Here is a 64326-nt window from a genome sequence, read left to right as displayed (position 1 = left end):
ATGGGCACATTTTGACAGCTGTTAATGGGCTGGTTATGGAGTGGAGCAAGCCCATCAAAAGAAGGCGAACTGGACCAACAACAGCATCCTGTAAAAGAGCAAAGCAGAATGAAATTCAATTGGTTCTGATATACATAGGTGCAAGGAAAGTTAAGCTATGTTTAAATAGAACCATACACTGTTGAGCGGTGGCACCAGATCAGATAATGTCTCTTTGGGCCAATTGATATGAAAGCCCGTAGAGTGGGAGATCAAATTGGCATACCAGGCAGCCCCCACATTTGATGATTGAAGTTCCAGAAAGACTATTTTGCCAGTGTTGATAAACAAGGCTAAATGATAAGATAATAAAAAAAAAAAGATTAATTATGTACTTTTTTAAACTGTTCCTCAGGTGGTCCAGATTACTTACCAATACGTTTCTCACACATTCGACTGACAGCAATGCCAATAATTTTGGATCCTTTAGTTTGCCTGATAACTTCACTCTGGCATTTTTGTTCGTATGCCATTTCTAAATAGGAATCCCCACCCATCGCTACATTGTCAGCTGCAATTAACAGAATGTAATTTAGAAAATGTGTGCAGAGCAAAAGGGCAACTGTATTGGAAACACTGTAAAAGGAAAATGATCACCTCACCCAAACTACTAGAAGAGCCATGGGCATCCAATGGTGATGCCAAAAACTGTGGCTGTTGACGATGGAATCTGACAGACACACTTCCTGATTCATGCAAGCAGTATAACACATTGCGCTGTCTTGCGGATACAACCTGCAAAAGTGGGGATGTGGACCTTTCAAGAGGGATAAGGCCTACAGTGTGGTTGATGTGCAAGTCAAGTATCAGAATTTCAGAGGGATAAACGAGAAGAAGAAGGTTTCGAATGGCTTGGTGGTGAATGACTTGTAAACACTCAGCCACTGGGACAGACTCGTCAGCCCTGAAAACAACAAAGGAAACAAATTCAAGAAATTGGTTAGGCAACACTGTAAGGAATATTTTATCTATCAACTTAAATACAATGGCTTACTTTGGCTTCACTTCTCCAACAACTAGATCACGCATAAGCCTTCGTAACCGATCTCGTGTGCCATGTTTCTCTTCACTTGCATTTCCAAACATCAGGCTTCCAGAGCTAGTTGATCGAGAATTAGAATTCTGTTTGGGTGATGATATATAAAATTTACGTCCATTGGAGGAAGGCATTTTTGATGGGGAGAGGTCAGACACAAACAGAATGCAATCGGTGCACTGAACTGCAAATTGAAGATAGATTATTCTAGATCAGACACTTTACAGATAACATGAACTTCACACGAAACAAATAAGTTTAAATGCTAATTACAGGCAATCTTGTTGGCTTCAAATGGGTTTAAATCAAAAGCCACCAAGGATTCGGTGTAAGTCTTCTTCCAAAGTTTGGTTCCGGAAAGGGTATCCCACAAAACAAGGGCATATGGAGGATGCAATGTCAATAGCAAGTGATTTCCCTCGTCATATCCTGTTAACCATGCCATACCTAGGATGTCGAAACAAGTTAGTGGAAGAATTCATAAGAAAAATATTGATCCTACCCGATAATCAAAGCACTTACATGTTGCTGGACTCTTGCTGTCTTGAAGAACAAATTTACTTTTCCCAGACGGGATATTCCACACCACAATATGTCCATTACTATCGCTTGAAACCAGTTTTTTGTGGCGGCCTGCACCCCATAGCACCTGGTGAGTTACATTGGTTAATTAAGGTGATGGTAGAAAATTAAAAATCTCCACCAGAAAATTTTTATTCAGATTGACTTACTCTATTCACCATGGATTTATGTTTATCAAGGGACTGTATTGGCTGCACATTTTTGGTGTCAACAATAACAACTGTATATTGACAACCATATGCTAGAAGTCCATTCCTCCCCCTAAAATGTAACAACATGCAAATTACGGCAAAGGCATCAAGTCTAATAACTCAAATATAAAAATGAAGAGACAAAAAATTGCTCACCAGTCTATTGCACCCTGATTATAAGAACTGGCAGGACCAGTCAATACTCGAGGAGCAACCAATGGTTTGTTGGGTCTAACCGTTTCTTGCTCTAGATTTAAAGATGTGGGCCGATCATCTCTCAAATTTGTTTCAGGCTCCATTGTGTGCTCTAGAGACAAATTAAGCCTCCCAAATCAAAATTATCACAGATGCTGAGGGTGCACCTGTCATAAGAGAATATTAGAGGTTGTTCATTTTGAAAAATCAGTAAAAATGAATGTTTTAGTGCGAAAAATTGTTTTGTTTTTCTAAGATAACTAAGAAATAAAAAATAAGATCTGTGTATGAAATATTCACGAAAGATGTACTGAAAATATACAAACAAATAACTTACAGAAGATAATCTAAGGAAGACAACTATTAACACAATTTCATGACACTCGACTGGCATAATGACATTTGACTCAGATGGACTGCTTAAACAAACTTCATCAACAACGAGAGCACAGAAAATTAAATTCTATTGGATATGTAAACAATCACTTTCGATTTGGACACTTTGACAACAAAACCCTAACCTTCAAATGTCAGCCAACGAGTGACGTGAAGTACCACCACAACGGTACAAAATGAACCTCCTGTGCCAACTTAGAATACTGAAGACTTGTTGTTGGGTTGTTTTGAAATTTGAGACAACCCAAAAAGAACTGGTTCTTAAAAATTGCGAATTGTTTACTTTCAGAGATTTATTGCCTCCTGCTCTTCTGGTCATTCCTATTTTCCTGTGGCGATGAGGATTTCCCTCCTTGAGGATTTCCCCGTGTAAGGTGAGTTGTGTTTTACTAAAAAGAGTCGGAGGTTTGGAAATTTTTCTGCTTGTGCGTGCAATAGTCAATAAGATCAAATTATGTTGATTTAGCGTTGATTCTACAAAATGGTAAGAGTTCTAGCCTCAGCAACATTTCTTGGTGTGGATTGTAGCAGTTAAGCAGTGGTTTTAGGAAATGAATGGAAAAGTCATGTAGAAAACAAGAAAATTTATTAAATAGTGAATTATAAAAAAAAATCAGTCAGTTATTTTTCACAGAAAAACAACAAATACCGAATTAGTACTTAAGCCAACAGTTTTGACTTGGCAGAGAAAGCTGTGTACCAGACACCAATGGAAAGGACAAAGGCCATAAATTCAGAGTTGACCCAAGGTCCCTGGTAAGAGCCGGGGTAATTTAAGACAACAGTGGCAAGAGCCTTCACAGTGGAGATATCTTCGTTGTTCCTCATGGCTTTCCTCACAGCAGCAAAGTTCTCTTCATCGTAGACGTTGATAGTGTAGTCTCCACGGCGAGCCTTCTTTACATCTTCAGCCCAGCTCACCTGTCGGCAAAAGATGGAACCAATGAGTACCCAATGAGCAGTACAATAATTATATGAATCCTTCATGAAGGAAAATTTGATTGGTAGATCGGGAATCTATGATAGAACACGACTGAATGGAACAATGCCTCAACTAAGTATCATGCGGCCAAATCAATGGTCACAAGAGGTTGACCACTGAAAAAGGGTGCATAGATAGATGAAAGAGGGCAAAATGTTTCGCTAACAAATGCACCGACAAGGTAGGCTGTGCTTGTTTCAGTCGCAAAACTTTGCGTTTGGTGGTACTCAGCCAGGGGGGCTACAGTTATCGTAAAAAATCTGAGGTACTCAACGGACTTGCATAGAATGAGCGGGCTCTCAGTCTCACCTGGTACTTGTTGGGGCCAATGCGGGCAACAGGCTGGGTCTTGCCATTCAGTTCAGCGAACAGGGCTGGGTTCTGGACACCGTTGCCGCACTTGAGAGTAAACTCAGCCACGAAGCCAATGCTGGTTAGGACGGTGGCATCTGGAGAGGTGTAGGACGTCGCCGACACCTCCGGGCTGGAGCAAACGGCGGTCGCGGCGGAAAGGCCGGCGATGGAGGCGAGGACGACGAGGAAACAGGCAAGCTTCTCCATTTTTGAGGTAGCTTCTATTCACGCCACAAAGCTGCGCTCACTGGCTCGCGTCGTCGGAAGGTTGAACAGATAGAACCTAGAATCTGCAAGCAGAAGCCTCGGGACACGACAACACCGGTTTTGTTTTTCCTCTTGGTCTTCTTCCCTGACACGTCAGTCGCGTCAGCGCTTCCCCCACTCTCGAGCAGAGATCGTGGCGGATGTTTTCGTTTGTAGCAGGCGCTAATGTTTTGGGAGGCCCGCGCCTTTTTGAAGTTTGTTTTGGTTTTAGGGGCCTGCCCAGTTGTACCAACCAACTCGTACACAGCATCCCTTCTATTTTACATGAATCTTATCGCCGGTTCAATCAGTATCCTAATTTTGTATAAAAATAAAAAGATTTCTGTTAATTACAGGTCGCTTTACCCGCTCAATGACCCTGAGTGGTATGGAGAGACTCATTTTGTGGTTTACTACGTTGGCACTGCTTCTATCGCCTTCCCAAACAAACCAGGTTCCGGTTTCCCTGACCAAAGTTTGGCCCGTTTGGCCTAGTGCTTTGAGGTGTTGTGGGTGTGGGTGGTGAATATTGTCAGAAAATCCGATGAAAAGGATTGCTCTCGATTTCTGAAACGCGCCTTGCAGTGCACCGCCCCGGCAGTGACTCCGTCCGCCCGCAGCCCCCATGAGGGCGCGAGAGCAGGACGACCTCTGACCTAGACGGGGTGGCCGTCGGCCGAGCCGAGGCCAAGCCTGTGTCCTGAGTGTCTACTGCGCAACAAGAGTTTGAGGAGTTCTACCGATGCTATTCTGTGATCTCTGAGGGCGCCCAAGCTCTGGCCGCTTCAGCATGCCTTCCCCTCCGCTCATGCTCCTCTGCGCCGCTGGCGTCGGGCTGGCAGCATTGCTGTATTACTACTTTGCTGCTAGGGAAGAGAGGGAGCGGATGGCCCTCGGCTACGCGGCCCCCAGCGGAGGGGGTTCCAGACCGAGGAGACAGCGATGCGGCAGCAGGTATTCAAATGAAAAATAAACAATGGGTTGCTCACATTTTGTAGTGATGGGTTGACCCGAACCACTGCGGCACTTTCCTTAGCCTGACAGGGCTCGTGTCTGTTTCTTGTGCATGAAGGATGAACACTTAACAGAGTTTGTTTTCTGTTTCTTCCGCAGGTATGAACTGGAAGATTGTAGTATTTGCCAGGAAATTGTGTACAAACCGTCTGAGCTGCGCACTTTAGCGTGTGGTCACAATTTTCATTTTAGGTGTATCGAGAAGTGGCTTGAGGTAGGTTATTAGATTTAGGACATTAGACTGCTTATGCGCTTGCAATGATCTGTATTAATTGATATTGTTCTATGTTGATTCAGGCCGCTCCAGCACCTACAACTTGCCCCAACTGCCGTCAAGTAGTTCAAAATTGATTATGTTCTACACACATACTGTGATCTTGCAGGGGCCAGAAGACTTATGTCAGGCTTCTCATCCTTTCATCGGATTTTGGAAGTCTTTTTTGGACTGCCACTGATATTTTCTTAACATTAATAGTACTTGTTGATGGAAAGTTTTCTTATTTCGAGGGAAATCTTTCTCAGTTTTTTTATGTACTGCCTGGATCAATGTTTGTGACCATGAAGTTTACCTTTCGACATAAGTTATGTTTGCTTGCCAACATACGAGCAATAAGTATGAGACTAGCCTCATGATGCAGGCTTACAAAGAAAGTCTTGAGTATTTCATTCCCAGTGATAAGATGTTGTACTTATGGATAAACTCAATACAATGTTGACCTTTTTTTCTATGTATTCTTAAAAAGATAGGAAAATTTAAGAAAACTCACAAAACCATGCTTTAGATCGAGCTTTCAAATCAACTTGTACCGGTGCCTGAGTCCACCATGGCAATTCTTTTGTGATGAATTTGTACTTCTAAAAGGTTAATACCTTTGTAAATATTTCAACTTAACTCTTAAAAGTGTCATGATGTGACTAGGAAGTATTTGATGTTTTTCACTTTTTTATGTCTCGTTTAGGAAGTCAAAATTGAGGTTTTCCTCTATGTCCTGCTAATTAGAAATAATTATAAGCGCTGTATACTGACCTGTGCGGACAGAATTGTGCCTTTAACAAGTTTTTTTTTTTTTTTTTTTTTTTGTAGTCTCACAAAATTTTAGATTCTGCTGTAGCTGATTTAGATTACTGGTATGTAGATAAGGTATACTTAAACCCTAGTTGTTCTGTGGCAATAGTTGATGTCCATGCTGTCTGGAGAATTCCGACCTTCACCAGCGAGCTATCCAGAATACTGGGTACTGAACTTAATTGACAATGTGAAGTCGATGTAAAATGACAGTTGCTAATCCAGCAAGACCTGATGTCGATAAATAATGTTATCATCCCAACAGCGGACATTTACTGCTACACATGTGTCCTGCGCTTGTGTATCTTTATTATGTGATATTATGTGAAATTGTCATTAATTTTAAATTGACTGATTGCTTGTGTGCAGCTTTGCAACAGCCCTATGCTGGCACCTTGCTGTGGTTTTAGCTTGGTGACATTATAATATTTTGTCATTTGCTTAAGGAAGGTTTTGTTTATTGTTAGAGTACACATAAACTAGGGTGATCTAGTCACCTAGCTACCTATTGATTTTTCTTGCTGTCTTTAATTTTATCCTATTATTTACATTTTTCTAGACGTTTATAGACATTTAATACTCTCTACCATAGAATTTTAGCTTCCTTTGTATAGATTTATGGGCAACCCACTTTGCAGATTTCCTGAAAAAGGTGAGAGATGATTGCACATTTCTCATTCATGTCATTTTGGTTTTTGAATATTTCACACAATTGTAAACGCAACATTAGCTTTTGGTGCTAAATCTAGCTTTTAGTGATCAACGACCAATCATCTGAATTGTGTCTAAATTTTTTGTCCTGTCCACTTGTTGCTAATTTGTATAAAAAGTTCTGATAAACTTGCATAAAATGTTGAGACTGTAAAGTTTCTTTCTACAATTGTATGAAAGTATTAAGAGTGATGCCCTTGCTCACTTGTCCAATTTTCATTATGAGGATAAAATAATAATAGACTTCTAAAGGTATTTGAACTTGTGCTGTTTACATTGTGTTCTGTTCATATGAAATGAAGGAACTGTTGTCTTAGATTTACTACATCACTTTTGTTAGTAGTGACTCTCATGTGATGCAAGTCATTGATATTTTGTGATTTTACGCATGCCAGTTTGCCTTCCAAGCCAATGATCTATTATGCATCTGACTGACGCATAATATTATTCATTAAGACAAACCTGCGTATGCAGGAAAGCCATCACCAATGTAATGAAAATAAGTAACAATAAACAAATCAACACACGCAATCACTGCCTCGCGTCAGTCATTCGCCCGACTTCCCCTAGACTGGAGAGATAGTCGCGAAAACGACACCAGGCCAGAACGGCAGATCGTGATCGCGGCGCTGCGAGTTCGGATTCGGAGTTTGCGGTGCGGCGGCTCAGGGCTTACCAGTCTACCCGCGAGGCAGTGGCGCGGCCACAGCCGCGACCGGGCTGCCGCTCTGTCTCTCTCGCACCAGGGGGCCGTTGCGCAGGGGTGCGAGAGAGACGGCGCGACGAAAGCGGTGGCGCCCCGCGAGTCCGCGGCGGGGGCCGCGGAGTGTGCCGCGTGCCTCCGCACTTTGTGCCCCATCGGGGGCCCGGCCGCGGCCCGGGGGCGGGGCGGGGCGGGGAAGCTCGGGGAGACATTGATAAGAGTCGCGGCACGGCGGGGCTGGCGGGGCACGGCGGCCCCGATAGCGCAGCTTGGCGCAGCTCTGCAGGTCTGCGCGTCTTCGTCTTCGCCTTGGTCTCCGTCTCCCAGTCGTCAAGTAGTGCGGAGCCCCACCGCTCACCTAGCCGCCTAGCTCGGGCCCGGGCTGGCCACCGTCCCGTGCGTGGCAGTTTTGGGCCGACAGTCGCCCGCCCCGGGCACCCCGCCGCCGCCATGCTCAAGGCGTTCGAGGACGTGCAGAAGCAGATCGGCAGACAAGTGTGGAAGCCTTTCAGCATCGACAATGTCATCTTCCGCCTCCACTACCGCCTCACCTTTTGGGCCCTGCTGGTGAGTCGACGCACGCGCTCTCGCGCGCTCTCTCTCTCGCGCTCTCTCTCGCGCGCTCTCTCTCGCGCGCTCTCTCTCGCGCGCTCTCTCTCGCGCGCGCTCTGCGGTCTCTCGCGCGCGACTCCAGCGCGCCGTCTCGCGCCGAGACGCGTGCGGTTTCGCGGCCTTCTCGGCGACTCTCGACGCGCGCGCGCTATGGCGTCATTCATGGCCGAGACCAGGGCCGTCTCGGCCGAGACGCGTGTGTCGCTGGCCAGCGTCCGAAGGCCGAGCGCATGGCGCACAGCATGCGAAGCGGTTCGTGGCGAGCGAACGCACGCGGCGAAGATCGACGAAAAAATATAACACGGTGGCCTGACGAGCTCAGTGCAGTCGGCGACGCGGCCAGAGTGTCCTGGCCAACGCGTCACGAAGGCGTGGCGGCGCAGAGTCCTACCGCCGGCGGTAGCGCCTGCCAGAGTGAGGGTAGGCAGCCCGGCGTACACGGAGGCGCGGCGGGCAGGCCTACCTCGCCGGCGGTAGCGCCTGCCAGAGTGAGGGTAGGCCAGCCCGGCGTACACGGAGGCGCGGCGGGCAGGCCTACCTCGCCGGCGGTAGCGCCTGCCAGAGTGAGGGTAGGCCAGCCCGGCGTACACGGAGGCGCGGCGGGCTGGCCTACCTCGCGGCGTAGCGCCTGCCAGAGTGAGGGTAGGCCAGCCCGGCGTACACGGAGGCGCGGCGGGCAGGCCTACTCTCGCCGGCGTAGCTGCCTGCCAGAGTGAGGGAGCGCCGGCGCACGGGGGGGCGGGGCCTACCTCGCCGGCGGTAGCGCCTGCAAGAGTGAGGGTAGGCCAGCCCGGCGTACACGGAGGCGCGGCGGGCTGGCCTACCCTGTACTTTGCAGGCGGCAAACGACGGAGACTGTCACTGTCTGTCTCTCCCCTTCACTGCCCAGAAGCAGTAGCAGGGAAGGCCCGCCATTCGGGTGGGTTCGTCCTGGGGCGTGACTCACAGCGACAGACGTCAAAGCATGTGGCCGGCAGGCCGGGCGGGCCGCCACAGCTGCGCGAAGGGGATTGGCGGTTCCCTGAAAGTCTACATTTATTACGTAACTGCGCGGGAAGGGCCTAGCGGACAGTGAGACAACTATTCGGTGTGCACGGCGTGTTCCAGACGGCCACCATCCTGGTGTCGAGTCGGCAGTACATCGGGGAGCACATCCGCTGCATCAGCGACACGGTGCCCAACAACGTCATCAACACCTTCTGCTTCTTCACGACGACCTTCACCATCCCCAGGTTCAACAATGACACCCAGGTCAGCGATGGCGCGCCCTCGTACACCGTTATTCGAAACGGGAGGAAGTGCTGCCCAAGTAGGCGAACATTCTCACGACGCTATGCACGATGGTCCAGAAGACCCGAGAAGATCGGTGGAGGCGGCCAAAATTCCAGACGCGTTTTGAGCTCCAGCGTCGCTAAATGAAATGGGACTCGAACCAAACGTGTGACCCTACCAATGGATTGCTCTCCGAACGAGGAATCCATTGGTGGGGTTACACGTTCGGTTCGAGTCCTGTTTAGCGACTCTGGAGCTCGAAACGCGTCAAGCCACCGGTCTTCTGGCCCACTGTGCGGTCGAAAAGCGCCAAAGTCCCGCCCCCGAGTGATGTCCGAACGTGCTGCGCGCTGCACAGGTGCCGCACCCCGGCGTGGGCCCCATGGGGCGCGCCGAGCTGGCCAGCGAGTCCGTGGTGCACCACGCCTACTACCAGTGGGTGCCCTTCGTGCTCTTCGGCCAGGCCATCATGTTCTACCTGCCCCACCTGGTGTGGCGCGTCGTCGAGGGCGGCACCATCAAGGTGCTGGTGGAGGGCCTGCAGTTCGGCTACCTGGCCATCGCGGACCGAGACGTCGGCAAGGCGCCGTCCAAGAGCAAGTACATGGCCAAGGTCAGACTCGTTGTTGTTGTTTGTTCTTGTTTGTTTGTTTGTTTCTGTTTTCAACCGGCAGTGGGCGTTTGAACCCTCCACAGGTGAACGTGGTGCGGACAACCTTCATGAACCGGCTGAAGCTGAACCAATGGTGGGGCCACTGGCTGATCGGCTGCGAGGTCCTCAACGCCCTCAACCTCATCCTGCAGGTGCTCATGACTGACGCCTTCCTGGGCGGCAAGTTCCTGGGCCTGGGCCCCGCCGTCGTCAACCAGCAGCCAGCGGACACCGAGTGCCTGGACCTCGTGTTCCCCAAGGTGCGCCTGCGCTCCAGTGCCCGTTTGACGCCGACCCTGTAGACTGATTCCGAGAGTCGTTTTCGCCGATCTGTCTCTCTCGCACCCATGAGCGCGGGGGAGACAGAGCGACGCAAACGACTCTCGGAATCTGCAGCGTCTCACAGTGTCCGTCCTCCGTCTGCAGGTGACCAAGTGCGCCTTCATGAAGTACGGTGCCAGTGGCACCATCCAGACGCACGACGCGCTCTGCATCATGGCGCTCAACATCATCAACGAGAAGATCTACACGTTCCTGTGGTTCTGGTTCGCCATCCTGGCCGTGCTCACGGCCGGCGGGCTGCTCTGGCGCGTGCTCACCCTGCTGCTGCACCACCGGTCGCCGCGCTTCAACCAGGTAGGCGGCGTGGCCCTTCGCGCCGTTCGCGCCACTGCTAGAGGGCCATCAACTTCCGGCCCGAGCTTTATTTGGAGACGCAGTGTCGTTAACTAGGAGGCTCCCGCTCACTCTTGCAGTTGCTGTTCGACTACGACAACCGCCTGAACCCCGAGGACTTCGAGATTGTCATCAGCCGCTGCGAGTTCTCCCACTGGCTGTTCCTGCTGTACCTCTGCAAGAACATGCACCAGAGCGCCAAGAACATGCTCTTCAGGTGCGTGTTTCCCTGGAGTCTGTGTGCTTTCGTCGCTCTGTCTCTCTCGCTCTCCGAGGTTGGGTTGCGAGGGGGCGGAGCGGCGTGTAACTCTCGCTCTCTCGCAGGGACCTGGCGCAGGAGATGCGCGACCTCAAGAGCAACGGCTACCACAACCGCAACACCCTGCCGCTGTCGCTGTCGTCCGACTACCCCAAGAAGAGCCCCAGCCCTGCCAGCGAGCTGCGGCCCCGCGGCGTGCCAGTCAGCCTGGACGAGCCCGACGAGTCCCTCATGAGCCAGCCCAGCCAGCCCCTGCTGCCGGCCGCCGCCCCCGGCGACGTGGACCCCCAGGGCAGGCCGCACAGTGACTAGGCCGGCACACTGTCTCACTGCCTCCCCCTCAGGTCTCCCTAGTCACCTCGTCTCGCAGAGCCCTGCGCACTGATTCCCGAGAGTCCTTTTCGTCGCCCTGTCTCTCTCGCACCTTTACGGAACGCCCATAGGGGGCGAGAGAGACAGGGCGTCGGAAACGACTCTCGGAATCAGTCTGCAGGGCCGGTCGAGCCATCGCCAGCAGAAGAATCGTTCGTCGCTCTGTCTCCGTCGCACTCGTGGAGCCCTCCGTGAGGGTGCGAGAGAGACAGAGCGACAAACCGCGCTCGACTGGACCTCTTACTTAATTTACGCGTGGGCCTTCTTTATTCATAAGTGCTGTGATCTTGACAGTGTTGGGAGTGGAGTAATTACTTAAGCGTGTGTGTGTGTGAGTGTGCGTGTGTGTGAGTGTGTCATGTCGTCTGTGTACGCTATATGGTTGAGGGGAGAACAACGAACCCCGATCCAACTGCCACAACATTTTTTATTTGTATAAATAATTTAACATTTTTAAATAGTTTGTAATAATAAAGTTAACGATTAAGATTAAGATGGCCTCCGTTGCGACGAAACCCCGACTCAGCCGATGATGTACGGCCTGGAGCTGAGGAGGGCCTGGCCGAGCGGCACCACCTGGGGCACCCACTGTGAAAACAAAGTCACAAAGAGAGTCGCCTTTCGTGTCAGCTCCAACGGGACGGTTCTGCGGTCCGCAGACTCACCCCGGTCAAGTTGACTGCTGCGGCGGGAACGGTCACCACGTATCGCTTGGATCGCTGCAATGTCACGAATCGGTTACAATCGACAGCAGCCTATCGCTCCGTCTCTCTCGCACTCATGGGGCTCTCCGTAAGGGTGCGAGAGAGACAGAGCGACAAAGCGATCTTCTGAATGGCTCGGCAGACGACGCGCCAGACGCTCCGCATTCCGCGCGCGGGCACGCTGTAAAGATTGCACTCACGATGGCCGGGTCCGGGTTGGGCACGGGGACGGCGGAGACTGCCATGTCGCGCGCGGGGCCGCAGAGCAGCACGGCCAGCACCAAGGCCCACGTCGTCCACGCCGACGCCTTCATGGCTGGCGGCGGCTGCGAGCGGCTGCGGAGAAAGAACCGTTTGACTCTCGCTGGCTGGCAGAAGGGTTGCCTACCCCCACCCCACGCATAGTGGGCCAGAAGACCGGTGGAGGCGGCCAAAACTCTCGACGCGTTTTGGGCTCCAGAGTCGCTAAACAGGCCTCGAAACGAACGTGTGACCCGACCAGAGGATTCCTCGTTCGGAGAGCAATCCAATAGTGGGGTCACACGTTCGGTTCGAGTCCCATTTAGCGACTCTGGAGCCCAAAACGCGTCGAGAGTTTTGGCCGCCTCCACCGGCTTCTGGCCCATTGTGCCACGCCAGGCTGAGGCAGCAGGAGGCAGGCAGCCCTTTCGACCCGGGCGCGTGCGCGGCCGAGTTGCCTACTTGCGTGGGGTCGGCTTCGGCTTCAGCGCCTCGCACTAGCGTCGATACTCCGGGCGTGAAGGGTCGCGCACGCGGGGAAGTCCCTCGAGCGCGGGAGCTCTAGCAAGCTCTAGCGCCCTGGTCTGGTTGTCGAGCGGGAGGCTCGGTGCCAAGAGGGAAGTCCGCTCGGACTGGAAGCGTCCTGCGTCCTGCGGGTCTGGTTGGCGTCGACGGCGTTGTTGGCGGCCACCCGTTCAGCACCACCGTCCGCACTCGACAGCACCCCGACCTACCGCGGCGCCCACTCAAATACCCGACCGGCCAGATGAGACGGACGAGCGCGGAGCCACGCGGAGCGCGCCAAAGTGCCGGCCTTGGCAAGGTCGTCCTGACGTCCTGGGTCCTGCAGACTCATTCCGAGAGTCGTTATCGTCGCCCTGTCTCTCTCGCACCTGTACGGGATGCCCGACGAGTTCGAGAGAGACAGGGCGACGAAAACGACTCTCGGAATCAGTCTGCTGGGAGGCGCGAGTGTATTCACGCTCATTGTAATGTGTGAGCGCCTGTTCAAGTGGCCGTAATTTCGCTCAAACCAAATCACGATAATCAGCGGCAATCGCGTGTGTGTGTATGTGTGTGTGTTCTTGTTTCCATTGATAATATTGTGCGCGCAGACGACAACTGCATTGTTTTGTTTCTGTCGGACACACTGCGACTGCATGAAGCGCACGGGCGGCACTTTGCTCTCGAGGCGGATGCACTTGACCGTCACGTCAGTGTGGCGGCATGGCGGCCCGCCCCGGTCTGCCTGCATCCTGCGGCGGTGATGGCGCAGCTGTCGCGTCCCGTGTGGAATATTGTCCGCAAATAATTCACTGTCCAATGTCGTTCGTACCGCGTCGGGTCCAGTTGTTTATAAAATTGATTTTTCAAACTTCCGTGAACTGTTGATTGCTTTCTTTATGGAGGTCGTCACTGTCGTTCCTTGACTGAGCCCGGTCACCGGGTGGGTGTGACGGAGACAGCAGGCTGATTCCGAGAGTCGATTTCGTCGCTCCGTCTCTCTCGCACTCATGGGGCGCCCCGTGTAGGTGCGAGAGAGACAGAGCGACGAAAACGACTCTCGGAATCAGCCTGCAGACAATGCCGGGGCGAATGGCTTGGCGAATGGCGGCGCTCTCTCTCTCTCTCGACGGGTGACGGTGACAGACGGCGCGCCGCGAGGCAGTCGCCAACTCGCCACACTCGGCGACAATCAATTGTCACAAGTCACAAGGCGGTCCTGCCGGGTAGTGTACGGCGTTGGCAGTGCGCTTCCGGGCGGCCGACACACCGCTAAAAGATTGCCGTGGTTGAGAGGGTTGATCAAAAGCAAATCAACGCGGAGTATAATGGCTCAAACATCTTTATTCCGAATAAATATGGAGTTGATCGGCACCAGCAGGGAATAAGACTGACGATACATGTACATACAATGTCGCTCCCCCCTAACGGGGGACACAACACTCACAAAATTTCAACAGATCACAAAGACTGGAGCTGCTCACTTTGTGAACCAGCACAAATAACCTCAAGCGATTCAAACGGTACTAGCTGTAAACAACCATTTCAACATGACAACAGACATCAACAAATTTATGAATTAATATTTAACTTTTATCAGTGTGATCTTGCTCCCCTTTGTGTGACATCCAAACCATCAATGCTTCATAACATAAGCACAGTCTTAGGTATCCATCACATTATTAGAGACTGAGTAACAGAAACATATCTAAATAAGTTGCTTCACTATTTATATTTTTACAACTCTGTAACCATTCTTAAACAATTAAACATCAGTATGCTGCAATAGAGGTGCAATGACTACTCTGAATAAGAGCATCCATAATCACATGGCAAAAACAATAATTTAATGGTGCTAAACTAAAAGAGCAGTACAATAATACATTGATCCCACTTATTTGCATGTAGCGTGTAACATTGCCTCAGTTAGTGACAAATTTATTCTAAATTCAAAGTTGAACCCATCACTTTGCTTGAGGCAAACTGCTTGCATCCAGAAATCTGAATATTAGGATACATGGAATGATGCGGGAATGGTAGAAATAATATTGCGAATGAGACTATCAGTTTGGGCAAAATAATGTATTACAAGTAGAGTGGGAAGTATCAGTTCTACCTCAAAATCTAAAATAGAACAACGACAACAAAAATGCAAAATAAAATGTACAATTCAATTGATTGAGATGAGAAATCACAGAGGACACACAGAACATTTTTCATTAACCATACTCACACAACTTGAACAGCAAGTTGTCTTAACAAAAGATGATTGTGTACAGCACCACAGAGAGCATAAATGCAGTTCAGGCTTTACAATACAAGGTTCACAAGCAATTTTAGTGAGCAAAGGTGAGCAAATCATCTGTGGAAGCAAGCATTTAGAAATTCAATATTGCTGTAGCTCTCACTATCATTAAAAAAAATTCACCTATGGATGAAAATGATCAAATTTATTAAACTGCAACCATCCAAGCAAACTTAACCACATTACACCCTAAGTAAATAAAACAACGCTAGCCAGCTGCCAAGTTAGTAAATGTTAAAATTTCATAACTTTACAGACAGCAATTCAAAATCAAAGATGAGAAAACTAGACTACAGAACAAAGCAATGGGTTAACAGTAGAACAATCAAAAGTTACAATAAAACCAAGAAGTAGGAAAACTCACTTTACAACAAAAAAAAGACAGGTAAAACATCAACACGTAATTCACCATATTAATAAAAAGTTTGATTTTTAAAATGATAACAATATGCAAGGAGGTTTATACACTGTGCCATAGTGAATTTGGCTTAGAATCAACTTTATAGTTCTTGCCATCCAAATCTTTTTTCTGTGTCTCATCATGGTTACACAAATACACATATTTATAACATAATAAACATACATGAAATAACAGCTCATTGAGCTTGTAGATCTTAAAAAAAAACTCTTAGACTAGCTCTAAGCATAGCTTTTCATAATACTACAAAATTTAGCACCGGAGTGGGATTATTTTCATTTGCATCAGACTTAAAAATTAGGAATAAAAATTAAAAGTCTTGAAAAAAACAATCATTCACATTTTAGCCTACTCAGCCGGACATGGCTTCGAATGCACAAACAGGTTCCTCTTCAGAAAAAAATAATACTCAAAATCAAAATATGCATGCTAACTGCATAGTCCTGAACATATTGACTAGAAGCCAGAGCAAGAATTGACTCAAATCTTACAAATATTGTAAAAGACAAGCAAGAAGAGTTGTTGCTCATTAAAGTGGATATTGCACGAGGCCCTCACCGGCAAGGCAAGATGGTTCGGAAGACTGCAGAACTGCCACGGGGTTACTGCCTGCATGCACAAACAACATTCACTTATTGCTTTCTATAACAGGCTTTCAGGGATCTACACTACACATGATTTTGGTGCAGGTAGACAAGGTACCAGCAGCTGAAAACAATCGGAAGTCATGCTAGATGTTTACTCCCAACCATCAAAAATAAATGCAAGGAATTATTTAGTACAAGTTCTCTTTTGATATTTTTGGACATAAGGAGGAAGACACTGAGTGCAGGAGGGCAAGTGCTCTTGTTCACAACCCATTTCAGAAGAAGCCACAGTACAAATTATTGCAGAGGATTTCAACAATCAATCAGGATAATGTGACATGCATAAGAAATAAAGATAAGAGGATACCATAGACAGTTAAGGTGACTAGAATTGTATTTTGAGATTGATCTACTCTAGATCTACAGTTCGAGTAATTTGAATTCATGGCTCCACATGAAGTATGCAAAAAAAGAGCTAAATTTGAAGTAAATTATCAAAAGTTTATCAGTAACAACACGTTATTTAGTTGATTAAAGTAAGAGTTTAAATGCAAGAAAACAATACTAATGTTACTTCATTTTTTGATTCTAAAGAAGACAAAACAGAATCTAACACAAAGAGCAGTCAAGATCCCAAAAGGCAATGATCTAGTATATGATCAAACTGTTCAAAAGGGGAAAAAGGAAAAAAAAAGATTATCAGAAGATGTTTCCCATTCCCACAACACTTGACCCAAATGCAGGCATGCACTAGATGCAAATCATGTACCTACAATTGTTGAGCATAAATGAATATTAGAGTAGGTCCTACACTACAAGCACTGTACTTAGACCCACAAAATTTCCACAGTTTGTAAAATCATCACCTCAAGCTTTTGAGGTGAAGATAACAAATTTCAAACAATGTCTTACCAATAAGTTACTTTTAAAAATAAGTTGATTTGTATAGCGTGCAACAGGAGGACTAATTAATTCAAAAAACTTCATATTTTTGAAGCTACAGTTATAAATTTCAAGCACCACTAATGAATATGTTGAAAATAATGTGTACTTAGATGCTATCAAGGAAATAATGCTCAGTCCAATCACCACATGGTCCAGTAACAGTTACAAATGAGAATGCTCACAATTTTGGAATAAGTCTTTTTTGCTTTTGTTTTTTGTCCCTCAAACTAAACTCTTTGTATTCACACTGACCTCTAAGCCCACTGGCATATGAGATAGGCTTGGGCTCAGGTAAGATAACAGTGAATATAAATCTAGCACCTTACTTAAAGATTAAATGTCGATTGTTACAGTGTGTTGTCAATCACTGTCAAATATTTGCACATGCTAGTAGTGACATTTTTAAACATGCATTATTTGGATTAATTTTTATCCAAAGCCCATGCAAAAGGGAAGATAAATAGAGAGATAAGACAAATTACAGATACAATTAATATATGGAGATAAAACAACAGGCACTGGTTTTATCCATAACGTATTATATTCTTATTTCTAGGACACAAACTACTTTCTTGGAAATGCATGCACAAGTGTGAATATCTTCAGTTGACTAGAACAATGCACTACAAAACATTTCTGAAAATGTAGTAGAACAGACAATGAAGATAACACTTAACAAAAAAATACAGCTGCCTTGAATTAAATTTGAAGGTTTTTGTCAAAAGGCAAAAGTTTCACTTCAAATTACGTACTTTGTTGTACGAATGAGGCTGTGGTATAGTAAATAGGTGCAGCTGAGATGTTGCTCCTCCTTTTGCATCATATTGAAACAGATGAGGCACTGAACAATTAATCTTTTCTACTACCTATTCTCGAGTGTGTTCATGGCACTTGGGCATCCTTTTTTTAAAAACTTCATTGAACAAAGATATTGCTACTACTTAGGCAAGAGCACATGTTTAAACAGAAATCAAGAATTAAATTTAAACAACCAATCAAACAAGGGCCCATTTTCGGAGGAAAAGTGAAAAAAATTTGATCGAATTAAGTCGCACCCCATATCAAAACTCACACTCGTAATGAAGTCCAGGAAAAATTTTTCCCCGCGTTTTCGTCGTTTATTTTGTTTCCATCAACACTATTAAGATATTAATTTCACAGCCATTATCCTTTCCCTTAAAATTAACCTGCAAAAGAATGTCAGCTTTAACGCATGAAAAAGGAAATTTCAGATTTTAGCGTTTGTCCCTTTTTTTTCAAACAGCTTCTAAGGGGACCCCTCTCGGAAATAAAATGGGAAAAAGGTGCACATTTAGATTCGAAGGCAATTTCGGTTAAATAAACTAGTATTTAGATTAGGAAAAAACTTTCAAATAAAAGAAAGTATCTCTAAAACAACAAAAAAACAGGAAAATTTCCAAAATTTTATATTTATTTTGTTTCCATCAACACTATTTAGATATAAAACTCACAGCCAGATCTTTATTAAAATTGAAATGAAATAAGAATCCATCTTTAACTATGAGGATATTTCAGAAAGCGGTGTCTTTGATTTTTCAAACAGCTTCATAAGAACATCTCAGGTAAATAACAATGAGGAAAATCATGAGTGCACATTTAAAGCCAAGGCAATTTTGTTTGAATAAACTAGTATTAGATTCCATACCCAAAAACTACAAATAAAAGAAAGTATCTCTAAAACAACAAAAGAAGAGCAAGAGAAATACTTTTGCTCAGTAACAAAGTGTCACTAAAAACAACAAGCAAAACAAGATAACACACACATACACGTAAACCCTTGCCCTCATTCTCACTCACATACACTCATCTACACGCAAACACTAAAAGGAGAAAACCTCACTGATTGCCTCAAATTATCATTGTAAACTTTCAGTGAAAAACCCACTGAACACATTTAACTAATAATTTTTTAAAATTGTTCAATGGAACTTTCTGAGAAAAAGCAAGTAGTGCAGCAAGTCGTAATTAGATACCAAAATATAGTTTCTGATATGATTACAGAGACAACATTTAAGATCTCAAAGGTACACAATAGCCAAAAACTATTTGCACTTGAATATTAAACTCAGTTACAGAAAGACTGAAAACCTAAAAGTAGCTTTAATGAGTGTCTCAAACTTAACATACATGGCAAGATGTGAAAAACATTGGAATTCATTGATTTCTACTCAAATGGCTTCACCTAAAAGGCAAGAACTCAACTGACTATTGGCACACCGGCACTGCATTCATTCACCAAATCATGCGTGCTGAGATTTGTTCCACTACACTATTCTTTTTTTAAAAAATCACAAGGTGACTGGCACAAGTTTTCTTCTTCAATTCACTAATGACAAAATTGTACTTAAAACTGAGAGAGGGGGAGAAATGAGCGGCACACCTTTTCTCACAGGCTCAAGGGGGCCTTTGCGTATCAAGATTTAGGTTAGGTTGATATATCACACTTGAAAAATGAATCGGCAAAGGGGTGGGGTTGGGGAAAACAGCCAACACCAATAGGCATGCAGATAAGACAGTTTTCATAAGACGCATGCCGAAAACACCCCAAGCATACGTCAGCCAAGTTCTGCAGCATAGCTGTCCACACCACTGCGGCCAGATCCAGCCAGGGATGAATTGTAGATTGCGGCCCGATAACTGTACCTGTTGCTTGGAGGTGAACACGGAGTCTCTTCTTCCGTGATTGCCTCAGAAAAACGGCTGTCTTCCATAAGTGGTTCAACTAGCTCTGGATATTGTGACATTCGTGAACGTAGAAGGTAAGCATAAGTCTTGTAACGCTTTAGCTGTAAATCAGGCCAGAAAACAAAATCCATTAAGTAACAAGTAAATTAGATGGTAGGAGGGGAATAAAATGCAACAACTCACTTCATGTGTCAAAAACATGTCTCTCTCTCTGTGGCTGTGTGAATTAAGGGACTTGTTACTTTTATCTTTCTCACTTTTCCTCATGTCTTCTAGTTCAGCCTCCAGCCTCACTACACGCTCTTCATGATCTCTCAATTGTTCTCGCTAGAAAATAAGATAGAATGAGTAACACGAATTGATTAGGTATTGGTGATGATAATTGGTATTGTAAATGGGTAAGGAATTTACCAGGTTAAGTTTAGTGTGACTGCATGGCAAAAGAGGACGTTGAAATTTCTTCTGAGAACCAACAGCACTTGCCAATGGTTGTGATGAGAATGAAGCACATACAAAGTTTATTGTATCTATCCATGACTGTAATTCCTTTGAGTCACTGTAAATTAAAATAATTCATTAAGATTCATTTCACAGCCAAGAATTTATGGCCTTCCCACAAAACTAAAATGACAATAGTTTTCTTTTTTTGAAATCTATTGCACCCAAGATAACTCAATCCATAGGTTCTGGTAAAGACTGAGAAAGTTAATGATGATTATTACGCACCTGGTTTGAAATAAGTACTCAGCCTGATCTGCTGTTTGAAGGCGAAAAACATGCTGCTTCTTGGTATAGTCAATGGCCTTTGTTGCAAGGGCATGGTGAATGCGAATAGCATTGTGCAGGTTGTCCGAGAGTTGATTCTTGCGAAAGCCGTGCTCATCCTTGTGCAGGTACAGAACCAAGTCCCGGAGCGTGCAACAATACATGCGCCAACCACGCTTACCAAATGGCGCTGTGGTATGGACAAACAGAGTTAGAATAATGTGCAAATCAAAAAAAATTTTTTTTTAAAAAAAGATGATGATTATGGAACAAAAGTATATTGAGTGCTAGTAAAATATAATAAAGCAATTTGATATGGAAGTAACTATTGCATATAGAGTATCATCTCTTAGATGGTTACTTCATTTTAAGATTATTTAAAAATTTGTAGGCCCTGTCCAAAAAACTGAAATGAAGAAATTCACCCACAAATCCAAAAAGGATGTTGTAAGGCAGGAAAAATAATCAAGAACAGTGCTGTGCTTACTTCTTTTTCCATTGGCATCAACACAACATTTCCGCATGACATATCCCTTTTTGTACTCAATGGCGGCAGCAGCGTCCGGTACAGGGAGGAAAGGATTCATGCCAAGATTGCTGAATCCACCCAGTCCAGCTTGCTGGCCTCTCTGTGTCGGCACTTGTTGCTGCAGTTGCTGCTTGCCTTGCATATCACCGACACATTCCTCACCTTCACCATCACTAGAACGGAAAGGAAGCGAAACCATAAAAGAGGGAGTCGTACCAGCTTTACGTTGACTTCACACGTCACTCCAGATACTTACAGAGCCCACTCCAAGGGGTACACCTTGATAGCTTGATACAACTGTTTAAGTACATCCCTTGGGAAATTGTCTCCATCATTTAGCTCAGCAAGATTGTCAATAAATTCCACACAAGACATTTTCCGACCAACATTTTGTGTATGAAGATCGGTGTTTAGCAGCATTATTGCACAGGTTAATGTATGCACGGCATCTAGGAAATAAAGAGTTGTGATGAATTTGACATAGGTGATTGAAATACAGGGGAGTTACCAAACATTTAAAAGAGATCAAAAAATTAACAGAAATAAATCATACCTTGAGAGTTGAATGATCCAGGATTGCAGTCCAAGTATCGCTTCGAAAAGTGCACAAGGACACGTTCTCTCTCCTGAGTTTCACCTGTTAAGCTGAATTGTCTTAAAAACTTGCGCAATGCAATGTCTAGTGTTTCTCCACTGAATTCAAAGTGTTTCAGGTACTCATCTGCCACAGCTCGACTAAAATCATTACTGTAAAGAGAATACACCACTTGGATTACACAGCACTATTCGCATAAGCTTATTATAAAGATACTCACTTTTTACTCAAGTGCTTGGATATATCAGACTTTTTAAATCCATCTAACAAATATAACCGCTTTGCAAGGCGGATAGCTGATGGGAGATCAACCCCTTTGGGACTGTAATGGTAACTATGTAGGGACTCAATGTCGCTTTCATCCTCTGAACCAGATAAAGGAGACCCTTCTTCATTTTCATGGAGCTCCTAGATAATATAATGTTGGAATTAATGAGAGAAGATTTTAGCTTTCATTACAACTACCAGTTTATTTCTATGATGGCTACCTGATACACCTGGTTGTTTGGACGCTTGTTTTTCCGCAGCGGACTGTCACTGCCATCTTTATCTGGACCCTTGACTTCAATAACAATTCGATGCTGTAAAATTAACATTAATGTTGAATGTCTAAAAAGAACAAGTGAACTTTGATTTTAGCAAGATAACACTTTTGGGGCCTACAAACACTTACAGTTGATTCAGGATCACGAGGAATGCTGGCCATGAGAGTGGAGTCACTATCACTCGGATCACTGCCCTCCATTAGCAGATCTCTTGCAGAAAGGATGTCCAGCGTCTCCTCCTCCTTACACAGAACAAACACCAGTCTCAAGCCAACCATATTCAAGTGCTCAAAGCAAAAAAAAAAGAAAAAGGTCAGCATGCAAAAACACATTAAAAGAATAACATGCACAAGTATAGCAATTCATTGGCACAAAGTTTAACTACAGTTTTCAATAAGTAAAAAAGTTTGGAAGTCTCAGATGTTTATCTTAAAGTTGATAACTGAAACTACAAATAAGAAGATATTATAAGGAAATTAAGAGTACCACAGAGGAAGCTCCAAAGAAACCCATAACTTAAGCACTAAGGCTCTAAAGTGAATTCTTCAGACAGTACAAATTTGAACCAATTAAGAGTCCAAGGGAAATTTGTGAGGCATTACTTTGTCAGGCTTGTAAGCCCAAACAGCTACCTACTCCGATACTAAGGATATGGCAGCCTATTTCCATTTTAATAATAATAAAGCTAGAATCCTGCTGAGGCCTAGCATTAAAAAAATTTCTACTACAACATAGAAAAGTAAAAATCAAATTTTCAATACAAAACGAAAGGAGAATGCTACAGTAAATATTTCTTAAAATGGTTCATGAAAGGAAAAACAAACAGAACTGCACAATTGTGTACCTGGAAATCTGGGCTAGAGATGTTGGAGACACCTTCAGACTGGCTTAAATCGCCATTGCGCTGAGGGAGAGGATTAATAGCAGGTTGATTGACATTGCTCGAGTTGCTTGACATGACAGACGATGATATTGACGTTGGGGATTCCACACCATCTCGAGTACTATCAGACCCTCCAGATGAGGAGGAAGACATCTGCATGATTCATAGGAATTAAATCAATGGAGGAATTTTGGTTGGCAAGCATATGGCGAAAGGTGCAACATTCAACAAACCACAGCTCTCCAAGAAAAATTCTTTGAATTTGAATTTCTTTGAAGTATTGGTAAAAATGTGAAAGAGAATGAAATTTATACTACTTCAACACAAAAACTAGACACTTATGTTAATTGTAAAATAATAATTTTTTAGCATTTCTGAAGGTACAAAGCAGTTCTTAAGAAGGCAGAGATAGCAAGAGTATTACATCTACAGCTCTACAATTTCCAGCATGCTAACAATCCGAAGAGAACAAGAGCTAGAAGTGAAACACGGCAGATGCCCTACCTGGCGTTGACACTGCTCAATCTCTTCAATACTCCGAGGCAAGCGATCACCATGCAGCCGTATCCACCAGTGCTGAAATTATAATGGGTTTTGAGCTTGGTTTATGAATAAAGCTGATGCATAAGAGTACTAACTGATACAAAGTAAGATTCTTACAGGTGCATTGTATGTCCACACAATTCTATCTCCATGTGTCTGTACAAGGTCTGAAGGAAATCGTCCTGAGGAACTGACACTATCTGTTTTGTTTTTCTGTGGCTCAAAATAATCATTGCCACCACTGTCATCATTATAATCAGATAGCAAGCCTGCTGATTGCTGGTTAGGGAAATTCTCTACATTGTTCATGTGCCTTTGGCTCTGAGGATTAAAGCTTGGTCCACACACAGCCTTTTCACTAGAGGGAAACGCATCACCATCAAATGGCTCTTCAAAGTCTCCATTTGAATTTAATCTTGAGTGGTTGTAAGTAGAATCTTTTAACTTATCACTGTCCATCAGATTAGAACTTTCTCTCTTATCAAAACTAGAGCAAACTTTGCCACTTAATATAGTGTTGTCCAGTCTCTTATCAACTCTATTTCTCAAGCATTCTAAATCACTACTATGAGTGCTGTCAGGCTTTGTATCTAGTAATGTGTTCAGAGATGAAGTGACGTCTTCATCAATATCTATGTCAACTGTTGAAATAGATGAGTCCTTCTGAAAAAAATAATTTCAATTTAGTTGTGATATAAAACTTAAAAAATAAAATAAAAACGTTTCATTTTTTAAAAATACCTGAAGTTGGTCTTCAGAGCGAGATGTGCGAACAGAATTGTGGTAAGGAAGCAGTTTGCTTGAACTACATGAAGTGCCACCATGTTCTTGGAACATTTCATGTTTACTAGGACCTACAGGGGAAGTACCAGCGGAGTTGCATGTTGGAGAATCTGTAAGACAAGGGTAAGTATCCATGTGAGTGGTCTGTATTACAAACATAATATTTCTTTGAATCTCAACCCCAACCCAGATTGCTTTACCTAGCTTGTGACCTTTAATTCCCATGTCACTTTCATTAGGCGATGTTGGCACAGAATTATGGTGCTGATGGTTTTGATGGTTATGATGATGTCGAAGTAGTAGGCTATCAACCTTTTTGTTATGCTTTGGAAGGACTGATGACTGCTGAGTACGAGACAAATTTAAAATAAGATCACCAGTCATCATGTATGCTTCAAAACGGGGTGGGCCTGATTTGTCTGGTTTCTCAACAGGGCCTCCAAGTGGTTCCCAGACAACTGAAAAAGAATATGTTAAAATAAATACAAGAGCGCCAGTGTAAAAACAAGGTTATGAAAACACTTATTTTTATTACCTTCGTTTTTGTCATTTCCTTTTTCAGATGAAACTGCACTTTTCCGAGAACTACTGCCATTGCGTTCCTTGAGCACCGGGCTTGCAACTGAAGAACCAGTCTAGAACAATTGAGATTGACACATATATTTTTTAAAAATTCTAAAAGAGGCAGTATTTTTTTGGGAAATTCAATGATTGTTACCCTTGTTGGTATGGCACTATTTTTCACTGAATGTTTTGGCCTAGGTATCTTGCTACTGCGAATGGAAGGAGATGATGTTGATGAAGAGGAAGTTGATGATGATGATGATATAAGCTCACACATATCATCAGCATCTTGAGCATGAGGTGATGTTATATGACACAATACTTTTGCTTTTAAAACAGGATCTGCAAAACAAAATGTTACTGCTTCAAATCCACACTGGTGAAAGACAAGATATTTTGAATGAAACAAGCGAAACAGGAACCAACCCCGCTTTAAAGTCAATAGAACAGGATCTTTTGAAAGCCTCAGACACTTGAGCACTGCAACAGAGGTAAGAGAAAAAACACTAAATTAAAAACACACAACATATCAAGTACTGGACTCACAGTAGAACAATAGAACAATGCAGGTTGGGGTTGCCATGGTGGTGAAAGCTGTCACCAACAATCCTTTACCTGTAGCTCTGTGTTTATTTGCTTTTGAAAGAATGTACCTAAACTGGAACTTGAATGCCGTTGAATCAAAACACACCTACTTTCCATGATAATTTAAGACATATTTGATACAAAAATTTTTAAAGGAAGAGTCTCAGGCTACTGATAAATATATCTCAAAAGATAAGGTAAGAAAATTTTGCTTTCATGAAAATACATTAGAAACTCTGTTACTGATGGTAAATCATATTGTTTCTCATCAAACCAGACATGATGCGCTGTTGTTGTAACCCACCTCCTCGCCCTTCACCAATTTGTTGCTGCTCTTGGCCTCCGAAGACACACCAATGCTATTGCAGCAGTAACCAATCCATGACTAATATTATGTCTTGCCAAAACTTTGTACAAGACTGCCCATGCAGCACATATAAATGCCGCCCACGAGAACCACCACTTCGTGCAATGCAGAAAGCTCTAGTGGACAAGTGGAATGAGCTGGAAAAATTGGGTCAACTGGCCCATGCATATTGGTGCCAGGCAAGGGCTTTGAGGCAACAACTTGCATGCTTACAGGCAAAGTACTGTTGGCTTCAACGTCAAGAATCTATTGGCAATGAACCGTGCAGCCAGTACGGGCGTGCAAGGTATTCTGAGTCAAACCAATTACAACCTTATTGCCAGCCTGACAATCCATCTGTTTATCAAGGAGTACTTAAGGTTCGAGAGAGAGAAAATGTTCCAAATCAAGTTTGTATATGTAACAATCCTGAGACCACAACAACTTATAGAGGAGTTGTACGAGTTCATGATCAGGACAGAGGTGCACAACCGTGTTGCCCTCCACCACCCTGTGGACAAGACTATGCTTTGGAGACTGAAAAACTAAGAACAGAGTGTCAAATCAAGGACTTGACCTACCAGCTATCCAAAATAACCCAGTGTGAGGTGGAGATTCATGGAAAGCTACAGAAACTCCATGAAGAACTTGAATATCTCCAGTCAAAAGTAAAATCTAATTGGGGGCAAAATGCCGTGGACAAATGTACACCAGCAAGAGAGAACCAAACTAGATTTTTCTGAAATACACACCTTCTTTGGTTGTCAACCTGCTGACATCAGCATCATTTACTCTTAAAATAATATCTCCAGCTTCCACCTGAAAATTGAAAACAAAATGGGTTGTCAGCAAGACCAACACACTTCACAGCATTATAAGTATATTGCAAACAAAAATTATCAACCATGTCTTCAAATTGATATACAAATAGAATGAACAGGACTACCAATAAATAGGGCACCACTAATCTGAGATATGTTGTACATGAAACTAATTATTTTGAATGAATGGAAATTTTACATTTTTCATAGTGTCATCATGACACTAGCCGAATTGCCTTGTAGAAATCTGAAGACACTGACGGGACTAATTGGAACGTTCAATACTATTTCTATTTTTATGCCAATTTTCATTTGTGTACTGTCATTGGTCTTCAATGAATGAAAGCTATGGCATGAAGGTACTTAGTAATATCCATATACGGATGTTTAGCCCAACAAGAATGAATGAAAGTTTCAAGGACCAATCGCAAGTGGGGTGACTAGCACCTAATCAGCCACACACGAAACCTACTCTAGATGAATAACAAGGAAAATATCACTACAAAATAGACAAAGTTTGTCATCTTGCAGACCATGGAGAAAGCTACATGGCCCTCCAGGATACAGCCCCGACATGGTTAGATACAGCGAGGTTTCTGAGCAAGGGGTTGACGTCAAGGTCCTGGGATTATCGGCGCCGACTCGGGCCAGCTGCTGCGACGAGGCGGCCGACGAGCCTGGTCCAGGGCAAGAAGGCCTTGCCGGACTAGGTCAGACACTACACCCACCTGGCCACTGTCCGCGGCGGCCGAGTGCTCCACGATGTCGTAAATAACGTGGGGCAGGCCTGACAGCCCGAGCAGGGAAAAGCCGAGTCCGGAGCTGTCATTTCGCTTGGAGAGCGACACCACCAGCTCCTCTGCAGCCATTTTCACATCACTGGACTAGGACGGGCAGGGACTGGCGGGGACCAGGGACCGCTGGGGCAAGGCTCTGTGGCAGGCGCATTTGGGTCGGTGACGGCTGCTGGGCTGGGCAGCGCACGGCAAACTTTCCGTCAGATGAGCCGCATTCGCAAACCGAACGGCTCCACTCCGCGCGCAGCCCACAGCGCGTCCACGGTCCAGGACGCGCTGAAAACGGCCCAACAAACGGACAAGAACTGGGGAAAGGCAGTTGAAACAAGCGTCAAGGGATCAGAGACAGAGAAACAACACTCGGTGTTTTCAGGGAGACATAATTTTTCCTCTCGAACCTGCTTTGAGCGAGATCTCGATGAGGTTCGAGTGTTGTACTTGAGGATGAAAAATTGTCCTGGCGGCAGTTTAGGGAGACAGGCGGACGGACGGACGGCGGACGGACAGAAAGGACAGGTGACGGGACAGGTGCGACAAAGAAAGGGGGAAGGGGCACCTTAGCGTTGGCGGCGGGCCGTCTCTTGCGTCACTTGCAGATGCTTGTCGCGACACGTCGAGTTTCGGAGGAGCGGCCGAAAAGGGGATATGGGTGCCGTAGAGGATGCCGTAACGAGCTTTTACGGGGGTTTGGCCTACGGGCGAGAGGTGGGCACCTCCACTTTTCCCAATTTGTAAATGTGTGTGCGATAGAAAACTGCCCCTACCTGCGCCGAAAGCCTTACATCGCGTCATGTGTTATTTTCCCCAGTTAGGGACACCTTCCATTGAATCATCCCGCTAAATAACTGTGGAACAGTTTCTCATACCATTCTTCAGTTTTGCCAACGGTAGTTTTGGACGATAGGTCGGTGGCCGACTGATTTTACCGTCCAGGATTTTAAAAATTGAGTGTTTTGTCTTGATCTTACCATGATCTTTGCCATATCTTACTTGATACAAACTTCAACTCCCCATATCGAACTACATTTGAGAGCGGAACACAGAACATCGCGTGTGGTCACCCTATCATGCCCCCCTCCCCAAACCAAACTCAAACTCAAACTAACTGAAACTGAAAGTGTGATTGATTCAGTTCATTCAGTTGTAATGATTGCCTGTCAAAACCCTCTTTAAACTAAGTCTCGTCAATATTTGTCTGCGCCAGAGACTCCAAGAACTATTTCAAAATGACTACGCTTCCAAACTTCCTACAACAGTACGATTATATCCTTGACAAACCTGCCATGAAGGTAAGTTGCCGGTGGTGTCAGGTGTAACATTCTTTCAGTGCTTATTACTAGTGTGCCTATTCGTATTTTTACGTTGTGGCCTTGCTGTCTGTAGTGCTAGATCCACAAGGCACAACCAACTTATATAAATTCAAGAGTTATCACACATTTGTGGAGAGACCACTCTAAACTGACCAGTTTTGCATAACTGTCACCTGAATTTTTTTTGTTGTTGGCTTGTAGCTGCAGCTACTGGAAGGAGAAGCGGATGATGGAGGGGCGGGCGTTCCATCAGCTGTCGACTCTTTCCTTATGTCAGTTGTGGAAGCGTACGGCATGGTGGGAGAGATGACTTCTGCCGACAAGCAACAGGTTTCTTCTAGGTCCGCAGCTGTCAAAGAAAAGTCAGTGCAGTGTAATCAGGAAACGGTAAGGACTCAGCCATTGCAGTCTTTGCAAACAATCGTTTTTTATATAATGTTAAATTTTACTCGATTGTTTCAGATTGGTGGATCCTTTGATGCAGAAAAATGGAAATGCATATCCAAGAGTGTAATGAACACTCTGATCCAGACTGTGGAGGAAGCACGCAGAGCTCAGATGCTGAGACAGTTGCAACTATGTGAACATAACATTAGAGGCATCCTAAAGTGTGAATACATTGAAATAATGATCACTGAGTTTCAGGTGAGATATAGAGAAAAGCCTATGCTGCGACTGAAATTTAAGCTGCAGATATGATTATGTTTTTGTGGTTTTGTTTAATTTTGTTTCAGCGTTTGCTTGTTAACTCTTCTCGACTTCTGGAGTATGTCTATAAGTATTTGAGTTGGGGTACTTTAAAAGGACATGCATCTAAAAATTTACTCCTCTTATGTGCATCTCAACTGAAAAAGTTATTTGCTTTTTTGATCTGTGCATTGGATGTTAATGCTGGCACAGGAAAAAACTGTGCTGTGAGTCAATTTTTCTTATCAAGTAAAGTTTGTAAGAATATGAATTAAAGGTATTTTATGTCCATTATTTTTATTTTTCTAGGAGGTGAAAGGATATGTTCTTCAGCGAATGAAAATTTGCTTTGAGAAGATTAAGAAGGTTGTAGAGGGCGAGGTTCCTGAAGATGAGAGCGATGATCTTGGAGGTGGATTGTTCATGATACACATGGACCAAGCAGTCTCTCTGCTTGCTGTGTTTGGCTCAGGTACTGGCCAGTCTCTTCTGGACAGTCAATGGCGCACTTCTGTGGAAGCAGTCCTGCAACACGCAATGGCAATTGCTCAGATTGCATCTCCGCTTGATTTCAAAATGATCCATGCCAGTGGGGAAAAGGTTTGATTCAGCTCATGTGGTATCATCGCTGCATCTAATCATGGTAAAATTAAAACACTCTCCGATTTCAGATTTTAAGAGAAAGTGACAATCTAGAGAGGGAATGTAAAAGTGCCAGCAGTAACCCTTCAGTATGCAAACTTCATGCCATGTCTCTGTCGGATGCGCTAGAAGAGTTGGAACAAAGAGTCTGTGCTTCTGTTTTGAAAATGTATCTTCAGGTGACAAGCTTTTTCAATCTTTTATCTGCACAATTTGATCCAAGTGTGTAAATGTTTTGCAATCTCATAGCATTCTTTTATTTTAAAGGTATTTTCGGATCTATTTACACCTTTAGAAACTCTGTTATTTCGTATTGGAGAAAAGTCAGAGAATGGTGTTGAGAAAACTGCAGAAGACCTATCTGACGCCATATCCACCTATGATTCACACATGGACCGTCTATTGCAAGTTGCTTTGTTTGCAGTTGCATGTTCAGAAGATAAAAACCGTAAGAATTATTTGACTTTTATAAAATCCTCAAATGAATGAGCATGAATAATAAATGAAAATTTACCTTCTTAGGTGTGTTAGGTATTCGCAGTTGTCTGGCATCTTTAGAATCTTTGGAAACAAATTTAGTCCCGGCCTTGACTGCACTCTATTTGAAAGAAACACCCTCGCAGGTTGAGCTTGCTCGTTTACTGGTAGAACACTGGAACATAGAAGTGAAAGAGCTGTGGCTATTGATTGATGGGATTATTGACCCTGTGGCACTTGCTCAGGTAAAGTGGCTCCGGAGCTCAGGTGTTGTGGTTATCATTAAAATATTTATTTTACCTGTCTCTCTTTTCATTACAGGTTGTTCATAGTACTGTTTGGACTGCAACAGCTGTTATCAAGAAGTCCATCCTAGCAAAAAGAGTGGTTTGTCCAGATGAGCTGAAGAGACTTGTTAGGTCTGTCGTTCTGAATGCTGATGTTTTAGTTCAGCACATTTTAAGATTTACTGCATCCATTCCATTTGCTGATACACCTCCTGTGATTTTGATGTTAAATAGCTTGGAATTAGGTACAGTATAATTTGGGTTTATCGACTATGAAAAATACTTAATATATAAGACATGTTTATTTCACTTTCTATTTTACATTATAGCTGTCAAGGAAGGGAGTGCTGTTCTTAGAAAGATGGATGAAAAGGATTCAACGCTTGGTGTAGATCGAATTTTGAAGCGTTGTGAACTTTTGGTCACTTGCGTCAAAAACATTCTTCCTCTGTTGGAAGAAGTTGACAACCCTGACTTCAAAGACAGCGTGCTTCAAGAACCAGAGGCAGCTGTAGAGCCACAAATGAAGATGACCAGTGTATTGGATACAACATGTGTGAAGTCTAGAAGTAAGTTTTCTTAATCCTTCCAGTTCACATAAAAGCTTTCTTTACAAGCTCTTTGTAATGTTATTCTTTTTTAGGCCTCAAGAAGCAACTATTAGCTCTAGGTCTTCCCTCTGATGCACAAATAGATATAGATGTTACTGACTCCCCTGAGACTTTCAACCTCATGCAAACATTCATGGATAAGACATCAACTCAACCAAGATTTGCCACAAGCTTCCTTTATAATGTATGTTAAGACTTAGTGTAACTTGTAGCCTGATTCATCCTTTTCAATTGTGACTAATGGAAAATGCTATGTTTATTTGAAGGACAAAACTAAGACAAGTATTCAAGGGGTCAGAGACACCCCTAAATCAGTTCCCAGCTCGAGCATCTTCATTAGAAAAGTTGTTGATCTCGAGGAGAAATTGTTGCAAAACACATTTTCTTTGCCCACTCCCAGTAAGTTGTCTTTCCATCTTAAACAATGCAAGAGAACTAATAAATTTGTCACTAATTTTTAAAAACTTATATTTTTTAGCATTGGCTGCTCTTTCAGAAACACTACGACCTCATAGTGGTCTTGTCAGCTGGCCGCCCTCAACTTCAGGTTACCAGGTGTCTGATATAGAATCTGAACTTGAAGCAAACAGTTCGTCTCGTGATATTGCTACACCTGAACGAATTCAAGATCTACTTCAAGTTCAGACTAGGATTGATGCTGTAAAGATCTCTTCTGAATATCCTAAAATGTCTTTGTTCTATCCTCCAAATTCAAAATAAGGAAATATTTATCTTTTTGTATTATGACTAGTAGAGTTTTAATTTTTTTAATTTCTTAATTTTTGTCACATCTCTCATTTTTGTAGTATGTGTTTTGATTTTACTACCCTCTTCTGTGGAGTTTACCTTTGTTAATTTCAGTCATGCATGGCATAGGTTTAAGTATTTTTGTATTTTCATGTACCTTATTTGTTACGCTCAAAATGACAAAAACTAAGAGTGTTTTATAATTGTTTGATGTTTGTGTTTTCGACTGCTTTGAGAGTCTTGTAACTGTTTTATAATTTTTTTAAAAAAAATTTAAAGAGTATTTTTTTTTTAAAGATGAGGACTAATAAAGTTGGATGACACTGATTCTTTATTATTTCTTTCCTGTTAAGATGCTGTTTCACACCCCCCAGCCGGTACACTGTCCGACCAACTAACACCACCGTGCATTGCGGGCGGGCCGCGCGCACCACTGTTACACTGTTATTTCAATACCACCGAATCCCTAGTGGCGTTCCGCTCAGTCTGGGACCCTGCAGGAGCGCCGCGTCCTGGGCGACGGCGGCGCGGCCGTGGTCCTGGGGGGCTGCTGCAGCGGCTGCAGCGCGCACGCCTCGAAGTGCGCCATGAAGGTGGCCTGCAGTGCGGGCGGGAAGACGCGGCCGCAGGCGGGGCACGTGACGTCCTGGCGGCTGGCCGACCGGCTGTGCTGCACCGCGCCAACCGCGCCCTCCCACACGTCCTCGCGCCAGCACGTCGTCGACGTCGTGGTGCCGCCCCTGCCCGAGTCCTCCTCGGACGACGACGACGCGCACCCGCCCCGAGAGGACGCGCGCGCCAGCACGTGGACGGCGCCGAGGGGCTGGCTGGGCGACGACGGCGTTGGCGCGGGGCTGGGGGCGGAGGGGCGCACGTGGAAGGCGGTGATGCTGGCGAGCCCCGCACCGGTGAAGCCCACCGTCAGCGTGCCCTGCAAGACAGTCACAGTGAATTGCTAGGGTGGTGGGCGTGCCGAGTGCCTCGCCGAGTGCCGCCCCGCGTGTTTGGCGCGCCGGTCCGGTGTTCACAGTGTGGGTGGTAATGTTGAATGAGAGGGCTGAGGGCGGCGCGGACCCCTCGCCGACTCACCTCGCAGCTCACCGTCGTCTGCCCTGTGCCCGCGACCACGGCTGCCCTGGCCTAGGTTGCAGGCGGTCCGCCGTCCTGTCCGCTCAGAACAGTCGCAAGCCCAGGCCGCGCCAGAAGGGGTCCGCCCGCCCCCGCTCCCGCTCCCGCTCGGAGGTCTGGAACATGTGCAGTTTCACTGTGTCACTGTGTGGCGCGGTCCTGCTCGGCCGATCGGTGTGTCTGTGCGTCTGGCGCCCGAGAGATGCAGTCGTTCGCGAGGACTGAGGAAAATGCACGAGTCGCGAAGGGGGAGGAGCGAGAGCGAGGGCAAAGCAGTCTAATCTCTCTCTCTCTCAGACCACGCCACCGCGCTCGCGTTAGCCGTCCATAGCGCCGGGTAGGCATGCAACGTGCCACACACGCGTGCATTTGTGCCGGGGCTTTGCCTACCCTCACGGCGCTTGGTAGGCAACGTGCCGCACACGCGTGCGTTGTTGCCGGAGGATTGCCTACCCGCAGGGCGCTTCAGGAACCCCGCCAGGCTCGGCAGGCTGGCGCGACCGCACCAAACTCGCTTCAGGCGCACGGGCATTCGAAAGCAAAGGCTGGGCGGGCGCCTCACCTGCACGGGGGACGGCGGCGAGCAGTCCAGGGTGGCGTCGGAGCACATGGACACGTCCTGGTCCGGGGTGGTGGCCCTGCTGCTGCTGGGCACACTGACGTGCGGCGCGGGGCCGCTGTAGCTGCACAGGGACGAGTAGGAGCCGCTCAGTTCGACGGGGTACCCGTCGGCGTGCTGCTCCTCCGGGCGCTGGTGCTGCGGGGGCGGCGTCGGGGTCGGCGTCAGCGCGTCCGACAGGGCGGGCGACACCCCGCGTCGCTGCTGCAGGTGCTTGTGCAGCGCGTCGCCGTTGAAGGAGTACTGCGTCCGCTCGCGCTCTCGCTCCGCGAAGAAGGGCGTCGTCGTGGCGGGGCTGGCGGGGCTGGCCGGGTTGTCCGTGACCACGTCGTAGTAGCACGGCCGGTGTGGCGCGGCGGGCGACCGCGGCCGCGGGCTGGTGGTGCCCCTTAGCCTCGCCGCCGAGTCCTCGGAGAGCTGCAACGTGGACCGCGTCAGAAAAAGACACAACGCACAGACGTGCCTCCACCCCGAGCCCCGAGGCGGGCAGCATCACGGCCACGCTCACCTTGTTCTGCTCCGGGTGTGCGGACTCCTTCGGCGGGGGCGTCTCCTCCACGCCGTGGTCGGACCGCGCGGGGGCCGCTGGCTGGTTGCTGACCTGCACCAAGGGAAGCGTGGTTAGAGCGAGCCACCGTCGGCATCAAAGCGTCGCCCTGTGTCTCTCGCACCCATGCGGAATGTAGAGTCTCTCTCGCACTGTACATTCCGCATGGGTGCGAGAGAGAGGGAGAGACAGGCTGACGTAGCCTCCTGTACCGACCAACCTGCTGCAGCATGCACACCGTGTCCCGGTGCTCCTTCTTGGCCTCCTGCAGGCGACGCTGCAAGTCGGACACCTCACCCTGGAGGCGCTTCAGCCGCCCCTCCGCGTTCATGACGTCCGGGGCCGCGGGGGCGGTGTCTGTGGGGGCTGCGGGGGCGGCGTTTGTGGGGGCGGCGGGGGCGGCGTTTCCCGGTGCGGCGGGGGCGGGCGGCGCCGGTTTGGCGGCGAGCTTCGGTGACGACGTCTTGAGCGCGTCGAGGCACGCGTTGAGCTGCACCTGCTGCTCCTCGATGGTGCTCAGCAGCCTCTCGATGTAGGCCTGCCGCGCCGCGTTGAAACCCTGCCACCGCTTGTTGGTCTCCTGGATCTGTAAGGGTCCTCAGTCAGACAGGGCCACGTTCGGAATTGGACTGCAGTTCAGGGTTTTACCGTGGTGATGACGGCCTTGAGGCGCAGGTTCTCGTCCTGCAGATGCAGGCACCGCTTCTGCTCCCTGCGCAGCTGGTGCTGCGGCACCATGGTGCCGTCCTGCTCCACGTCCTGCGGGGAAGACACAGTCGTTTCAGAGGCAGCACACTGAGAGACGTTTTCGTCGCTCTGCCTCCCTCGCACCTACTGTCGACGCCTCACAGTGGGCCAGAAGACCGGTGGGGGCGGCCAAAACTCTAGACGCGTTTTGAGCTCCAGAGTCGCTAAATGGGACTCGAACCGAACGTGTGACCCCATCAATGGATTCCTCGTTCGGAGAGCAATCCATTGGTGGGGTCACGCGTTCGGTTCGAGTCCCATTTAGCGACTCTGGAGCTCAAAACGCGTCTGGAGTTTTGGCCGCCTCCACCGGTCTTCTGGCCCACTGTGCGCCTCATGAGTGCGAGAGAGACGGAGAGACGACTCTCGGAGTCAGTCTGCAGGAAGTTGGGAGGGAAACGCAACGGCCTCTTGATTAAGCGGAATGGAGGGCGGGGCGGGGCGGGGCGCTTGGCAGCACGCCCCTCTGCGTCCGCGAAAACACAAGCCAGCCCTCCAAGTTCACGGCACTGCGTTGGCGAGGCCGCCGACGACGGGCTGACGCGTGGGCGTGGCTAGCGCGGCATGCCGCTACACTCGAACCCTCGAACGCGGCGCAGCGGTCGAATCGCCATTTCCCTAACATGCGCCGAACGAGTGACGAACCCCGTCCGCACTCTTAATTTCGGCGCGTGACGTCACCCGGCTGGCTCCGGACAGCGGCGCTCTCTCAGTCGCACCCTCGCCTACGCCCCATGAGTGCGACAGACAGTCAGGGCGCCAGCATGGCCAGGACCGCGCCCACGTCGCCTTTCGGTCTTTTGGCAGGAATACTCTGGTGCAACGACGCGCGTCACCCTGCAGTGTAGCGTCACCAGTCGCCGCTAGTCACCGCGACCACGCAAAGACCCTCGCCCCGAAGCACGGAAGCAGCAGGAAGACGACGCCAGCCGGGGAAAGCGCAAGCGTCCTTCCCGTGCCGCTAAAACGGCAACATTTCATTAAACAATCGCAGGTCTGCTGATCCCGAAGAGTCATTTCGCCGCTGTCTTCCTCGCGCCCCCACGGGACGCGCCATGAGTGCGAGAGAGACAGCGCGACGACACGACTCTTCGGACTTCGGCAGGAACGGCGCGCTCGCCTGACCGCCAAGAACATTCCTGTTCGGCCCGGCGGAGTACAAAGTCCGGCAGGGGAAGCCGACCCACCAGCAGGCTCGTTCCCAGGTGCCGTTTCGTCTCTCTCGCACTCGAGGGCGTTCCGCAGGGGCGCGAAGGAGACAGAGCGACCGAGGGACTCGTCGGAATGGCTGGACTGATCGACGCACAGTGGGCCAGAAGACCGGTGGAGGCGGCCAAAACTCTAGACGCGTTTTGAGCTCCAGAGTCGCTAAACAGGACTCGAACCGAACGTGTGACCCCACCAATGGATTGCTCTCCGAACGAGGAACCCATTGGTGGGGTCACACGTTCGGTTCGAGTCCCATTTAGCGACTCTGGAGCTCAAAACGCGTCTAAAGTTTTGGCCACCTCTACCGGTCTTCTGGCCCACTGTGCGACGCGCTGCCTTACCGCGGTCGCGGCCGCCGCCCCGTGGCGGTGCGGCATTCCGCTGTCTGTCGTCTGGCTGCACTGTGTTACACTGTGTCACTGCGCGATCCGGGATCCGGGGAGACGATGCCGCCGGTGGGGCACGGAATCGGAATGGCGAAGCCAGGGCCAGGGCAGCCAGGGGGAGGCCTTGCCTGGCCGCCATGCCGCGCAGGCAGCACCGCCAGGCTACGCCAGGCCAGGCAGCACCGCGATTAGCGGTGGAATTGGGTGTTTGTCGTGTCTCGCGTCGTGTCGGTGGAGGGGGGGCCGCGCGCCGGCCGCGGCTAGTGGGCCGCCGACTGGACGGGGAACCCCCGAACCGGGCCGGGCCGGGCCGGGACCAGCCGGGACGCGTTATCTCGCGGAAGGAGAGGGAAAAAGAGAGAACCAGGAAAGGGCTTGCGGCTAGCGCAGTGTCCGGCTTGTCGTGAAGCGGTATTAGGGGGTCCGGTGATGCGACACAAGCCTGTACGTCACAGCTGCATCGCGTCAGGTGCAGCCGCACGCGGCGCGACACATCCCGCATGCGTCACGGGGACTCGAAAACAGCGAGCAGCCGGAGCAGTACCGAAGGGTCGTCACGCCACGTGTCTCTCTCGCACCCCTGAGGGACGCGCATGAGTGCGACAGAGAGGTCCTTCGGGGTGCGCGAGGCCCGACGCCGGACTCGGCACAGTGGGCCAGAAGACCGGTGGAGGCGGCCAAAACTCTAGACGCGTTTTGAGCTCCAGAGTCGCTAAATGGGACTCGAACTGAACGCGTGACCCCACCAATGGATTGCTCTTTGAACGAGGAATCCATTGGTGGGGTCACACGTTTGGTTCGAGGCCTGCGTAGCGACTCTGGAGCTCAAAACGCGTCTAGAGTTTTGGCCGCCTCCACCGGTCTTCTGGCCCACTGTGCTCGGACTCACCTCAGTCTCCGTGTCGTCGTCGGCCTGTCCGCTCCAGGCGCCCTCGGTCGCGGTGCTCGTCGCGGTGCTCGGCTGGAAGGCGTCCAGCGTGACGGGAATGTCCCTCGTGACGGGCGAGTCCGGAATCGTGTCGTCCATCGTGATGGGGACGGTTCTGGTGACAGGGATGTCCTTCGTATCTGGGACGTCTCTTGCGACGGGGATGTCTCGTGTGACGGAGCCGCCCTTTCTATTGGGGGTCGCATCCCTGCTGAAAGTGGAGTCCATCGTGACGGGGATGTCCCAGACGCCTCGTGAAGCCGGCATGTCTCTCGTGACTGGAGTGTCTCTTGTGACAGGGATGTCTCTTGAAGCCGGCGTGACGAAGGCGTCTCTGGTGACAGGGTTGTCTCTTGAAGCCGGCGTGACGAAGGCGTCTCTGGTGACAGGGATGTCTCTTGAAGCCGGCGTGACAAAGGCGTCTCTGGTGACAGGGTTGTCTCTTGAAGCCGGCGTGACGAAGACGTCCCTCGTGATGGGGATGTCCCGTGTGACGGGGGCGGTCTTCGCGGGCACGACTTCTATGACGGTGTTGTCCCTCTTGAGTGGCACCCCTTTTGGCTCTCCGCCGCTGTCTGTCACCAGCGAGGTGGGGACGGCCCTGGTCCCGAATGTCGTCCTTGTGGTGATGCCGGAGTCCTCGCTTCTATCGGTGCCGACGGCGATCGGGACTTCCCTGGTGAAGGTCCTAGTGGCGTCGGCGTCCCTGGCGGGGACGTCCCTGCCGGCGGAGGCGCCCCTGCGCAGGAAGTCCTGAACGCGGGCGTGCATGGGGCTGGCGGGCTCCTCGACGGCGGCCCTATCGTCGTGGAAGGACACCCTGGCCGCGCTGTTCCTGTTGACGGGCACCTCGCGGATGAACACGGCGTCCCTCGCCGGGGCGTCGCGGCGGCGGAAGTCGTCGTCGTGGTCCTGGCCGCTGGTTCGGATCGGCACCTCGCGGAAGGACACCCTCCTGTCGTCGTCGGCGTCGTCGTGGTCCTGGCGGCGGCCGTGCCGCGGCTCGAAGTACCGCCTGCGCGCGGCGCGGAGCTCCTCCTGGTCGCGGGGATGCTGTTCGCGGTGCTCGCGGCGCTGCGCGGACGTGGTCCACCAGGGCTCGTCGTCCAGCAGCCACTTGGTACGACCGCTGTCCTCGTCCATGCTGGGCCACGTGGCCCACGTCGACCTGCTGCGGCGCAGCACGGGGCTGTCGTCGGCGTCCTCCTCGCCGTCGTCGAGCAGCCACTTGGGGAACGTGAGTCCGCTGCCGCGACGTCCCTGCGTCGCCGCGTTCCGCGTGAACGGCAGCGACCAGTCGTCCAGCAGCGCGGCCATCATGGCGAGCCGCGGGTGCAGCCGCCGCCGCCGGTCCATGTAGTCCATGTTGTCGTTCGAGAGGTTTGGTTCGGAGTGGCGGGAGCGCGGCGCTGGCGGCACGCGCGGAGCGGTCGGTCGGCAAACCGCGAAGCCAAGTGCTCGGAGGAGTGCGAAGGTAAACTGAAATACGCCAACAGACGCCGACGACGCCGCCGACGCCGCCGCCTTGCCACGCCGCCTCTCGAAGTCGAAGGAGCCGAAGCCCGAAGGACGCGCGGAGTGCGCGGAGCTATTCCCAGCATCCGACTCGCGGACACGTCACCGCGACGACGTCACCGCGCCACCCTCAACACGCAGAGGGGGGCGGCGAGGGGCGGCGCGGGGGCAATCGCCGAGGGGTGGCTTGGCCGGCCGTGCTTGGCCGCGTTTCGCCGGGCTTGGGCACTTTCCACGACGGCGAGCTTTAAAATAAAGTAATCCTGGGTCGGGGATCGCGTTGGCGGTCGCGTAAGTATAAACAATGAGCGACGCACCAGAGGAACAGTCTGAAGACTTTCTGCCTTTGTGTCATAAAATGACTCACAGAAACTTTGGAAAATTTGAAAATTTTGCCCTTTAATGGAAGTCGTTTAAAACTGCGGAGACTCCAATCACATTCGTTATCACCGCGATGGCAGCCCGTTTGACTTGAACGTCTGCGAGTCTAACCCAACCTGGGCCCGTTCTCCCCTCCTCTTTCCCACCGATGCTGATCGTGTTGTTTGCGCCCCCCCCCCCCCCCCCCGCGGGTGGCGGTGGCAGGGGGTGAGCGGGCGGCGTCCTTTCTCCGAGACGCCTGCTGACGCCAGGGTAGGCAGCCCACCACTCATGCGCGCGTTGCGGGCCTGCCCGCCCTGAGTTGGCAGGCGCTGTGCGAAAACAACCGTCTACTGTCCACGTCGGAGCGAAGCGAAGGGCGGCGAAAACTCCGCCGCCAAATTTAATGGTGTGGTGGTGTGGGGCGCAATCTCGGTGGAATTTTGCAGTCGTCGCGGTTTCGAAATGCGCGAAAATGACGAGTATGTGATTTTCGGGCGAGACGGCGCACATGCGTTCGTTGCATGGTTTCTCTGCCTTGCCACAGCAAGTGCTAGGCCCGTCTTGGGGCCCGTGACAAGGGACGGTAAACAGTGTATGGCCTGGGCTTAGGGCTTTAGGACCGGGAAAGATGCAAGCGTACAAGGGTCGGCCGAGGGGTCACGCTAGGGCGCGCCGGGGATGACAGGGTAAACGTCCCTTTAAATTTGTCATAACATGGGCGGACAAAGGACCAATGAACGCGCGACGGCCCCCACGTCCCCCCTCCCTCCGCCACGCCACCCTCCTCTCCTACTACACCCTGCCACTACCACCACTGCCAGCCAGACTGTCCCGAGGTTTCTCCCTTTCTGGTGGCCTTGAAGAATTCGATTTCGCCGTTGAAGCCCTCCACCCCCGTTCTTCAAACCGCAGTAAGTCTCTTTTTCGTCTGATTTGACACCTCGTGCCTTCCAGAGCGCTCGCGGCATCTTTGACGCAGCGCGAAGTGAGTTGCAAGTTTTGTATGAACCGACGTTCCCATGTCTCATAGAGGACCCCAGCAGTCAGATGGCCCAAAGCAGCCACCCCAAGAACAGGGGCTAATTTTAACCTACTTCCACCAAGCCTTGTTTTCCGCCACTAAACGGAATCAATGTTCTCCTTCCCTTTGTACTCCGCCACGTGTACGTGGAGGGACACCTCGGCGTTTTCCTTCGGGGACCTTTTAGGCCCTGGCCCCCAACTCCACGGGCTGTCTTTCCTGCAATGTTAGGTTATGGCCGGGTATGGCCGGTGGACTTTTCACTCATTCACCATGTTTCTTTGTCCTGGAGAACGGCGACGCCGCCCAGTGAACTTTGGAACCTCGATGCACTCTGAAGGCTTGCCCCGTGGCCTGTAGCACTCTGGTGTCAATGTCTCATGGCTTCTCTAATTGGGGTAGATCGCGCAGTCTTCTGCTGTGTCGAGGGAGGGCTGCAGCGGCGTACAGGTTAAATCTTAGGCTCAAAGGAACTCGAGGACTTGGAATGAATCCGGTCTGGTTTCGTACACTGCAACGCCCGAGTATGTCTTCAGAGGATCCGGCCCGGTTACTTCGACGTAGGGACCGGTGAGACTTGAACAACCTTACCTGCTGCAGGACCTTATGCCTACCTGAGCAGGAAGGTCTTGACCAGAGCCTGTCATTTTAGATCTTTGCACCTGAAATTTCCCCCGTCCTTTACTTTTTAAGAGTCAGCAGACCTGTTTGTAATCGTTCTTTCTGAAAAACCTCTTCTTTGAATTAAAAACGGTATTTTTTTATAGGTCATGGCCCCACCATCCTACAACGATCTTGGCAAGTGCGCCCGGGACCTTTTCAACAGTGGCTACCATTTTGGACTTCTGTCCCTCAACCTTAAAACAAAGACAAAGAATGGTGTGGAGTTCACATCTGGTGGCAATGCTGCCCACGACACCGGCAAGGTGACATCCTCATTACAGAGCAAATACAACGTCAAGAAATACGGTGGGTTTTTAAGCTCAATTAATATCAGTAAAATGTTCTTGAAGATATTCGTTTCTAATGATTTTTAATCTTCCCAAAGGTCTCACATTTGTGGAGAAATGGAATACAAACAATGTATTGACCACCGAGGTGTCCATGGAGGATTACCTGGTCAAGGGACTGAAGGTTGCATTTGACAGTTCCTTTGCTCCCCAGACAAGGTAACTTTGGGCAGCTGGTACACTGACTTTGTTATAAATAATTTTCAGTGCTTCCTCTCTAATATGATTTTTGTTTCAGTAAAAAATCTGGAAGCATTTCATCTGCATTCAAAAATGACTGCTGTGCTCTTAACTGCAATGTTGACCTGCTGAATGGTGCTCCTCTTGTGTTGGCTTCATCGGTTATTGCTTACAACGGTAGGATTGAGTCCCTTTTAATTTCAATACAAGTCACCTACCCTCGTTTTTCTCACTAATTGAAATTTTTTTTTAGGCTGGTTGGCTGGTTACCAAACTAAATTTGATGCTCAAAACACCAAGATCACCATGAACAACATTGCTCTTGGCTATTCCACCAATGATTTCACTTTCCACACCAATGTGTAAGTGTTGCTTCCATTTGGTAAATTAACTTCTGTGTTTTTGTGTGTGTTTGAGATTTTTTACTTATCTGCTTTTTTTTCTTTTCTAGAAATGATGGCCAGCAATTTGGCGCATCTCTGTACCAGAAGGCACGACCTGATCTGGAGACTGGTGTCCAGCTCTCATGGAAGATGGGTTCCAATGACACAACCTTTGGCCTTGCCTGCAAGTACCAGCTCGACTCTGATGCATCTGTGCGAGCTAAGGTCAACAACAACAGCCAGATTGGTCTTGGCTACCAACAGAAACTGCGAGATGGTAATTTTTTTTACATCTTCATGGATTTACTGGTTGAATTTTTCTTGTTGCTGTAACTGGCGTCTAATTACCCATTGTCCCTCTCAGGTGTTACCCTTACTCTGTCTACAATGATCGACGGCAAGAACTTCAACCAGGGTGGTCACAAGCTTGGTCTTGCTCTTGAGTTCTCCGCCTAAGCATGACTAAAACCACAAAATTGAGATAATTTTACTAGTGAATCATCCACAAGTAGGGTAAAATTAATGTTTTAGTTATACCTGCTGTTGTGAAATGTGCAGCTCTTAAAAGCTGCCTAGTGAACCTTTGCATTGTACATTGTCTCTTGTCGCAAAGTATTGATTGCTGCAACCATTTTGCCGTTCTTTTAATTCAGCGTGATATCAGTGCTAGCTCTTGTGGCAATAAATGGAAGGAAGTATTTTTATCCCATGAGGAAACTGTAATTTTATTCTTAATTTGTTTTCAACACTTGATATTGTAAGTGTCCTATACAATTTTCCAATGTAAGCTTTTCACTGCTTTAAAAGACATTACAGGAGAAAGCATGATAGTGTTTCCTATAAATGTATTTCATTTCCTTCGAACTCATTGTATCTGGTGATAATAAAAAGTTGACTTGCAGTGAGCAATTCTGTTTCTACTTAATCAAATTCCCCCTCATTCCTACATCATAACTATCAGTTGGATTGAAAACTAGATAAATTTGTAGGAAAGGCTAGTGATAAAACAGCTTTGCTTAAATTAAATTTTAATTACACAACTTGAAACATTTGGCCATTAATTAATTACATAAACATTCTAAACCATCATATCTTCATCACCCACTTTGGTAAGCCAGGCAGGTTCATGGAGAGCGATTTTTTCAATAACTGAATTGACCTGATAACAGATAGATTGGATCTGCTTATCCCAGGCTGGAAGGACTTCCCTGGCTGCAACATAAAATTTCAAATTGACAAATACAACCCTTTGCTAATAATTTTAAGTAGTTTGAAAGAACTACAACTTACTCTCAAAATGCACAATGGAATCAATTTGATCAATGAAACCATTCATTCTTCCCTCTGTGATCATCTGGCTTGCAATTTTCTCTGCTTTCTCAGGGGTGATTTCTAAAAGAGCTCCTAGCTCTTCAAATGTTATATTATTATACAACTTGCTAGCTGATAAAAGATTATGCTCAATCACTGCTCGATCTAAAATAGTTGAGCCTGTGAAACCCAATTCAAGAGTTATGTTGGTGTTGAAGATTTTTCAAACTAAACAAAAATTACTGTTAGAAATTTGAAAGTAGAATTACCATCTAAGGTCACAGATTGATGAGGCTGAAGCAATCCTTGAAATTCCTGAAGCTCTGAACGACGAATAATTCGGTCCAAATACATCTTTTCCAGGATATTATAAGCAGGCAAATGCTGGCAGCGTTCATCTTTGTATAAAGTTGCAAGCATACGGCTTCGTTGTTGTCCTAAAAAGTTAGATTTCGAAACATTTTAAAATCTTTTGAGAAAATGGATACCTTACCCTTGAACCAAAAGCTAAGAGCCATGGTTCCTCTATTCCAAATAATAATGAGAGTTCTTACCAGCAGAAGCTAACATTGTACAGATAAGAGCACTTTTCAAAGCTGTCATACGCTCATCCTCATGAATAATGATGCGGTATGATAATTCATTGTATCTTTGTGCAGCTTCAATGAATTTTCTTCTATAGTCAAGAACCCTGGCATAACATACTTTGTAATAAATTTGAAGCTGTTCATCCTTCGTTTCAGCCTGAGAGTGTACAATGCAAATTGTTAGAAAATAAATTGTCAAAAAATATCTAGACAGGCAACACAAGGTCCAATTTTTCTTACTTGCAACAAAGATGCCCTATTAATAAAAGCTTCCGCCAAAATGGAGTCACCATCTTCCAAGTACAGACGAGCAATTTTCATGTAAGTTTCAAGTTTGTAGTCCACAGAATACTGCCTGAAAATTTTACATGTTTAAGTTATTTTAAACTTTTAACAATAATGACATTTTTTTGACTTCATCTTGCTACTTATGTTTACTTACTTTTGGCCAGTTTCCAGAGGAATTCCGCCCAAGACTTTAGCGGCAGCTTGCCAGTTTTGTTCTTTTTCGTAAATTTCGGCAAGGTGTTGACGGATGTTAGACACCTGCTCTTCAAAGGAGATAACACGTGGTTGAACCTGAAATAAGAATGACAGGTTAATTTCCAATCATTGTCATGATTTAAAAACGATCAAAAATTGAAGACAGTATTACCTTTTCTAGAGTGTAATGAGCTATATTTTTCGAGAGTTCGTCATCCAATTTTGTAAGATGTTGACCAACATCTGACAGCACTTGCCGAGATATGACCAAGCTTACTTGCTCGTTAATGACTGAGGGGAAAAAGGAAACCCATTGAATTAGTATCATACAAACTAAAGGCATAAATTTATGAACGACAGAAGAAATATCATGAAGGCAAAATTCCATGAAGCTTTGAAACAGATATTTCGAGCACTCAACATACTTGCGTCAATGAAAAGTTTGAGGCAGTCGGCGAGTTCAGCGCCTGCAGAATTCATAATAGACTCAAGAATAGTACGGAACCTGTAAATTAAAACAGCTATTAATACAATTTCTCTGAAAAATGAATTAAAATGGCATCAAAGGGATGTCAAGGCAATGTAAGTATAAGGTTACCTGTCCGCTTGGTCTTTGTGACTTCCCGCAGTGTGATTCAGCGAAGCGAGTTGCTGACGGACAACACCCAGGAAAGCTGCCATTTTGAGGGCTCACTGGCTACAAACTCCAAAGAGATCAAATTGAAGATTACTTCAATTTAACAATGTTTACGGTTTACAAATAAAAACACCGACGGTAAAAGATTCCTTCCGAACACCAGCGACCTCTGGGTGAGATTTCAGCAAAGCTAGCTGAGGCCTATGAAAAATTAAGTAACAAACAGAACATTTTTGTTAATAAATTACTGAATTAAGAACCATTTTTGACTATTCACATCGCAAAAAAATCTCTTATAACTTCATAGCATGAAATTTATCACTCTTCAAGTTTCCTGGTACAACCGATGCAGAGTTTGCTTTCGAGGTTTCGTGTTCAAAGGTTTGTACCAGACGATCCCGCCCCTTGTCCCCCACCCCACCCCCGTGCGAGTTGTAACCCTAGTTTCGTCTTGTCAAAAACTGTTGGCGAGGACTGTCCTGTCTCTTTTGCTTCCAACATTTGGGACGTTCGTGACATCTCCTTGAACCGGTCGATCGGTCCGACGTGTAGTAGCGTCCTATCTTCGTTCTTCACCGTCCACGCACAGTCTCTTCAAAAATGATGGTAAGGTGTCCTTTACTAGCGGTCTCTGTTGTCTCGGCCCTAACCTAACTGTGACATTGGGACGCCGCCTCTTCTGTGTGTCATTTCGGAATGAATGGATTGTTCCTGTGACGTTACGATGTATCACTTGTTTTCGTTGTCTCCGTTCAACCTCAAACACAGTTCAATTATCATTATTTGAAGCTTAGGACGTTGTAGGAACTTTTTCTGTCCCTGAGTGGTATTATTTCTACATGTCTCTTGTTTTTATTACGTAACTTTCCTTTGCCATTGAATGCCTGGGCTGTAAGGTGTTTAGTTTTATTAATTATGAATGAATATTGTGTTGACTATTTTCTAGGATGGAGTTGAGGAAGCTGATGATAGCCGCAAGGTAAGAGAATGGTGCATTTACTTTGCTTTCTATAGCACCCTAATTATTCTGCGTTCCGTGATTCACATCCATTTGTTTTGACAGGGAGTCCGATCAGAAACTGTGGACCTAACCGACAATTCCCTTGTTGTTGACATCTCGGATGCCCTCAGTGAAAAAGAGAAAGTCAAATTTACTGTCCACACAAAGGTACCAGTGACTTATATTACAAATATGTGGATTGTGGTTGTGTATTGGACTCGATTTTTTGAGTATATGTGATTTGTGTCCTTTTTCGTGCAGACAACATTACCCGAATTTCAGAAGCCAGAGTTTTTAGTGGTTCGTCAACACGAAGAATTTGTTTGGCTTCATGATAGATTTGAAGAAAATGAGGACTATGCTGGATACATTGTGAGCCATGGAACTGTGCCTTTTGTATTTAAGTTAAAACTGTACTAACAAAATCATGCTAACTTTGTACTTGTGGTTTCTCTGTATAGATACCTCCTGCCCCACCTCGACCAGACTTTGATGCATCAAGGGAGAAGCTTCAAAAGTTAGGGGAAGGCGAAGGATCAATGACCAAAGAAGAATTTTCCAAAATGAAGCAAGAGCTTGAAGCGTATGTAACACTAACATAAGTTGTAATTTAATCCCATGGCGTGAGGAGTTACTAAACATAATTTTCTATCATACAGTGAGTATTTAGCAACCTTCAAGAAAACAGTTGCAATGCATGAAGTGTTTTTGTGTCGGCTGGTTAGTCATCCAATATTCCGCAATGACCACAACCTCAGAGTATTTTTGGAATATGATCAGGCAAGCTAGCATTTTTCTCAGTCGATTGCTGTGGTATCTCTTGTGGCATCTTTACATAATTTTGTTTTCTGCCTCAGGACTTGTGTGTCAGAGGGAAAAATCGCATGGAGATGCTGGAGGGCTTTGTCAAGTCATTTTCAACTACTAGTGATGAACTGCTTCTGTCAGCAACTGTAAAAGATGTGAATGACTTTTTTGAACAGGAGAAAAACTTCCTCCTTAAATATCATGCTCATCTTAAGGAAGCAACGGCTAAGTCAGATGCCATGACAAAGAAACACAAAGGTAAGGTCTAATAACTTTTATGTGAAATGAGCCATTCTGTTTATACCTGTATACTCGTATATTAAGGAATGTTTCTTTCCAGATGTGGCGGACTCTTTTATTAAGGTGTACACAGGCCTCTTGCAGTTGTCTGCTGTTGATCCTGATTTGGGTAAATCTCTAACTAAAGTTGCTGAACTGTTTGAGAAAGCCAGGGTGAGTGTGTTATATTGAGATAGCCATCTCAACAGGATTTCTTCCCTTCAAAAGTTAAGTACTAAGAAACAATATTTATTACAGAAAGTTGAAGGGCGAGTTGCTTCTGACGAAGACCTTAAGCTCTCTGATTTATTAAGATATTACATGCGGGATTCTCATGCTGCAAAACGCCTGTTATATCGACGACTTAGATGTCTTGCAAATTATGAAGCTGCTAATCGGAATTTGGAAAAAGCCAGAGCTAAAAACAAGGATGTTCATGCTGTAAGTTTATTTAATGTTAAAGTGGGAAAGAATTTAAATGGGTGTAAGTTTATGTGCTGGCCAAGGTGCAAATCCAGTAAGAAGCTTGATGAAAATAATAAGTTATAAAACTCAGCTCCTTTGTGGAATGTGAAGTAGGCCTTTCACCATGTTCTGGATCTATTCTCTCTTGGATCTGTGCCTGATGTGTATTGACTAACAATTTGTTCTAAAAATATGTGGTTTTCCATTAACGTTTTAACACTTCACTAATTTTGAATGAAGTAATTTCTCACTCAAAGATTGGATGCAAGTTGCAGCAGATTTGAAAGGGCCTAAGTTCTAATGAACACTTTCTCACTGCTGTGTTTTTTAGGCTTTGGAGGTGGCAGAAGTAAGTATTCAGAAAGACTGTTTGGGAAAGTCCTCCAGGTAGTTTACAGAAAGATAAAATTATCAATAAAGTTGTGCTATAGCTATTGTTTTCTTAAGAAAAAAAATAATCGTGAGTGATGTAGTTTTGTGACTGTTTTACTTGAGAATTTGTGGGTGTGACATATTTTCAAGGATGTCAATAAGTTTTTTTGAGTACATGCTTTGTAGGTAGTTCTGGTACAGAAGTCTAGGAGCAAATTGTGCATGTTTCAGTTCCAATTAATGTAAATAGCACCTGCTTAGGTTGGATCCTCTGACTGTTTGTTTGCTCTTTATTGAATGAATTCTGGGAAGTGTATCCATTGTCATTGAATTAGCAAGTTGCTACAGTGATGCATTTTTCTATATTCTAGCTTTGGAATTTGTTGCAACTCCATCTTGGATCAAGAGTGTGCTATGATCTGTTTTGTTTGTTTGATAATTGTCAGTAGACAAACAATTATTTTCTTCTTTTTCTTTTTGCATCTGAATTTTGTGCTTGCCATTCTTCATTGATGTTCACCTCTGCTTGTATTGTTTATTTGCTGTGTATGTTTCAGGCTGAGACTGCTCAAAAGGTAGCTTGTGAAAAGTTTGACCAAATGTCAGACAAGGGAAAAGAAGGTGAGTTACTCTTGAAATTCAACTTGAGGAATGTGTCATGGTCATGAAACAGTTTTTTGATGCCTTGACGTTTTGTTCCTTCCAGAACTTATGGATTTCAAGACTCGTAGAGTAATAGCCTTCCGTAAACATCTCATTGAGCTGGCAGAGCTAGAAGTGAAGCATGCTAAGGTAAGTTGTCATGCATCTTCGAACATTTTAGCTGCCTGTTGCCTCATCGTTCTCTGAGGATCTTACTGTTGTTTCTCTCTTCATTCATAGTCCCAAGTACAACACTTCAAGAATTGTCTCGCCAGTATGAAAGATGAAGAATAATTGGATTGTGGTCGAAGATTATGCAAAAAATTTAAGAAAGATAGAATGAAGACACTCCCGGTGTTATGTTATTTTTATATCACTGTAATCTAAAACGTACATATATTAATATATATATATTTTATTGTGAACATATACGCCACCATGCTGACATATTCCAAAGTAAAAACTAAATGTATATGTATGTTACTCATGAAGTCTATAATGCTGGAAATCAGTCATTTCCTGTTTTGTTACTTTACAGCTTTTTGTTTGTGGGTTGCGCAACCTGTATGTTGTTGAATTTGTCGACCACCTGAATATCTGACATGTGTACTTATTTACTCTGGCGGATATTACCCATTGTCAGGGAGGTGTAACAACTGTTTGTTTCAGTACATTGAAGCATTTTCGTTGTAGCTTTCAGAGCTAATGTCATTCCATTAAATAGTTAATTTACCACATCAGATTGTGATATACCATCAATTTATTAATGTTTGGAGCATGTGTATAGTCATAGCTACAATTAATGAGAACTGTCCCACTTTCTTAACTGATATTGTCCTTTGTACCAGCTTGTGGCATTTCATGTTGCCAAGTTGTAAAAATGTAAAGGGATCAAAATAAGCTCGTGTCCTTGAATGATCTAACTTTATCTTGTATTTGTTTTTATTGTATCAACCATGGGACATTGTCTTTTGCTTAGCACTCATGGTTATCATTTGTTATAAATTCGAATTATATTAATGTTATTTGTATTCTGCAAGCGTTTAATTTTGTTTACGTGTATTTTTTTAAAATTGTAGTGGCGATTTTAGAATACTTTCTTAAAACTTCTAGGTATCTTTTCTGATCTGTGACCTTTTGTGCATTGATTATGTTTTAACTGCTGCTGCCAATGAAAACTGTTTAAATTTCACATAACCACCAATGTTCGGAATGTGCCAAAGGCCGAAGCCATTACATTCAGTTTGCCACCTATCTCAAACTTCTCAGTGGCAATTTTTCTGCTTTCTTGTAACTGGACCCCATTTCACAGCAGTTTCAAATTAATTGCATTGTCCACATATTCATGAGATTGCATTTATTTTGTGATATTTTCTGATGATGTGTGAAGTAGACATTTGAAAAGTAATACCATATCATGGTTACGCTTAGAAGTGTGAAGAACCTTCTGCAAGGAAATTTGAAGGGATGAGATCAATGACTGTTCTTTATCCACTCAGTGGTTAAGGGAAATAAAATCATGCCGACAAATGGAGCACTCGTTATCATTTGCACCTTTCTCACCAACAGTTCTATTTATTTAAACTGAGCTAGGTCATGGTAAATACAATAACTTCACTCTAATCACTATGCTGGCTGTTGTGAATACCTTCAGTGATCATTAAAGAATGACCTTTTTAAGAAACAAGCCTTTTGGAACAAACACAGGAAAAATAAATAAATCTCAACAAACTGGTAAAAACAAAAATAGACATGAAAGAATAGAGGGGCTTGCTCAAGGACTAGACCATGTCCTGATTGTAGAATACAGGTAGGTGGTAACATTTTATTGGACTGTACATGAAACCAGCATGTATTAAAAGTTTGTCTACAAAGCTATGACCCATGAGTGCACAGCACCCACAATCCTTAAATAAATAAGGAAACTTTCAACTGTGACAACTTAACATTGAAACACAGAAAAATAAAATAAAGGAAGGTAGAGAATCCTTGCTTATTTGTACCGAAACATTTATCCTTCTTTATGAGAAGACAATCATTTCAAAGGTACAGTGGTAGTACCTAGTTGTATTAAAATAAGTCTGCAAATTTACTTAGATTTTCCCTGAGCTGCAACAGCCTCCATTGCCTTCCTTACAGTTTCTTCATCACCCAAAAACTTCATGGACACAACCGGCTTGAAGTCTTTGTCGAGTTCATACACAAATGGAATTCCAGTTGGGAGGTTCAGTCCCATAATGGCTTCATCACTCATATCTGGGAATAAAATACATATTACAAACATGTAGAAACAGAACCAAATGCATTCGATTTCAGTGAAATATATTCACAAACTACTTACTGTCAAGATGTTTAACAATGCCTCTCAAACTGTTGCCATGGGCAGCGATAATAATCTTCTTGCCAGCCTTCAGTTGGGGAATAATAACGTCATTCCAGTAAGGCAGAGTACGTTGAATGGTCAATTTCAGACTCTCAAACTTGGGGAACTCATCCTGTGAAGGGCCATTGGCATAGCGAGCATCCTTGACAATTGTTTCATAGTAGGGATGGTCAGCTTCCATTGGGGGAGGAGGAATGTCAAAGCTTCGTCGCCAAATTTGAACCTAAAACAGATATGATGCAATCTTAATAAAACTATTCAGATCTTATATACTTAGAACAGGTTACATGGAGTTACAAATAGATTCAATCCATACCTGGTCCTCTCCATACTTGGCAGCGGTTTCAGACTTGTTCAAACCTGTCAGACCTCCGTAATGACGCTCATTCAAACGCCATGACTTCTCGACAGGCAGATCAGCCTGGCCAATGCCATTCAAAATGGCACCCAGAGTCTTTTGGGCACGGGTAAGGACTGAGGTGTGCGCAACATCAAATGTGTAGCCTGCCTCCTTGAGAGCCTTGCCAGCGGAAACGGCCTCCTCCTCACCTAGAACATGAAGAGTACAGTAATATGAGGCAAGATTGCAACAGATCTATGGCAAAGAGCAAGTACAAAGGAAAAATGACAGCGAATAGTGCTCAGTATTTGACTGACAGGGAAGGCTGACATTGTAGAACAACTCTTAAGACAACGGGCAAGTCTCAACATAATTGTGTCAGATGTGACTGAAACCTAACCTGTCAGAGACTCTGAAATGTCACATCTGACGGAAGAAGATAGCAACTTAAGGGTGCGATTTCCAAAACAGGGCAAGCGCAGCGAACCAAAAGAGTTGTAGAGAACTGTCACAACCCCTATTAAGCACAACCCCTCCACTGGTCTCACCTTTGGGGCTGAGGTTGGCGTCGAACCAGCCGCAGAACAAGTTCTTCTGATTCCACTCACTCTCGCCGTGCCTCACCATAACAATCTTGTAGGTGCTCATTGTGATGGCTTTCTGGCTTTGACTCAGGAATCGAAATGACACCGTTTTGCTGGTCTCCGCCAAGTGCCCTTGAAGTCGCAGTGGCGCTGACAGGGCAAGGGTGGTCGCGGGGCGCGCGGGGGTGGCAGGAAGGGGAAGTGGGAGCGCAGTGCGCGTGCGCGGTGAAGGCGAGCAGACGACGCGTGCTTCCCCGGTGGCGGCCGCGCCCGCCGCGCCCCCGCACGCACGGACGGCACGGGCGCAAAGCGTGAACGGCGCACGGAGCGCGTGAGTCCGGAGACGCACCATACTTCCGAAACGGAAGCGTGACACCGTGACACCGTGACACCACGAAAACGAAGGCAAATCGATAAAGCGACCGATCGTCAGCTGGCCGCAGTGGTACCAGCCCGGCGCGCTGACACCGAGTCCCGGAGTGCTCGCGGGCAGAAAGGCTCGCAGACACCGAGCACGTCGCGACCTTGCGCGGGGATCCAATGCAAGTCGGAGGGGTCACGCGGCGCCACTTCACACCGCCAGGCCCGCGGTCGCGGTTATGGTCATGAGAGTTCGCGCGGTGCAGTGGCAGCCCTGGCTGCGGCCGCGGCAAGCCGAACCATTCAAACGCGAAACGCAGGCAGATCGCCCCGCTGGCTGCTTTCGTCTCACAGGATCCAACCCTCAGTCACTCGAGGGCAGACGCGCGCGCACACTGTGGGACTCACCCTGTGTGACTGGCTGTGTGGGCAGCAGGCAGAGAGCGGAGCGCCTGATGGGTAGGCCACCCATCAGGCACGCCAGCGCGTTGGGCTGCCTGGGCCAGCCCCCTGTCGGCCGCGGGGGAAGTTCCACTGCCGAGCCGAGCCCCCTCAACACGCCACGTCCACCGTCCACCCGCACAACATTCGCTTCCAATACCGCACGAGGCTGTAGACTGATGCTGTCCACCAGCCTCTCTCGCAAACTCATTGGGCGTTAGGGTGTGCGGGGGAGACAGACCAACCAAACCATCTGGGGACCTTTTCCCGCCCCAATTTTGGCAGCCCCGCTGCAATAGCGCGCTCTTTTCCACGACTGTCGCCGTGGACTGTCCGCGGGGCTCAGGCAGGGACAGGGGCCATTCTCTGCACTGGTTTTTACATAGTCCTGACGTTCCGTCATGTTGTCGGCAAGTGGGCAGGGCGGGGCCCTGCAGGGGCGGGGTTCGCCGCGGCACGGCCGGCACGGCAAGGGCGCCGACATGCGGCTGCGTCTCCGGAGAGATCTCCCGTTCGTGAGGCCTGGAGGGAAAAAGGGGTGGGGGGGGGGCTTTCGTTCAAATGTCGATTACGAGACGGCGCGGCGTCGTGAGGCGCCTTGTGCTAAATGAGCCCGGAAAGGGTGGCCGCGGGGCGGGCCGGGGTCGCAGCGGGCCGCGCTGTCTCTCTCGCACCCCCCGGAACGCCCCGTGGGAGCGAGAGAGACAGAGAGAGACTGTTGGGCGTGCCGCAGCGCGCCGCGGCGGCAGTGCAATTGTGCCGCGGCACCGCGACCGCACGACTACACCCAAAAAGAAACAATGAAAAGGGAATCAAAGGAAAGCAGTGGCACGGCACGGCACGGCAGGGCACGGCAGGGCACGGCAGGGCACGGCAGGTGAAACGCGAAATGAGAGAATGAAGCCCTCGCTGGCCATCCCGCTAGCGTCGCTCAGCACGGACGCCATCAAGTACCCGGTCCAAGTCAAGACGGCGGGCCGAGGCGGGCTGGATGTGCGCCTTGCTGCAGCGCTGCGCCACAGCAAGTCCTTGCAAGCGGCCAGGCCCATGGCCAGACCGTTCATCTGCAAGCCTGGGAACTAGGCAACCTACTTTGCGGAAATCCGAGATACCCTTCCGCACTGCGTGCCGTCGCTCTGTCTCTCTCGCACGCCAGAGCGGCACGAGTGCGCGACCAAAGTGATATGTTCGTTCGGAATCGCTCTGGAGGCCAAGAAAGCGATCGCTGCCGTCCAGATTTGGCGGCGAGTTGGGAAAAGGGGGGGATGGAGGGCTGCTGGGGCAGACGGAGGCGAGCGTCGATGCCGCTCCGGGCGGACGCCGTGGACGCCATCGACCACAAGACTTGGCTAACACGACACAGGTATTGCCGCGTGTGACGAGCCCAGCCTACCCTGTGTGCTCGCCGACGCCTTGCGGCTCGCAGGGGTGGCGGCGTGTGTGTGTGTGTGTGTGTGTGAGTGTGTGTGTGGCGAGAACACTTTGGGGATTAGCCGGGGGCCCGCGGCGCCGCCAAAGTCGGCGAGAGTGTTTCGAAAAAAAAGAAGAAGAAGAAGGAACGAGACGGAAAAGAAATAGATCTGCACAAACAAAAAAGAAGGCAAGGCGGGCAAGGCGGGGCTCCGGGTCGCCAGTGCCGCCAGGCAGCGCCTTGGCAGCGTTTTGTGTTTGGTGTGTCGGGACGTCGGGGCGTCGGGACGGCCGGTGGTTTACTGCATTACTCACATCACATCACAACACAACAGTGATACGCTGCGCACACTGTATATTGCACGAATGCAAGCCCTTCATCGGGGGCGTTCTCCTCCTGGCGGGGCGCTCCGGGCCGGGCGTTCCAAAATACTCGCGGTTGAAATGGAGAGAGAGAGAGAAAGGGACAGAGATCGGAGAGGCGGCATTCGAACCCAGGACACTAGAGCTCGATCGGGGCGCTGAGGCCATTAGCACTCTGGCTATCCGCAGCACAGCCACTGCTTTTCATCCGCGGTGGTGGTGGTGTTCTAGTGGGCGTGGCGGGGCGTGGCGGGGCGTGGCGGGGTGGCCGCGGTCTCTATGGACAAGAGCATCGCCGCCATGGGCACACATGCAATCAACACAGCCATTCAGGTAGCAATAGAGGGGCCGCTGTTCGGACTTCCCTTTATAGTGTGTGTGTGTGTGTAGGTGTGTGTGTGTGTGTGTGTGTATGAGAGAGAGAGCTAGTGTATGTGTGTGTTATATTTACCGCCGTCCGGCGCAAAAGGGTAAGCACTGCACTGAACACACGCGGATTGGGCCTCACGTGTATGCGTGTGAGTGTGTGCTTCTTTTTCAGCCGCCGAACGGGCGGTCGGCCGGCGGAGGGGCCGGTGGAGGGGCCACTTGGCAATGACTAATTAGTAATTAGCGATGATTTAGCCCTCGACCCTGGTGGCTGGCGCGGTGCTGGAGGGTGCGGCGGCCAGCATACCGCGACGACGGTCATGACGAGGGGGATGAGGATGAGGGGCACCTTTGGGGGGTTCGTCGCACTTCGTCCCGCGAACCCGCAGCGCGGCGTTGCAGCGGCGCAGGCCCCAACACCCATTATCCAGGCGCACTGTTGTGCGTTGTGGAGTTTTGTAAAAATGGGGACCGCTTTTGTTACGAGAGCCGCCGCCGCTGGTTTGGGCTCCGTTGCCCCCCCTCCTCCTCCCCTCTCCCCCTTTCTCTCTTTTACTCGACTAAACGACAGAAAGAGCTCATCTCGATCGAAGACAGCTGGCACCTAAAGGCAGGGGGGGGGGGCGCACAGGTCCGCGTCACATTTTTGAAAGGCGGTGCACGAGGGCGTTATACTACGACTAGTACCTGAGTCTCATCTCATGGCGCCGCCTGTGTGTGCGCGCGCGCGCGCGCGCGCGTGTGTGTGTGTGAGTGTGTCTGTCTGTCTGTCTGTCTGTCTGTGTGTGTGTGTGAGTGAGTGTGTGTGAGTGTGGTTGTGTCGATGCGACTCGATGCGACTCGTTTTCGAGTCCCCAGACCAGCCGAGCAGCCTATCACTTAAATACCGACGCGAGGTGACGGTTTTAAAACAAAAGACAGACACCCCCCTCGGGACACTCGTAGCTGCGGGTAAACGTGTCACACAGCCAGTGGAAAAATCACTGGATAGGCATTGGAAAGAAATCTCCTTGCGGTGCCTGCGCGGATTGAATGGTCGAGTGCCCCCATTTTGCAGAGTTGGTTAGGTCGCAGCATCAGGAAGTGTGTTGTAACCACCGAGTGTCTTCAAAAACACCGATTTCCATTTTGTTTTGATCCATTCGATGTAAAAATAGGCATCTCTCGGTACAAAGTGGCGCAATTACCTCGGCGTTGTCAGGGCACTGTCAGAGCCGCGTCGTCGCCGCCATCGCCGCTCGGTGCACTTGGTCATTCCCCGTGGCCTGCGGGGCCTCCGCCTTGCCTCCGCCTTGCCTCCGCCTTGCCTCCGCCTTGCCTCCGCCTTGCCTCCGCCTTGCCTCCGCCTTGCCTCCGCCTTGCCTCCGCCTGCCTCCGCCTTGCCTCCGCCTTGCCTCCGCCTTGCCTCCGCCTTGCCTCCGCCTTGCCTCCGCCTTGCCTCCGCCTTGCCTCCGCCTTGCCTCCGCCTTGCCTCCGCCTTGCCTCCGCCTTGCCTCCGCCTTGCCTCCGCCTTGCCTCCGCCTTGCCTCCGCCTTGCCTCCGCCTTGCCTCCGCCTTGCCTCCGCCTTGCCTCCGCCTTGCCTCCGCCTTGCCTCCGCCTTGCCTCCGCCTTGCCTCCGCCTTGCCTCCGCCGCTGGGTCCCAGGATGTGCCACGTCGATTACTAATGAGGTGTGAACGGGGAGGCCGATCAAAGTCCGCCGTGGTCATTCCACGGGGATCATGGTGACGCGACCACGTCATGGTCATTGCGTCATTCCGTGGTGACGCGACCCCTCATGGTCATTGCATGGTGACGCGGACCCCTCATGGTCAATCCATGGTGACGCGGACCCCTCATGGTCAATCCATGGTGACGCGGACCCCTCATGGTCATTGCATGGTGACGCGACCACGTCTTGGTCATTCCGTGGTGCAACCACCTCATGGTCATTCCATGGTGACGTACGCCATGGTCATTCCATGGTGACCACACAACGCAATGGTCAGTCTGTGGTGAAAAAAACGGGAGGCCATTCCATGGTGATCCCGGCGAGAAGACCGGTGGTGGTCATTCCGTGGTGATCGTACTGTCACGACTCGACGCGAACGTCAGACCATGGTGGTCGCGGTGGCACTGTTTGCCGGCGCGCGACGGGTGGCGTGGTGGACGTGGTGGTAGCGGCCGTGTAGACAGGACCGGTGGAGGAGGAAAACAAAGGGAAGACAGCGGCTTGATACCTCCCAAGACGTCGACGGCGTCTGTCGGTCCGTTCCCAGCGGGTTGCCTACTCCGCCTGTCGGCTGATCCGCGCTGGCTGCTGCAGGGCAGAGGCAGGCCGCTGGAGGCAGTGGATCATGTCATTGTCATACCGCCGCCTGTGTGAGTCACGGAGGGATAATCCGGCGGCGGCGCGCTGTGGCGTCCGTGCACAGTCCGTGCTGCAGGTAGCTGCGTCTTTGAGGACGCCGCCTGCCGTGCTGCCGCGCTGCCGTCCGCCTGAAAGGCAAAGGAGCATGGAAAGCTTACGTCCATCGTGGAGTGGGGCGGCGGGGCGGCGGCGGGGCGGCAGCAGCGGCACCGGGCAGGTCTCGGAGGCGGCGACAGCGCGGCGTCTTGTCTCCCAGCCACCCCCTCGGCCTCCTCGGCCTCCTCGGCCCCTTCGGCGCTGTCTACACGACGACACGCGATCCGGAAACGGATCGGCGGCAATCCGTGAGTCGCAGCGCGCGCACCGACTCACGCAGTCATCTGGCTAACTCGAGCCGCGACCGCGTTCGCGTTTCGCGTTCGTCTCAATCAAGCACTTGACTGGAGCGGTTCCGCGCGGTTTGGTGCGACGGCACGCCGACGGCAGCGGATCATTCCAAAAGTCGTTTTCGTCGCCCTGTCTCTCTCGCACTCATGAGGCGTCCCCTATGGGTGCGAGAGAGACAGGGCGGCGAAAACGACTCTCGGAATCAGTCTGCGGGCTCGACTAGCTCGAATGGCTTTCAGCCTCGCCTTTTCGACTCGACACCGTCAACTCGCCTCGCGTCGCCTCGCCACCCCCCCCGGCCTGCGGAGTGCGCAGCCTGCGGCACTCCGGCCTATCGCCCGCCAAACTCCTTTCTTTTAGATTTGTTTTGGGAATAATATGAAAATGAAGTCTTAATGCAACCAGCAGACAGCCGAGATACCATCCTCGGAGCGCGGCGCCTTTTTGAAATAGGAGCCGTCCGATATCAGATCGGCCCTGTCCGGCCAGCGCGCTGCCTCTCTCTCTCTCTCTCTCTCTCTCTCTCTCTCTCTCTCTCTCTCTCTCTCTCTCTCTCTCTCTCTCTCTCTCTCTCTCGCTCCTCGTCTCTCTCTCTCTCTCTCTCTCTCTCTCTCTTGCTCGCCCTGGCGTGCTTCTCGTCTCCTTGCTCGTTTTCTCTGTTGATCTGATGTGCATGTGTCACGGCCTAACGCCGCCGTGCCGCTGGCATGCCCTGGCGCGCCGTCCGGGCCGCGTCCGTCCACGTCCGCGAACGGGGCGGGGGGGGGCGGGGCGGGGCGGGGCGGGGTGGGCGGGGCGGGGCGGGGCGGGGCGGGGCGGGGCGGGGAGCAGCGATCCATCATGCGCCACTACGAGACCGACGTCACCGACGTGGACCTGACGCCACCCTGGAGGTCCCCGTCAGCCCGCCGTCAGGTCGGCGTCGTCCTGCGCCGGTCCGCGCCTTGCTAATCAGTCTCCACCAAAACGGGAACCGAGTCCCGGGAAACAAGGGGCAGTGCCGCGCCCCCCGCGACGGCCAGCGCGCGAAGCTCGCGGCTCGGCGGACCGTGGCCGTCCTCCCACGCCCTCCACACAAGCCGCCACTCCGGTCGGATGGCCGCTAGGATAGCCTTGTGCGTCTTCCCGCGGATTCGGGACGATCCCGGCCGATTTGGAGTCCGAGGCCCCCGCCGACGCCGCATCGCCGCGGTCAGCAGACTCATTCCCGGAGTCGTTTTCGTCGCTCTGTCTCTCTCGCACCTCTGGGGAGCGGCCTACGAGTGCGAGGGAGACAGAGCGACGAAAACGACTCTCGGAATCAGTCCACAGAGCAACCGGACAACGAGTTAATTGAACCCACGTGGCGACCAGTGGCGGTCGCGCCTCGGCGCTGCTTGGCGCTCTCAATGGACTTGTTGTTCTCCGTCTCTCTCGCTCTGACAGAACATGATCAATGGGCGGCGGTGGCGGTGGCGCGGCGGCCACAAGAAGAAGGCTCTCTGGACGGACGCAAAGTCGCCGCCGCGGCCCGGCTGGCCGTCGGCTGGCCGACGCTCAAACCCCCATCCCGTCTGATGCTGCCGCCACTGCCGCCGCGGGAGTGGCCTGTACACTGATTCCGAGAGTCGTTTTCGTCGCTCTGTCTCTCTCGCACCTATACGGGCCGCCCCTGCGAGAGAGAAAGAGCGACGAAAACGACTCTCGGGAATCAGTCTACTGGTGGACGGACGGACGGACGGGTGGACAGACAAGAAGGGTGATAGGACGGTGGCGGCCAGCAGAACCAGCAACAGGCAAAAGTGTGTGCACGCTTTGTGCAGGGGCAGCGCAGGCCAGCACAGAGTGACCAGCGCGGCCTGAAAAGGCCAGCAAAAAAGGCAAAAGGCTTAGTGCACTTCTCTGGAAATAGAACAACTTTTTTTTTTCAGTGCGCGAACCCCAACCCTTCCAGCTGTCTGTCTGCGAAACGTTATTCCCTCCTCGTGAAACGGCGAAGGTGAGCTCCGAGGACCTCCCAACCCCTCCCTCCCCTCCGCTCCCCGCAGCGGGCGCCAAACTTTGCACATCTCCCGCGGAGGACTCCCTGCTGCCCTGCACCGCCAACCGCCAACTGCAGCAGCTTCATCCCTCCGCCCTCCCTCCCCCCCCTCTCTCTCTGCCATGGCAGGCGTTAGTGCGAGAGAGACAGAGTGACGCTGCCGTTCGCCGAAAGGCTCTCCTTCGCTGCACCGCGGACGCGGCAGGACGACGCGGCAGGACGGCCGGGGCGCCGCCAAGTTGCCCTTGTCATCGCACTGCCTAACAAGCAGCGGGCGGCCCTCCCAGCCCCGCCGGCCCTTCCTTGTCGGCGAAGCACGGCGAAGTACACCTGCAGAACCAACTCCGTCATCGGCACCCTGCTGCAACGGCAACTTTTTGACAGAGCAAAAATCTTGCTGGTCTTCTTTGATGTGAAAATCCCCACTGACCTCGCAAAACATGAAGAGACTGATAAATTTCTCCTCCGAGTGTACCAGCCGCCGTACGAACACCGTACACCAAATACGGCACACTGCCGGAAAATAAAACCACGAGCAACAAAACGAACGGGGCGCGGCGGGAAATACAAAGCGGTGAGTTTGTACAGTCACGCACCGCAGGGCTGCGCGCTGCGCGGCGGCGAGTCGGGCGCTAGAGAGTGTATTGTGGGTCGCGGCACCGCGGCATCGAGGCACCGCACGGTAGCTCTGCCACCTTACACGGAGGGCTCGCCGCGCCCTTTACAATTAATCTAATGTCTCTGTTATTGTTGTGGAGGCCGGCGGCACCGCGCGGCACCGCCGGCCCGAGGAGAAGACCGTGATGCAGCACACATCATCAGCCGACCCGTCGCGCTGTCTCTCTCGCACCCTTGGGGGCGGCCCACGACTGCGACAGAGACAGAGCCACAGGGCAGCAGGCAGTGCCCTGGCAGTGCCCCGCCGCGGTGACTGGCGTGGCGTCCCGGAGGGCCCGCTTACACCTCCGCGTCAAAGTACGGAAGCGACAAAAAGTACGGAAACGGCAATAAAAACGGCAGAAGAGGATAACGGAACGCGGCGTCGTGAATGGACCGCCGTCGGCGCGGGTTTGGCTTCGACATTGTGCACTACTTGTTGTGGGCGAGGGGCGCGCGGCGCGGGGGCTGCTTGGGGGTGGCGGCGCCGGGCGGACGGCGGGGCCCTCGACCCACCCCCTCTCCCTCCTGGACGCCCCGCACGCCCCGCACGCCCCACATGCTCCGTCGCGCCCCAGTACAAGGGCTCCCCGCCTACAGCGCGCACCCTAGGGCCCTGGCCTGGACCTGGCCAGAACGCGAATCAATTTAATAAAAATGATAAAAAATTCCAATGCTTACGCATTGCACGGTGTTCCGGTTGTGGAAATCATTTTGAAATCTGTCATTTAAACGTTAATTACGTTAATTTTACCGTTATTTACGTAACTTTGAATCCTACCGATATTTTTACATTCCCAAAAGTGATTCAATTAACACAATGACCATCTCAGTCCATCTCGCGATCTCGCGATTTACAGTGCTCGCTCATGTTCGTCAACCGAAAGTCATCCGCGTTCCGAAAGCACCCCTCCCGAGTTTAAAAAGTTTGTCAAACCAACCGTCGTGCTGGTTATAGAATTGAGGAAAACATGAGACGAGAACCGCAGCCTTTAAAAGCAAGCCAAACAATCCAACCTCAGCAACAATGTAGGGGCAGTTTCAATGCGCGACTACTCGTTTTTTCAGCCTCGCGATTTTCGAAAGGGCGCAGACGCCGAGAAAATTGTTGCCAACTGCGGAAAATCTCTTTATTCTGTCTTTTCTGCTGTGAAGTTTTTACTAATGACAGATTTGAATTATGTGTAAATGTTTTATCAGTGTACAATGAGTGAACATTGGCATTTGTGAATTTTACGGCGTTTTAATTTCTTTTTATCATGGACTTTAAATTTTGACAGTTGGTATAATGGCAGTGGGACGTTTTCATCGAGAATTTTTCTTCATGTTTTTATCATTTTCTTAGAACAGTGATTAGTTTTTGTCACTTTGATGAGGCAGGAAGTTTAGTTTTGAGGAGTGGCACATTTTTTCTTCGAAACGTTTCTGGAAAATGTGAACGGATAAGGGTGCTTGATTGTTGCAAATTTATGTTTTAGTCGTTTACGGAAAATTTCCACGATAAATTTTTTAGATTTTCTGGACTTTTTATTGTATTATGAAAAGGATTAATATGGCGGGAGCGAAATGTCCATCCTGGGGGGTCCGTAGAAGAAGAATTCTGAGCGGCCCCGGGCAATAGGGGTCCTCCTTCGTCGGAACCCCTAAAAACCGGGAAAGCAATAGTGGCTTGTACTATTCCGCGTGGTGTCCATGTTTAATCGCCCCCTGATTTTCTCCGGTGTGTCAGTGGTTTATGCACGGCCCCGAAGCGGCATCACCGCCCTGGCCGCTCTGCGCCGCTCTGCGCCGCTCTGCGCAGCTATTCGCGCTGGGGTGCATTTTGCTGCTTTATCTCCGCGCGTGTAATCTGAAGGGGAGAGCCGCGTCGCTCTGTCTCTCTCGCGCTCGCGGGGCGGCCCGGAGGGGTGCGAGGGAGACAGGGCGGGGCGGGGCGGGGCGGCGCGGGGCGGGGCGGCGTGAGAGGAGGATGCCAGCGCGCTGGTGTGGCGGCTAGCTGCGGTGCGGCGCGCTTCACGGCGGCGAAGGCGCAGCGCGCAGCGGCCAGGCTTTCCACTGGCATGGTTTTCCGCTTTTCCCGTCGTTCTCTCTCTCTCTCTCTCTCTCTCTCTCTCTCTCTCTCTCTCAGGCAGGCAGCCCGGCGCCATGATCCTCATGAGCACGATGCTTTTCAAATAAATACAAGACGCACCGAGAGGAAGCGCAAAAATAAAAACCAGATACGTAACGTTAGTCCGCGAACGCGAATGTTGCCGGCGTACCTTCTCGCTCTCGCACTGGTATCAACACGAACGTCAGTGACACTCTGTTCCTTTTTTACCCGGGCGCTTCTCGTTTTGCAGAGTAGGTCCGGCTTTTCGCCGCGTGACCTGAAATCTGGCGGTCGTGGCGTCGTGGCCGGGCGGTAACACGCCGCAGCGCGCAGCACGCGCAGCACCTCGGTGGGCCCACGTCGCCGCACCGCGAACACCGCCCCGCCCCGCCCCACCCCGCCCCGCCCCACCCCGCCCCGCCCCACTCTACCCCGCCCCACCCCACCCCGCCCCACCCCGCCCCGCCACCCCTCAGGGACAGGAACAACTTTCATCGGGCTTTGGTGGTGCCGCGCCACGCATAATTACTTAACGCCTGGAACAAAACTAAAATGAATGAAATAAATCGTCTGCGGGAGAAACCCTCGGAGAAACCGCAGTATTTTATTTTGTCAGCCACCTCGCTTTGAACGCGACATAGTATTCGTCAACGGAATTTGAAAAGCGGGCAGAACAACCACAACAACCACAACCACAACAACAAAAACAAAAAACAAAAACAACAATAACAACAAAAACAACAACAACAAAAACAACAACAATAACAACAACAACAACAACAAAAAGGTTTGACTACAACTTCCACCGACCTTCTTAAAAACAAAGTACAGTGGCATTAACCAAAATTTTTAAAAAAATATATGTGAAAAAATAGTTAAAAACCAGCCACAAATCAAAAGCAAAATGCTGGGCGTGAAAAAAGGAGTGCGATTCGCGCGTCCGCGGGAGCTGGAACTGGACGAGGAGGGCGAATGTCGATCCGTGCGAGCAGGGCAAGCAGCGGAGCAGAGCCGGGCGGCCCGGGCCCAGGCAGGCCGGTGGAGGGGGCGGGGCCACTCCCCGCGCCGGTCTGTCCGCCTGTCGCGCGGGCTGCCGTCCGCTCGCCCGCGCCTGCGCACCGCCCCTCCCCCTCCACGCACGGGCTGCTGCTGGAAACAACCCTCGGCCTGCTGGAGGCCTGCCGCAGGCCTGGAGGCTCGAAAGCCACGCTGGATCCGAGCCGCGGGCCAGGCTGCCCGTCCGCGCGCCTCCGCGGCGTTCCCGCGATGTAGTGGTACGCACTAAAAGAACAATTTCAGGAAAAAAACATCAGCAAACGTTATGTTAGGTTAGTTTGGGTTTTTACCAATTTTCCTGAGTTCTCGTCATTTTCTGCAGATGCAAAATGTACTAAATCCCTTTGGCATTTTTCGTTGTTTACATTTTTTGCGGCCGTTGAAATGGGTTTCCTTAAAAATGGGTTTATTGGTTTCGTTTCCCGCCACGGGGGTGCAGCAGCAGCAGCGGCGGTGGAGGCAACACAAACAAAAGCGGATCGGAAAACCAATCAGCTCGGCGGATGAAATGAATTAAAAATCAAGCGTTGTGGCGCGCTTCCAATGTAGGCAGGCCCGAACGCAAATTTCTATTTTTCCTCTTTTTTTCTCTCCTATCTGTTTGTCAATGGC

At 48.9% G+C, this 64326-nt stretch overlaps 12 protein-coding genes across 22 annotated transcripts in view; 6 read left to right on the top strand and 6 right to left on the bottom strand.

Moving 5' to 3' along the window:
• LOC117647132 (WD repeat-containing protein 11-like) overlaps positions 1–2609 on the bottom strand; it is a 7509-nt gene extending 4900 nt beyond the window's left edge. Inside the window, exons 1-10 of the mRNA XM_034388676.1 lie at positions 2381–2609; positions 2005–2210; positions 1807–1918; positions 1598–1724; positions 1349–1522; positions 1034–1259; positions 642–943; positions 413–550; positions 178–332; positions 1–88 (exon numbers count right to left, since the gene is read on the bottom strand). The exon at positions 1–88 is cut by the window's left edge and continues 145 nt beyond it. Coding sequence (XP_034244567.1) covers positions 1–88; positions 178–332; positions 413–550; positions 642–943; positions 1034–1259; positions 1349–1522; positions 1598–1724; positions 1807–1918; positions 2005–2147 — 1465 coding nt within the window. The 5' untranslated portion in view covers positions 2148–2210; positions 2381–2609. The remainder of the gene's footprint in view (positions 89–177; positions 333–412; positions 551–641; positions 944–1033; positions 1260–1348; positions 1523–1597; positions 1725–1806; positions 1919–2004; positions 2211–2380) is intronic.
• A 397-nt stretch (positions 2610–3006) lies between these two features.
• On the bottom strand, positions 3007–4128 carry LOC117647057 (translocon-associated protein subunit delta). Its single transcript, XM_034388541.1, has 2 exons — positions 3731–4128; positions 3007–3360 (listed from the first exon to the last, which is right to left on the bottom strand). Exons 1-2 carry the CDS (start codon positions 3980–3982, stop codon positions 3100–3102), a joined length of 513 nt encoding a protein of 170 aa, XP_034244432.1. The 5' UTR covers positions 3983–4128; the 3' UTR covers positions 3007–3099.
• Positions 4129–4459: 331 nt separating this feature from the next.
• Positions 4460–7343, top strand: LOC117647058 (E3 ubiquitin-protein ligase RHA1B-like). Its single transcript, XM_034388542.1, has 3 exons — positions 4460–4975; positions 5135–5249; positions 5333–7343. Exons 1-3 carry the CDS (start codon positions 4812–4814, stop codon positions 5384–5386), a joined length of 333 nt encoding a protein of 110 aa, XP_034244433.1. The 5' UTR covers positions 4460–4811; the 3' UTR covers positions 5387–7343.
• A 484-nt stretch (positions 7344–7827) lies between these two features.
• Positions 7828–11850, top strand: LOC117647146 (innexin inx7). The gene is made up of 7 exons (XM_034388712.1): positions 7828–8082; positions 9235–9378; positions 9758–10012; positions 10096–10311; positions 10478–10687; positions 10807–10943; positions 11051–11850. Exons 1-7 carry the CDS (start codon positions 7966–7968, stop codon positions 11295–11297), a joined length of 1326 nt encoding a protein of 441 aa, XP_034244603.1. The 5' UTR covers positions 7828–7965; the 3' UTR covers positions 11298–11850.
• A 2279-nt stretch (positions 11851–14129) lies between these two features.
• LOC117647624 (PH and SEC7 domain-containing protein-like) lies at positions 14130–27927 on the bottom strand. Of its 7 annotated transcripts, XM_034389487.1 has the most exons (21): positions 27454–27926; positions 26657–26723; positions 25400–25453; positions 25128–25315; positions 24945–25044; positions 24610–24867; positions 24368–24519; positions 23744–24289; positions 23588–23659; positions 23045–23236; positions 22329–22442; positions 22144–22236; positions 21876–22063; positions 21614–21807; positions 21317–21509; positions 21019–21233; positions 20493–20721; positions 20178–20322; positions 19950–20093; positions 19725–19867; positions 14130–16137 (listed from the first exon to the last, which is right to left on the bottom strand). In XM_034389487.1, exons 1-21 carry the CDS (start codon positions 27592–27594, stop codon positions 16131–16133), a joined length of 3435 nt encoding a protein of 1144 aa, XP_034245378.1. In that variant the 5' UTR covers positions 27595–27926; the 3' UTR covers positions 14130–16130. The 7 variants fall into 7 exon arrangements, with proteins under 7 accessions (XP_034245378.1, XP_034245376.1, XP_034245373.1 ...); XM_034389485.1 differs by lacking the exon at positions 14130–16137 and having other exon boundaries at positions 18475–19867; positions 23744–24286; positions 27454–27927; XM_034389482.1 differs by lacking the exon at positions 14130–16137 and having other exon boundaries at positions 18475–19867.
• LOC117647629 lies at positions 25612–26871 on the top strand. The gene is made up of 2 exons (XM_034389493.1): positions 25612–25755; positions 25836–26871. The coding sequence occupies exon 2, from the start codon at positions 25838–25840 to the stop codon at positions 26645–26647; it is 810 nt and encodes a 269-aa protein (XP_034245384.1). The 5' UTR covers positions 25612–25755; positions 25836–25837; the 3' UTR covers positions 26648–26871.
• A 548-nt stretch (positions 27928–28475) lies between the features above and the next one.
• Positions 28476–32610, top strand: LOC117647627 (serendipity locus protein alpha-like). Of its 2 annotated transcripts, none has more exons than XM_034389492.1 (13): positions 28476–28811; positions 29034–29219; positions 29295–29477; positions 29567–29746; positions 29829–30119; positions 30191–30340; positions 30429–30609; positions 30684–30883; positions 30960–31170; positions 31255–31494; positions 31569–31720; positions 31803–31935; positions 32033–32610. In XM_034389492.1, the coding sequence occupies exons 1-13, from the start codon at positions 28749–28751 to the stop codon at positions 32254–32256; spliced, it is 2394 nt and encodes a 797-aa protein (XP_034245383.1). In that variant the 5' UTR covers positions 28476–28748; the 3' UTR covers positions 32257–32610. The 2 variants fall into 2 exon arrangements, with proteins under 2 accessions (XP_034245383.1, XP_034245382.1); XM_034389491.1 differs by having other exon boundaries at positions 28538–28811; positions 32015–32610.
• Positions 32597–39371, bottom strand: LOC117647626. Of its 3 annotated transcripts, none has more exons than XR_004587837.1 (7): positions 37809–39366; positions 35226–35336; positions 34798–35163; positions 34539–34631; positions 33974–34447; positions 33373–33527; positions 33107–33214 (listed from the first exon to the last, which is right to left on the bottom strand). XR_004587837.1 is itself a non-coding variant. In XM_034389490.1 (6 exons), exons 1-6 carry the CDS (start codon positions 39210–39212, stop codon positions 32765–32767), a joined length of 2898 nt encoding a protein of 965 aa, XP_034245381.1. In that variant the 5' UTR covers positions 39213–39371; the 3' UTR covers positions 32597–32764. The 3 variants fall into 3 exon arrangements, 1 of the variants encoding a protein (XP_034245381.1); XR_004587838.1 differs by having other exon boundaries at positions 33123–33214; positions 33385–33527; XM_034389490.1 differs by lacking the exon at positions 33373–33527 and having other exon boundaries at positions 32597–33214; positions 37809–39371.
• A 1109-nt stretch (positions 39372–40480) lies between these two features.
• On the top strand, positions 40481–43147 carry LOC117646790 (voltage-dependent anion-selective channel-like). 2 transcript variants are annotated; one of them, XM_034388001.1, is made up of 7 exons: positions 40481–40636; positions 41514–41715; positions 41795–41915; positions 41995–42113; positions 42190–42298; positions 42388–42596; positions 42684–43147. In XM_034388001.1, exons 2-7 carry the CDS (start codon positions 41517–41519, stop codon positions 42773–42775), a joined length of 849 nt encoding a protein of 282 aa, XP_034243892.1. In that variant the 5' UTR covers positions 40481–40636; positions 41514–41516; the 3' UTR covers positions 42776–43147. The 2 variants fall into 2 exon arrangements, with proteins under 2 accessions (XP_034243892.1, XP_034243893.1); XM_034388002.1 differs by having other exon boundaries at positions 40541–40710.
• Positions 43148–43330: 183 nt separating this feature from the next.
• On the bottom strand, positions 43331–45527 carry LOC117646786 (COP9 signalosome complex subunit 4). The gene is made up of 9 exons (XM_034387998.1): positions 45299–45527; positions 45126–45205; positions 44873–44991; positions 44660–44796; positions 44458–44572; positions 44185–44374; positions 43900–44067; positions 43610–43810; positions 43331–43531 (listed from the first exon to the last, which is right to left on the bottom strand). The coding sequence occupies exons 1-9, from the start codon at positions 45379–45381 to the stop codon at positions 43398–43400; spliced, it is 1227 nt and encodes a 408-aa protein (XP_034243889.1). The 5' UTR covers positions 45382–45527; the 3' UTR covers positions 43331–43397.
• Positions 45528–45757: 230 nt separating this feature from the next.
• On the top strand, positions 45758–50436 carry LOC117646788 (sorting nexin-6). The gene is made up of 12 exons (XM_034387999.1): positions 45758–45943; positions 46284–46316; positions 46401–46505; positions 46599–46709; positions 46799–46920; positions 46997–47117; positions 47195–47402; positions 47485–47597; positions 47682–47864; positions 48818–48881; positions 48967–49052; positions 49143–50436. The coding sequence occupies exons 1-12, from the start codon at positions 45938–45940 to the stop codon at positions 49194–49196; spliced, it is 1206 nt and encodes a 401-aa protein (XP_034243890.1). The 5' UTR covers positions 45758–45937; the 3' UTR covers positions 49197–50436.
• A 10-nt stretch (positions 50437–50446) lies between these two features.
• On the bottom strand, positions 50447–52396 carry LOC117646789 (phosphoglycerate mutase 2). The gene is made up of 4 exons (XM_034388000.1): positions 52174–52396; positions 51602–51834; positions 51244–51508; positions 50447–51158 (listed from the first exon to the last, which is right to left on the bottom strand). Exons 1-4 carry the CDS (start codon positions 52271–52273, stop codon positions 50992–50994), a joined length of 765 nt encoding a protein of 254 aa, XP_034243891.1. The 5' UTR covers positions 52274–52396; the 3' UTR covers positions 50447–50991.
• Between the last annotated feature and the right edge of the window lie 11930 nt (positions 52397–64326).

The sequence above is a fragment of the Thrips palmi genome, unplaced genomic scaffold (genome assembly GCF_012932325.1).
Source record: "Thrips palmi isolate BJ-2018 unplaced genomic scaffold, TpBJ-2018v1 HiC_scaffold_2, whole genome shotgun sequence".
Taxonomy (NCBI): Eukaryota; Metazoa; Arthropoda; class Insecta; order Thysanoptera; family Thripidae; genus Thrips; species Thrips palmi.
The sequence above is the reverse complement of the archived record's forward strand: the minus strand, read 5'-3'. Positions and strand labels throughout refer to the sequence as shown.

Coding starts and splice junctions, on each gene's coding strand:
- LOC117647057 (XM_034388541.1), bottom strand. CDS start 3,982: ATGGAGAAGCTTGCCTGTTTCCTCGTCGTCCTCGCCTCCATCGCCGGC. Junction 3,361..3,730: donor TTGGCCCCAACAAGTACCAG/GTGAGACTGAGA, acceptor TTTTGCCGACAG/GTGAGCTGGGCTGAAGATGT.
- LOC117647058 (XM_034388542.1), top strand. CDS start 4,812: ATGCCTTCCCCTCCGCTCATGCTCCTCTGCGCCGCTGGCGTCGGGCTG. Junction 4,976..5,134: donor AGACAGCGATGCGGCAGCAG/GTATTCAAATGA, acceptor TTTCTTCCGCAG/GTATGAACTGGAAGATTGTA. Junction 5,250..5,332: donor GTATCGAGAAGTGGCTTGAG/GTAGGTTATTAG, acceptor ATGTTGATTCAG/GCCGCTCCAGCACCTACAAC.
- LOC117647146 (XM_034388712.1), top strand. CDS start 7,966: ATGCTCAAGGCGTTCGAGGACGTGCAGAAGCAGATCGGCAGACAAGTG. Junction 8,083..9,234: donor TCACCTTTTGGGCCCTGCTG/GTGAGTCGACGC, acceptor GGCGTGTTCCAG/ACGGCCACCATCCTGGTGTC. Junction 10,013..10,095: donor AGAGCAAGTACATGGCCAAG/GTCAGACTCGTT, acceptor AACCCTCCACAG/GTGAACGTGGTGCGGACAAC.
- LOC117647629 (XM_034389493.1), top strand. CDS start 25,838: ATGATGCGCTGTTGTTGTAACCCACCTCCTCGCCCTTCACCAATTTGT.
- LOC117647624 (XM_034389482.1), bottom strand. CDS start 27,594: ATGGCTGCAGAGGAGCTGGTGGTGTCGCTCTCCAAGCGAAATGACAGC. Junction 24,868..24,944: donor AGGAAATGACAAAAACGAAG/GTAATAAAAATA, acceptor ATTCTTTTTCAG/TTGTCTGGGAACCACTTGGA. Junction 23,660..23,743: donor TGTGGACATACAATGCACCT/GTAAGAATCTTA, acceptor TTATAATTTCAG/CACTGGTGGATACGGCTGCA.
- LOC117647627 (XM_034389491.1), top strand. CDS start 28,749: ATGACTACGCTTCCAAACTTCCTACAACAGTACGATTATATCCTTGAC. Junction 29,220..29,294: donor TGCAGTGTAATCAGGAAACG/GTAAGGACTCAG, acceptor CGATTGTTTCAG/ATTGGTGGATCCTTTGATGC. Junction 29,747..29,828: donor GCACAGGAAAAAACTGTGCT/GTGAGTCAATTT, acceptor TTATTTTTCTAG/GAGGTGAAAGGATATGTTCT.
- LOC117647626 (XM_034389490.1), bottom strand. CDS start 39,212: ATGGACTACATGGACCGGCGGCGGCGGCTGCACCCGCGGCTCGCCATG. Junction 35,337..37,808: donor ACGACGACACGGAGACTGAG/GTGAGTCCGAGC, acceptor TCTTCCCCGCAG/GACGTGGAGCAGGACGGCAC. Junction 33,215..33,973: donor CGCCGCCGTCCCCCGTGCAG/GTGAGGCGCCCG, acceptor ACTGTCTTGCAG/GGCACGCTGACGGTGGGCTT.
- LOC117646790 (XM_034388001.1), top strand. CDS start 41,517: ATGGCCCCACCATCCTACAACGATCTTGGCAAGTGCGCCCGGGACCTT. Junction 41,716..41,794: donor ATACAACGTCAAGAAATACG/GTGGGTTTTTAA, acceptor ATCTTCCCAAAG/GTCTCACATTTGTGGAGAAA. Junction 42,114..42,189: donor ATCGGTTATTGCTTACAACG/GTAGGATTGAGT, acceptor ATTTTTTTTTAG/GCTGGTTGGCTGGTTACCAA.
- LOC117646786 (XM_034387998.1), bottom strand. CDS start 45,381: ATGGCAGCTTTCCTGGGTGTTGTCCGTCAGCAACTCGCTTCGCTGAAT. Junction 44,797..44,872: donor CTCATTACACTCTAGAAAAG/GTAATACTGTCT, acceptor TTCTTATTTCAG/GTTCAACCACGTGTTATCTC. Junction 44,068..44,184: donor TACAATGTTAGCTTCTGCTG/GTAAGAACTCTC, acceptor CTAACTTTTTAG/GACAACAACGAAGCCGTATG.
- LOC117646788 (XM_034387999.1), top strand. Junction 46,921..46,996: donor ATGAAGCAAGAGCTTGAAGC/GTATGTAACACT, acceptor TCTATCATACAG/TGAGTATTTAGCAACCTTCA. Junction 48,882..48,966: donor GTCAGACAAGGGAAAAGAAG/GTGAGTTACTCT, acceptor TGTTCCTTCCAG/AACTTATGGATTTCAAGACT.
- LOC117646789 (XM_034388000.1), bottom strand. CDS start 52,273: ATGAGCACCTACAAGATTGTTATGGTGAGGCACGGCGAGAGTGAGTGG. Junction 51,835..52,173: donor CGCCAACCTCAGCCCCAAAG/GTGAGACCAGTG, acceptor TTCATGTTCTAG/GTGAGGAGGAGGCCGTTTCC. Junction 51,509..51,601: donor CCAAGTATGGAGAGGACCAG/GTATGGATTGAA, acceptor TATCTGTTTTAG/GTTCAAATTTGGCGACGAAG.